This window comes from Heterodontus francisci, chromosome 4 (assembly GCF_036365525.1).
Source record: "Heterodontus francisci isolate sHetFra1 chromosome 4, sHetFra1.hap1, whole genome shotgun sequence".
Taxonomy (NCBI): Eukaryota; Metazoa; Chordata; class Chondrichthyes; order Heterodontiformes; family Heterodontidae; genus Heterodontus; species Heterodontus francisci.
The window spans coordinates 49,347,443-49,419,531 of record NC_090374.1 but is presented as its reverse complement, the minus strand read 5'-3'; the positions used below and the strand labels follow the sequence as shown (position 1 = coordinate 49,419,531).

General features: G+C 44.6%; 2 protein-coding genes across 6 annotated transcripts in view; one reads left to right on the top strand and one right to left on the bottom strand.

The window, feature by feature from the left end:
• The window catches only part of ch25hl2 (cholesterol 25-hydroxylase like 2), a 1,731-nt gene extending 1,545 nt beyond the window's left edge, over positions 1 to 186 (bottom strand). Inside the window, exon 1 of the mRNA XM_068028813.1 lies at positions 1 to 186. This exon is cut by the window's left edge and continues 1,545 nt beyond it. The gene's annotated coding sequence lies outside the window, so the exon portion shown is untranslated.
• Positions 187 to 21,812: 21,626 nt separating this feature from the next.
• s100z (S100 calcium binding protein Z) lies at positions 21,813 to 60,306 on the top strand. 5 transcript variants are annotated; one of them, XM_068028810.1, is made up of 4 exons: positions 36,345 to 36,404; positions 36,538 to 36,603; positions 36,992 to 37,144; positions 59,985 to 60,306. In XM_068028810.1, the coding sequence occupies exons 3-4, from the start codon at positions 37,004 to 37,006 to the stop codon at positions 60,147 to 60,149; spliced, it is 306 nt and encodes a 101-aa protein (XP_067884911.1). In that variant the 5' UTR covers positions 36,345 to 36,404; positions 36,538 to 36,603; positions 36,992 to 37,003; the 3' UTR covers positions 60,150 to 60,306. The 5 variants fall into 5 exon arrangements, with proteins under 5 accessions (XP_067884908.1, XP_067884912.1, XP_067884911.1 ...); XM_068028807.1 differs by lacking the exons at positions 36,345 to 36,404; positions 36,538 to 36,603 and adding an exon at positions 21,813 to 21,863; XM_068028811.1 differs by lacking the exons at positions 36,345 to 36,404; positions 36,538 to 36,603 and adding an exon at positions 36,285 to 36,300.
• Positions 60,307 to 72,089: the final 11,783 nt, after the last annotated feature.

Sequence of the window (72,089 nt, the reverse complement as noted above, 5' to 3'; positions counted from 1 at the left end):
CTTGAAGCAAACTTTGAAATTGACGCGAAGAATTTTAAAAGGTTAAATTTTAACTATTTTTCCCCCTTCACTTCTGCCGAAGTCTCTCGTTCTGCTAGTTGATTGATCTGAAGTTCAGTTTGAAAGTGGTGGCTCAGTGAGCTGCCCCTCTATTTATAGTGATGTTGGGGGTTGAGGCGAGTGCAATGTGCCCGTAGCTGTGGCTCCTTTTTGAAGACGCCCAGAAGCTCGGATTGGCCCTGGAACGGGCTCGAAAACCCAAACGTCAGATGAGGGGCAGAAAAAAAAAACACTGTAAAGTTGGGTAAAGGAACTTATCCAAATGCAAATTTGACTCAACCATGGAAACTCAATGTTAATTCTAGTCATGCATGGAAATGCGAATTCATCTGAAACCAATGCAGAACACAGTGCAAACACACAACACAGTGACAGCCAGCAGCGGTGGAGAGAATAGGCAGGGTCCGACCCTTCTTCAAAACTTCATCTTATTTTTGCTTCAGATTTTCAGCATCTGCACTATTTTGCCTTTCCCATCTGCTAATTCATCCGTTATATACCTCCAAGAAAATGCTGCCCTCAAATCCCGTTCAGTTTAACAGAATTCCCTGAACTTCAGTAAAAAAATCATTAGTTTACTCGCTCGTCTCAAGAAACTAGTTGAATTAAACCACCTTTCTCTGCCTCGCACACGTTAGCTAATAGTTATCATTTAGCATCTTACCAGCTGCTAAAGAGGACTAAGAACAAATGAAGGGATTGTGGAAAGTTTCCTTTTTAAAAGAAAAGCGGAAAGACTGAAACAGAATGTAAATGAGAAGCCAAGCGCTGCGCAATGAACTCATCCCAGACTTAAAGGTGGCTCTGAGTTTTCAAATTATTTTTGGGAGCTGGTTCCTGCTCATCTCCCGAAATCATTTTCCCGCGTGCACATCTGCAGAGTCAAAAAATACTGATGGAAGGTTAGTTGTGAAGCTATTAATTTTAAATAGTACAATACGGCAAATACAGAATTTAAAGGCTCGCAGCAAAGTTAACACTGACACTGGGTTTTTGTTAGCTGGACAGAGCAATTGGAGAGAAATTCCTGTCCCACTCCTTAGCCAGTTGGGCCATCTGCAGGTTAGCTGTGGTATTGACATTTTAACAGGACAAGGCTCTGGGAAATTTCTAGCAAACACGAGAAAAAAGGAGCTGGTTATAATAAATAAAGGCACATCAGATTGGAGAAAAACTCAGGTTTGAATCCTCGCTATGTTCAGAATTCCATTTCCTTTGCAAACCTACTATAATACGGTGTCAGTCGTGGCTCAATTGGCAGCACTCCCACCTCTGACCCTCACAAGGCTCAAGTGCTACTCCAGAGCTTGAGCACAAAAATCAAGGCTGACATTCAGTGCAATGCGGAGGGAGTGCTGCATTGGTGGGGGTGCTGTCCTTCCGATAAGATGTTAAACGGAGGCCCCATCTGCCTGCTCAGGTAGATGTAAAAGATCTCATGGCAGTATTTTGAAGAATAGCAGGGGAGTTATCCCTGGTGTTCTGGACAATATTTATCCCTCAATCAACATCACAAGAACAGATTTTCTGGTCATTATCACATTGCTGTTTATGGGAGTTTGCGGTGTGCAAATTGACTGCTGCGTATTCTACATTACAACAGTGTTTAACTTCAACTTCAGAAGTATTTAATTGGCTGTAAAGTAGGTCGGCTTTGACCTTGGCAAGGTAATCCAAGGTTGAAACACATCGCATAGTGGATTTAATGCTACGCAGATTAATTGAAGCAATCCTTATACCCATTTTTTAAAAGTTAGTTGTTGCTTCCCATATCATTTGTCCTTGCTAGTCCCAGTCTTTCGGGATGTTCCTGCATACCCGTAGTGTATGCAAGCTGTTTCACGGTCGTTGGGCTCAGAAACCCCTCCTGGTTTTCCAAGTAGGGTTTGTTCCGCTGGGGTGACATCGGGGGGGGGGGGGGGGTCTTGTAGGCAGCAAGGATTGGGCTGTCCTCTTCTGTTCCCCTCTGTTCCTCCTTGAAACCATCACTGCTCCCGGCTTCCTGGAGCTGAGGTGCACCAGACGTGTCTTTGCTCTCGGTGTCCCGGAGCTGGGATGCGCTGGATATGTCGCTGGGTGTGGCGCTTTGGGTTTGGGGCACGCCGGGCCCATCACAGCTTCCAGTGCCCGGGGGCTGGGGGGCTTTATCTTCCAGCTCCTTTGAGTTCTGCCACCTCTTTTGAAGGTGCCGTCCTTCCAACACTTCCTCGTCTGGACCTGGTATTGGGGAATGAGCCCGGCCAGATGGTCGAAGTTTCAGTGGGGGAGCATTTCGGGAACAGTGACCATAATTCCATAAGTTTTAAGGTACTTGTGGATAAGGATAAGAGTAGTCCTCGGGTGAAGGTGCTAAATTGGGGGAAGCCTAATTATAACAATATTAGGCAGGAACTGAAGAATTTAGATTGGGGGCGGCTGTTTGAGGGTAAATCAACATCTGACATGTGGGAGTCTTTCAAACGTCAGCTGATTAGAATCCAAGACCGGCATGTTCTTGTGAGGAAGAAGGATAAGTTTGGCAAGTTTCGGGAACCTTGGATAACGCGGGATATTGTGAGCCTAGTCAAAAAGAAAAAGGAAGCATTAGTAAGGGCTGGAAGGCTAGGAACAGACGAATCCCTTGAGGAATATAAAGACAGTAGGAAGGAACTTAATCAAGGAGTCAGGAGGGCTAAAAGAGGTTATGAGAAGTCATTGGCAAACAGGATTAAGGAAAATCCCAAGGCTTTTTATACGTATATAAAGAGCAAGAGGGTAACCAGGGAAAGGGTTGGCCCACTCAAGGACAGAGAAGGGAATCTATGTGTGGAGCCAGAGGTATTGGGCGAGGTACTAAATGAGTACTTTGCATCAGTATTCACCAAGGAGAAGGACTTGGTGGATGATGAGCCTAGGGAAGGGCTCCTGGCCGGGCTCATTCCCCAATACCAGGTCCAGTACGGCCCCATCCCTAGTTGGACTATCTACGTATTGTTTCAAGAAGCCCTCCTGGATGCTCCTTACAAATTCTGCCCCATCCAAGCCCCTAGCACTAAGTGAGTCCTAGTCAATATAGGGGAAGTTAAAATCACCCACCAATACAACCCTGTTACCTTTACATCTTTCCAAAATCTGTCTACATATCTGCTCCTCTACCTCCCGCTGGTTGTTGGGAGGCCTGTAGTAAACCCCCAACATCGTGACTGCACCCTTCCTATTCCTGAGCTCCACCCATATTGCCTCGCTGCATGACCCTCCGAGGTGTCCTCCCGCAGTACAGCTGTGATATTCACCTTAACCAGTAATGCAACTCCCCCACCCCTTTTACATCCCGCTCTATCCCGCCTGAAGCTTCTAAATCCTGGAATATTCAGCTGCCAATCCAGTCCTTCCCTCAACCAAGTCTCTGTAATAGCAACAACATCATAGATCCAAGTACTAATCCAAGCTCTAAGTTCATCTGCCTTACCTGTTATACTTCTTGCATTGAAACAAATGCACTTCAGACCACCAGTCCCGCTGTGCTCCGCAACATCTCCCTGCCTGCTCTTCCTCTTAGTCTTACTGGCCTTATTTACTAGTTCCCCCTCATTTATTTCACTTGCTGTCCTATTGCTCTGGTTCCCACCCCTAGATTACAACCCTAGAGGTCCTGTCTTTTAACTTTCTACCTAACTCCCTAAACTCCCCCTGCAGGACCTCATCACTCTTCCTGCCTATGTCGTTGGTACCGATGTGTACCACAACCTCTGGCTGTTCACCCTCCCCCTTCAGAATGCCCCCTGTCCGTTCAGAGACATCCTTGACCCTGGCACTAGGGAGACAACATACCATCCTGGAGTCTCTTTCACGTCCACAGAAGCACCTATCTGTACCCCTGACTATAGAGTCCCCTATAACTATTGCTCTTCTGCGCTTTGTCCCTCCCTGCTGAACAACAGTGCCAGCCGTGGTGCCACTGCGCTGGCTGCTGCTGTTTTCCCCTGATAGGCCATCCCCCCCCAACAGTATCCAAAACGGTATACTTGTTAGAGAGGGGGATAGCCACAGGGGATTCCTGCACTGACTGTCTGCCCCTTCTAGCGGTCACCCATCTATCTGCCTGCACCTTGGGTGTAACCACTTCTCTAAAACTCCTGTCTATGACACTTTCTGCCACCTGCACGCTCCTAAGTGCATCTAGTTGCCGCTCCAACTGATCCATACGGTCTGTGAGGAGCTGCAACTGGGTACATTTCCTGCAGATGTAGTCGTCCGGAACGCTGAAAGCGTCACAGACCTCCCACATCTCACAGGTGAAGCACTTCACCCCTCTGACATTTCTAGCACTAATTAATAAATTAATTTAAAATAAATAAATACTTATTAAATCCTTACTAAATTGTTATAATTAACGATATGGTCCCTAGTGCTAGATTCCTACTATAAATATTAAATGCTAACTAAATACAGTAATCTCCTCCCTCTGGTTTAGTTACTCTACTTATTAATTAGTTAATTAGGGTTTTAATCAATTTTTATCAATGTTTTATTTTCAAATTCAGTACAAATTCCCTACCAGCCAATCTGGTCACAGCTTTTCTGTGACGTCACTTTTCAGTTTTTTTTTACCAGAGGTAAGTTTTTTATACTTACCGGTCTGGAACTCTGCCCTCCGAGTCTTCTCCGTGAATGTAGGCCGCGAATCCCCGAGGTAAGTTTTTTATACTTACAGGTCTGGAACTCCGCCCTCCGAGTCTTCTCCGTGAATGTAGGCCGCGAATCCCAGAGGTAAGTTTTTTAAACCTACAGGTCTGGAACTCCGCCCTCCAAGTCTTCTCTGTGAATGTAGGCCGCGAATCCCCGAGGTAAGTTTTTTATACTTACAGGTCTGGAACTCCGCCCTCCGAGTCTTCTCCGTGAATGTAGGCCGTGAATCCCCGAGGTAAGTTTTTATACTTACCGTTCCGGAACTCCGCCCTCCGACTCTTCTCCGTGAATGAGAGACACCAGTCAGTGTACAGATATCTCCCTGAGAACAGGGGACTGAGAGACACCAGTCAGTGTACAGATATCTCCCCGAGACAGAGAGAATGAGACACAACAGTCAGTGTACAGATATATTCCCTGAGACAGAGAGAATGAGACACAACAGTCAGTGTACAGATATCTCGGTGAGAGAGAGGGACTGAGAGACACCAGTCAGTGTACGGATATCTCCCTGAGAATGCAGAAAGTTTTAGTTTAGGCAGGCATCAAGATCGGCGCAGGCTTGGAGGGCCGAATGGCCTGTTCCTGTGCTGTACTGTTCTTTGTTCTTTGTCCAGTGAAGAGGAGCTGCTGTAGTCTGTCTCAGATGGTAGCCTCCACTTGCCACTGGTTTGGGTGGTGGCCTGTTCTGCTTTTGGAGGTCTTTTCTTTGTGGTTTTCCTTTGTACCACATGCCACTGACCTGTTTGTCCATCTGTTGCCTCCTCCTCCATTGATTCTGTCTGTGGAGGAGGGGTTTCCGGGCGCAGGGTAGGTGCTGGGTCGCTGGTTTCAGCTGCCTCCCCTTTCTTCTCCTTCTCAGGTTGACTTTCCTCACTGCGGAGAAGGTTGCTTGTCTCCTTTCCAGCACCGGACGCCTTCGTCGTTCCTTCTCTCGGCCTTTCCTTGGACCTTGCCACCTGAGCATAACTGAGGCAGCGTTTGGGGCAGGTTTTGTAGAGGTGGCCTGCCGCACCACACAAGTTGCAACACTTAGTCTGCTTACAGTTCTTGGTCTGATGGCCTTCCTCCTTGCAGTTCTTGCAGACAACCGTGCTGTAGTTAGCTGCCACGTGACCAGATTTGCCACAGGTGCAACAAACTCTGGGCTGCCCAGCGTAGACCAAGAAGCCTCGACTTCCCCCGGTAGCGAAGCTGGAGGGAGGGTGGATGATGGCTCCATTGGCATCGACCTTCAAGGTCACCTTGACCTGCCGTTTGCTGGTCCAAATCCCAAATGGGTCCTTGACATCAGTGCTGCTGCCGGCCACCTCAACGTGCCTGGCGAGAAAGGTGAGTACATCCACAACAGGAACAGAGGGGTTGTAGAGGTGAATCGTCACCACCCGGTCGCGTCGTGACGGAAGCGTGAAGAGTGGCTTCACTGTGAGAATCGACAGTGGCGCCCGGTCCCCTTTCTCCTTGAACGCCTTCAGGAACTTGATGCATCCCGCCACATTCTTGAACATCACATCGAAATATCCACTGCTGGGGAAATCCTGCAGGCAGAAGATGTCCATAACTTGGAATCCACAGCAATCGATGAGGATTTTCTTGATGAAGAAGGTGCGATCAACCGGTGCATCTCCTTCCTTGTCCTTCATCACCACCCGAACGGTGTTAGGCATTCCCTGGCCTGAAGCTCGAAGAGGGAGAACCACCTTCTTGATCATGGTCTCTCCCCTGCCAGGTAAGTATCTGCAGGAGTATGGAATACCACACCTCAGCACCTACAGGCAATGGTTGCAATGGTGGTCTCACGGGCCATCGATCTGGTCAGGGGGTAATGATTGCAGTTTCTCCAGCCTAGGTATTCTGCTGCAGGGAGGTAACTTCACCATCTCCAAAGTTAAGGAGGTGGTGGGCGGTCGCCTCCTTGTAGCAGATGTAATGTACAACAACGCTCCGCTCCGGTTGATCAACGTGTACGCCCCTGTTCAATGCAGCGAGCGGCTGACCGTCTTCCAGCAGCTCCCACTGCTGCTGGCGACATCCAGGCCGGTCATCCTGGGCGGTGACTTGAACTGCATCATCGATGCAGCTGGATGAATCGGCAGAGACGACAGCAAACTGGACGCTACGTCCAGATTCCTAAGAGAAACAGTAAAAGATGCCAAACTGCATGACGTCTTCAGCAAACCTGCAGACGGAGCGCAGCGTAGATACACCTGGTCAAGATCGGACAGGTCTGCCCGTTCCAGGATTGACTTCCTGTTTGTGTCCTGTGCTGTCACGGTCAGATCCACCGACGTCAAGCCGGTGTTCTTCTCCGACCACTGCCTCTTACTGGCCGACTGTCACTTACAGGATGACCAGCGGGTTGGCAGGGGGATATGGAAGCTCAATGCTACACTGCTGACCCCAGAGAACATTGAGGAACTCAAAAGGGATTACAAAGGTTGGAGGACCGTGAAACCCCTCTTTGAGTCTCCAGTTCACTGGTGGGAAGCGATCAAGGAGAACATCAAGAGGTTCTTTATCCTCAAAGGTGTTCAGAGGGTGAGAGAGAGACAAAGGGAAATGTCCTGACTCCAGAGAAGTATGCAAAATCTGCTCCGGCTGCAGTCGATGGGGGTCGAGGTCAAGGAGGACCTCCAAGAGGTGAAGAGCCAGCAGGCCTCGCTCTTTGCCACGGAGGCCTCCAAGATCATCTTCCAGTCCAGAGTCCGCTCTGTTGAGCAGGATGAGACGTGCTCGCATTACTTCTTCCAAAAGGTACACAGAGAGAGCCCTGTGATCAGCAGCCTGAAGGAAGAGGATGGCTCGGTAACGTCTTCGCAGTCCGACATACTCAGGATCAGCAAATCCTTTGATGCTGGGCTGTATGACGCGAAGCCCCCAGACAGCAGAGACTCCCAGTCCTTCCTGTCATCTATCACAGAGGTCTTAGATGACAGCAGGAGGGAGAGACTGGACAAGCCGCTAACTCTGGACGAGCTGACAAAGGCCGTTGAGTCCTTCGAGTCGAGTAAAACTCCCGGAAGCAATGGCTTACCGGTCGAGTTGTACTCGGCCCTGTGGGACTGGGTCAGCCCGGACCTGCTGGAAGTATACGAGAGTATGCTCCTGGCTGGCAGCATGTCAGAATCCATGAGCAAAGGCATCATCACCCTCATCTACAAGCGGAAGGGGGAGAGGGCAGAAATCAGAAATTGGAGGCCTATCTCACTGCTTAATGTTGACTACAAGATTCTGTCCAAAGTCATAGCCAGTTGAGTCAAGTCTGCTCTGGAATTGGTGGTCCACCCTGATCAGACCTGTACTGTACCCGGCAGGAAGATCTCCGATAGTCTCATGCTACTCAGGGATATGATCGCCTATGTACGGGACAGGAGGGTGGACACCTGCCTCATCAGCCTGGACCAGGAGAAGGCTTTTGACAGGATATCGCACACCTACATGATGGACGTGCTTACCAAAATGGGGTTTGGGGAGGGAATCTGCAATTGGATCAAACTGCTCTACACAAACATCAGTAGCGCAGTCTCAATCAATGGTGGGAATCAGAAAGTTTCCCGATCCAATCTGGAGTCAGACAGGGCTGTCCTCTCTCCCCGGTCTTGTTTATTTGCTGTATTGAACCCTTTGCTGAGTCTATTAGGAAGGATGCGAGCATCAGAGGGGTGACAATCCCAGGCAGCGGAGGCACTCAGGTTAAAACCTCCCTGTACATGAATGACGTTGCCGTCTTCTGCTCGGAACCGCTGTCTGTGCGCAGACTGATGAGCATCTGCAACCAGGTCGAACTGACCTCAGGAGCCAAAGTTAACCACGGCAAGAGTGAGGCCATGTTCTTTGGGAACTGGGCTGACCGATCCTTTGTCCCCTTCACCATCAGGTCAGACTACTTGAAGGTGCTGGGGATATGGTTTGGAAGGGCCGGGGCGTGCACCAAAACCTGAGAGGAGCGAGTAGCCAGGGTACAACACAAGCTGAGCATGAGGGAGCAGCGATCTCTCTCCATTATGGGTAAGAACCTAGTCATCAGGTGCGAGGCGCTCACGTTGTTGCTGTACCTGCCGCAGGTCTGGCCCATACCCCACTCTTGCGCTGTGGCGGTCACCCGAGCCATTTTCCGCTTCATCTGGGGATCCAAAATGGACTGGGTCCGGAGGGACATGATGTTCAAACCTCTGGATAAGGGCGGGAAAAATGTACCCTCATACTGATGACTACCTTTGTGTGCGGCTGCATCAAGCTGTGTGTAGACCTCCAGTCCACAAGCTCCAAGTGTCACTACGTGCTGAGGTTCTATCTGTCCCCGGTGTTGCGAAGGATGGGCCTGGTCACATTGCCGTGGAATGCTCCATCCAGTTGGACTGTGCCGTACCACCTATCCTTCGTGGAGCAATTTCTGCAGAAAAACACCTTTGACCACCGATCCATCAGGCAGTGGTCTGCACGGAATGTCCTCAAGGCCCTACGGGAAAAGGAGTTGGTGGATCCTGTCGGTTCCACAAGCAGACTGCCAAAGTCATTTGGTGGAATGCCTCATCACCAGAACTTTCAAACAAGCACCAAGATGTAGATTGGCTGGTGGTGAGAAGAGCCCTCCCTGTCAGATCCTTCCTGCACGCCCGAAGTCTCACCCCCCTCCACTCAATGCTGCCTTCGAGGTGGCTGTGGTGGGGAAGAGACGGTTGCCCATCTCCTTCTGGAATGTGTCTTTGCAAAACAGGAGTGGAAAGAGATGCAGTGGTTTTAGAACATAGAACATAGAACAGTACAGCACAGTACGGGCCCTTCGGCCCACGATGTTGTGCCGAACCTTTAACCTGCTCTAAGATCAAACTAACTACCTACCCTTCATTCTACTATCATCCATGTACCTATCCAAGAGTCGCTTAAATGTCCCTAATGTATCTGCTTCGACTACCACCGCATTCCACGCACCCACCACTCTCTGTGTAAAGAACCTACCTCTGACATCTCCCCGAAACCTTCCTCCAATCACCTTAAAATTATGCCCCCTGGTGATAGCCCTTTCCACCCTGGGAAAAAGTCTCTGGCTATCCACTCTATCTATGCCTCTCATCATCTTGTACCCCTCTATCAAGTCACCTCTCATCCTTCTTCGCTCCAATGAGAAAAGCCCTAGCTCCCTCAATCTTTCTTCGTAAGACATGCCCTCCAGTCCAGGCAGCATCCTGGTAAATCTCCTCTGCACCCTCTCTAAAGCTTCCACATCCTTCCTATAATGAGGCGACCAGAACTGAACACAATATTCCAAGTGTAGTCGAACCAGGGCCTTATCGAGCTGCAGCATAACCTCGCGGCTCTTAAACTCAATCCCCCTGTTAATGAACGCCAACACACCATACGCCTTCTTAACAACCCTATCAACTTGCGTGGCAACTTTGAGCGATCTATGGACATGGACCCCAAGATCCCTCTGTTCCTCCACACTACCAAGAATCCTGTCTTTAAGCCTGTATTCTGCATTCAAATTCGACCTTCCAAAATGAATCACTTCACACTTTTCCAGGTTGAACTCCATCTGCCACTTCTCAGCCCAGCTCTGCATCCTGTCAATGTCCCGTTGCAACCTACAACAGCCTTCCACACTATCCACAACTCCAGCAATCTTCGTGTCATCGGCAAACTTACTAACCCAGCCTTCCACTTCATCATCCAAGTCATTTATAAAAATCACAAAGAGCAGAGGTCCCAGAACAGATCCTTGTGGAACACCACTGGTCACCGTGCTCCATGCTGAATACTTTCCATCTACTACCACCCTCTGTCTTCTATGGGCCAGCCAATTTTGTATCCAGACAGCCAACTTCATCTGTATCCCATGCCTCCTCACTTTCTGAATGAGCCTACCATGGGGAACCTTATCAAACGCCTTGCTAAAATGCAAATACACCACATCCACTGCTCTTCCTTCATCAATGTGTTTTGTCACATGTTCAAAGAATTCAATAAGGCTTGTGAGGCATGACCTGCCCCTCACAAAGCCATGCTGACTGTCCCTAATCAAACCATGCTTTTCCAAATAATCATAAATCCTGTCTCTCAGAATCGTCTCCAATAATTTGCCCACTACCGACGTAAGACTGACTGGTCTATAATTCCCAGGGTTATCCCTATTCCCTTTCTTGAACAAGGGAATAACACCCTCCAATCATCCGGTACTACTCCAGTGGACAGTGAGGACGCAAAGATCATCGCCAAAGGCGCAGCAATCTCTTCCCTCGCTTCCCGTAATATCCTTGGGTATATCCCATCTGGCCCTGGGGACTTATCTGTCCTCATATCATTCAAAATTTCCAGCACATCCTCCCTCTTAACCTCAACCTGTTCGAGCATATCAGCCTGTTCCACGCTGTCCTCACAAACGACCAGGTCCCTCTCACTAGTGAATACTGAAGCAAAGTATTCATTTAGGACCTCCCCTACCTCCTCTGACTCCAGGCACAAGTTCCCTCCACTTGTCAAGGTTCATCCCAAGCAGCTCTGTAACACAGGAGTCTATGCTCTACGGGCTGCTCCCAGGGACGCACACCAAGATAAACATCAACTGCTGCTGGAGGACTATCAATTCGGTGAAAGATGCCCTTTTGTCTGCCCAAAACTTGCTGGTCTTCCAGCGCAGAGTTGTCCACGACTGAATGTTGCAGCCTGGCACATTCCAAGGTCCAGGACTACGTGCTGAGGGACGTACTAAAGCTTGGGGAAGCCGCAGCAAAGGCTCAATAGGGAAAGCCCACTCTGTAAGGTCCCCCCACCAAGCTGAACAGAGGGGCTGGATCCATGAAAAACCCCTCGAACTGTATCGGGAACATATTCATTTGCTGTAAAATGTATATGGCATGAAAAATGAAATGGAAGGGTTGTGAGGCAACTCACTCCTGTATTGAAGGAAACTGGCCTCCTTTGCACTGTTTGTATTTTTTTTTTGACTTGGTGCTGTTTGGAACTGTTTTGTCATGTATTTTTTTACAGATTTTTATGAATAAAGTATATTTTGGAAATAAAAAAAAAATTTAATTTGCTGTAAAGTGCTTTCTGATGTCTGGTGGTTGTGAAAAGCACTATATAAATGCAAGTCTTGCTTTTTTAAGAACAACCAACAATGAGAGGGGAACTGTCATCAGCTAAGGAAAAATCTGTTCAGTGTTTTTCATTATATTTGCCAAAGCAATGAAACTTCAACTCCGTTCTCTCAATCTTCTCAGCTGAAGGGAACAGAACTATAATAGCTTCAAATAAAAACAGAAAAGGCTGGAAATAACCAGCAGGTCTAGCAACATCAGTGGAGAGAGAAATGGAGATAATGGGCAGAATTTTCCCAGGCCATTGGAGGCAGGTTCAGGGGTGAACAGAGTGGGAAAGTCCCAGAAATTGACATCTGGCCAGGATCTTGATGTGATCCCACCCTCTTCCTGCTTTCCCCTGGGCGGCATTGAAGGCGAATGGGGAAAGCCCATGGATCTCTAGGGTAACAGTGGCGCAGTGGTTAGCACTGCAGCCTCACAGCTCCAGCAACCCGGGTTCAATTCTGGGTACTGCCTGTGTGGAGTTTGCAAGTTCTCCCTGTGTCTGTGTGGGTTTCCTCTGGGTGCTCCGGTTTCCTCCCACATGCCAAAGACTTGTAGGTTGATAGGTTAATTGGCCATTATAAATTGCCCCTAGTATAGGTAGGTGGTGGGGAAATATAGGGACAGGTGGGGATGTGGTAGGAATGTGGGATTAGTGTAGGATTAGTATAAATGGGTGGTTGATGGTCGGCACAGACTCGGTGGGCCGAAGGGCCTGTTTCAGTGCTGTATCTCTAAACTAAACTAAACTAAAAAAGTTGTTGAGGTTATTAAGAAGCCAATTATGAACTACTGTAGCCCTGAATCCTGGATATCCCAGCCAGGGAACCTGTTTCCCGATCTGTCAGCAGTTCATCAGGGTCACTGAGGCGAGTGCACGGCAGGAAGAAAACTGACAAGCTGGGAAAACTTTGATTAGTTACACTGAAGAACTTCAGCCATGGCCATTGAGAGGCTGCTCAAAGCACCTCATCTCTCAGAGTGCTTTCACCGCTTGACAGGGCTGATAAGTGGCAAGTAACATTCGCGCCACACAAGTGCCAGGCAATGACCATCTCCAACAAGAAAGAATCTAACCATCTCCCTTGACATTCAACTGCATTACCATCGCTGAATCCCCCACTATCAACATCCTAGGGGCTACCGTTGACCAGAAACTGAACTGGAGTAGCCATATAAATACCGTGGCTACAAGAGCAGGTCAGAGGCTAGGAATCCTGAGGCGAGTAACTCACCTCCTGATTCCCCAAAGCCTGTTCACCATCTACGAGGCACAAGTCAGGAGTGTGATGTAATACTCTCCACTTGCCTGGATGGGTGCAGCTCCAACAACACTCAAGAAGCTCGACACCATCCAGGACAAAGCAGCCCGCTTGATTGGCACCCCATCCACAAACTTTCACTCCCTCCACCACCGACACACAGTGGCAGCAGTGTGTACCATCTATAAGATGCACTGCAGCAATGCACCAAGGCTCCTTAGACAGCACCTTCCAAACCCACGACCTCTACCAACTAGAAGGACAAGGGCAGCAAATACATGGGAACATCACCACCTGCAAGTTCCCCTCCAAGTCACACACCATCCTGACTTGGAACTATATCGTCGTTCCTTCACTGTCGCTGGGTCAAAATCCTGGAACTCCCTTCCTAACAGCACTGTGGGTGTACCTACCCCAAATGGACTGCAGTGGTTAAAGAAGGCAGCTCACCACCACCTTCTCAAGGGCAATTAGGGATGGGCAATAAATGCTGGCCTGGCCAGTGATGCTCACATCCCATGAATGAATTAAAAAAAAGGTGATTGCACATTTCTTGGAAGGCACTTCACCTGTCTAGCAACTCAGCTGCATTTCTCTGCTGCCAGCACTCACCATGGCATGGGAGCAGCTTATGTAGCTCCACCTTCCACCTGTGCTGAGGTTCAAGAGCAGAAATCACACCACCACCAACTGCTCCAGTGGCACCAGCTGCCTTCTCCTCAGCCGCATGCCCCTCCACAGGGCAGGTGGGATGGACATTGAGCTCCAGCTAGAAGATGGTAAGACCCCCAACACAGGATCTACAGGCAGAGGATCAGCTCTCCCGACGTGTCTGAGCACCAGTGCCTCAGGAAGCTCATTCTCTCACAGCAGGTTACTGCTGAATCTGCAATCTCCTGCAACAAGACCTCCTTCCCAGTGGACCAGGTGGGCACACATTACCAATGGCTACCACTGGAGGGCAACTACCTAACACCAGCACCCCCCCCCATCCCCCCCCCTTCCCCCCCCCAACCCGGGTCTCTGCCTCTCACCAAATTGTGTACTTTCTTCTGCAAGGAGAGAAAGCAGAGATGTGTGAGTAGTCATAATGGCTTGTGTAAAGAGGAGGGAAGAACAACCTTTGTGGAGGGTGACTGTGAGGTATGGGTGTGAGAGGGTAATACGCTGAGGGTGAGTGTGAGGTGGATGTGACGTGCCTTCAGAGAGAGGAATGAGCGGAGCTGCAAGGTGTGTTGACCTGAGTGCTGTGAGGAGAATGCTGCACAGGTCAGAGTGGGGTACCTGGCACCTGAAAGTGTTACACCACTCACCTGTAATGCTCTTCATCTGCACACTGCAGGTTGGAGGCACTACACTCCAGCTGCTGACTTCCTCAGTCACTTCCATCCATGCCTGCTTGGTTGGAGAGTTTGTCCTCTTCCTCCCATCCTTGGGAGAGCTCAGCTCACTGCAGCCCCTCAGATCCACAGCAGTATCTCCAGGTAAGAGTGAGAAACCTGGGGAATAATCTTCCCACGTCTCCTCTTCATTCATGTGGTTGCAGCAGCCTCAAAAATCCAAGTGCTGGTGAGCTTTCCTTGCCCATGCCTTACCTGGTCTGACCTACATGTGACTCCAGACCCACAGCAACGTGGTTGACTCTCAAAATGCCTTCTGACATGGCCTAGCATGTCACTCAGTTCAAGGGCAAGTAGGGATGGGCAATAAATGCTGGCCTAGCCAGCAATGCCCACATCCCACAAATGAATTTTAAAAAAATTAACTGCTGACTCTTCTGGCCTGGTTATGTCCTTACGTAATATCCTGCAGTTTGTGACTATTTCTGGTTTGTTATCTATGCCTTTGTGTAGATTTGTTCGGATGGAAGGTTTGATGAATGGATGTAAAAGGATTGAGGAGGCTTGGGCATATTGGAGTAATGTGCTTAACTCATATTTGAAGTGTTTTAATCCTTGAAATCACCTAATTTGTTTCCACCTGGATTACGGGGAGTCTGGGCACAAGTGCGGAGGAAACTCTAAGCATGGTTTCCACATCAGAGGGCTTGTGACCAGGGAGTAGAAACTCCCAGGATCAAAATGTCTGATGCCCAGACAGTTAATACGTCAAGTGGAAGGAGGTGTACCAACAGGAGTTGGAAGCAGTGGAGACCAGCTGGGGATCCAAGCCTGGGACTTGGCCTGGACACCTAAAGATTTCACCGGATGTTTTTTTTCAGCTACCTTACAACAAGGGTTGATGGGATCACATCTTTTATTCCGCTGCAACAGTGACATAAGAACGCCCTCCTATCCCCTGGCCAGAATTGCTTTCTAGTGCCGTAATATTCACCTTCTCTGCAATGGTGGGGAGGTGGTGGTGTAGTGGTAATGTCATTCAACTGGTAATCCAGAAATGCAGGCTAATGCCCTGGGGACATGAGTTCAAAACCCACCATGGCAGCTGGTGGAATTTAATTCAATTAAATTAAAAAATCTGGAATTGAAAGCTAGTCTCAGTAATGGTGCCATGAAACTATTATTGATTGTTGTAAAAATATATCTGTTTCACTAATGTCCTTCAGGGAAGAAAATCTGCTGTCCTTACCTGGTCTGGCCTACATGTGACTCCAGAGCCACAGCAATGTGGTTGACTCTTAACTGCCCTCTGAAATGGCCTAGCAAGCCACTCAGTTGTCAAGGGCAATTAGGGATGGGCAACAAATGCTGGTTTTGCCAGAAACACCCACATCCCATGAAAGAATATTTAAAAAATCTTGAGATGCAACATAGTGCGAGGGTTACCCACCTGTAATATTTAATTTGAGGAACATCCTGTGATCCTACATACCCTGGCAAGTTCAGCAGTGGAGAAACCTAGTGATTTATCTAAATGAATAACCAGTCTATCACACATAAACCTGTTAAATACAAAACATTTAACCTTATCAATGGTTAAACTTCTGTTATAAATGACCTGGTGTGAAGCCAAGGTGCAAGTTACCAAGTCGTTCATATTAAATACTGTTCTACTTCTGGTTTACATAGTGGCCTGGATTCTCAGTTTGGAGGAGATTTAGGCGACCAAATACAGCAAAATAATGAATACTATCTCAAATCCACCACCAAAAACATTGCTTCGTGAATTCACCTCCATAAATTGCCAGTTTTTTTAAGGCTCACTACAATCCTGTTCAACCACCTTTAAACTGGGTCAAGGGGCCATTGCTAACTCCTCTGCTTGATTCCCCTCCATTTCCATTCAAACCTGCCCCAAGTAATGACCACCACTGTATCAGTGGCAGTAAGAGCTGCTGCAAGGTATCTTTGAGAGGCAATTTTATGTACTTTTACTGAAGGTGGGTGTTTCTTTGACTGCATAGCAACCTTTTTAGTACTTTGAGGGTTGCATAAGTGTTTTGTTTGCTACTTATACTTAGTTCTGCTCAAAGTGCTGCTGTGCACTCTAAACATGGATTTGTCAATGGCAGTAATTTTATTTGTTGTTATGCAGAGGTGGAGGAGGAATGCATGGAAGAGGTTAGGTTGGAACCCTTGGAGTCAGGCAGCTCCCAAAGTATCTTCCCTACATATTGACACTCAATCATCAGAGTACACAGACAAAATCCCTACAGCGTGAGGAGGGTGAACAAAAAAGGAGAGGAAGCAGTACAGAAGAACTAGCGACTAGTTATCAAACCATAAAGAGCACAAATAAGAGCCTGGAATTTTCAATAAGTAAGGATTGACTCACCAAATGAAGTCATTTCACACCTTCTCAAGGGCAATTAGGGATCAGCAATAAATGCTGGCCTAGCCAGCGATGCCCATAACCCCAAATGAATAAAATAAGATCTGGCCGCTCCTCCCCAACGCCCTCTCACAAAGTACCTCATTTTCCAGGACTTCTGCCACTTCTTTCATAAGACAGAAGTCTACATTATCTGTCACCCAAAAATTAGAAGTAGACACAGAAATGAACACAACTCCATGTGATCAAGCTTTCCTTACTTGAAACAGCAATATTCACCAGGAAGGGACAACAGAATATATTCTCACAATTTAAAACTACTTCTTAAGCACCCTTTGTAACAGCTACATTTTTTTAGCTTTTACTGGGCGGTACAGTTGTGCAGTGGTTAGCACCGCAGCCTCACAGCTCCTGTGACCCGGGTTCAGTTCTGGGTATTGCCTGTGCGGCGTTTTCAAGTTCTCCCTGTGGCCGCATGGGTTTCTGCTGGGTGCTCTGGTTCCCTCCCACAGCCAAAGACTTGCAGGTTGATAGGTAAATTGGCCATTGTAAATTGCCCCTAGTATAGGTAGGTGGTAGGAGAATTGAGAGAAGGTGGGGATGTAGTAGGGAATATGGGATTAATGCAGGATTAGTATAAATGGGTGGTTGATGGTGAGCACAGACTCGGTGGACCAAAGGGCCTGTTTCAGTGCTGTATCTCTCTACGACTGTACTACTCATCTGATGTGTTCCCTGAGTGAGAGAGATGGTAACTGGGATGATGCCCCTGGAACTTAGAGGCCTGAGGGGACTCTTTTTTTAATTCGTTACATGTGGGTGTCGCTGGCCAGGCCAGCATATATTGCCCATCCCTAATTGCCCATGAAATGGTGGTGGTGAGCTGCCTTCTTGAACCGCTGCAGTCCATGTGGGGTAGGTACACCCACAGTTCTATTAGGAAGGGAGTTCCAGGATTTTGACCTAGCGAAAGAACGATGATATAGTTCCAAGTCAGGATAGTGTGCGGCTTGGGGGGGATCTTGCAGGTGGTGGTGTTCCCATGCATCTGCTGCTCTTGTCCTTCTAGATGGTAGAGGTCGCGGGTTTGGAAAATGCTGCCTGAGCAGCCTTGGTGCGTTGCTGCAGTGCATCTTGTAGTGCTGCCACTGTGCGTCGGTGGTGGAGGGAGTGAATGTTTGTAGTTGGGGTGGCAATCAAGCGGGTTGACCTGTCCTGGATGGTGTCGAGCTTCTTGAGTGTTGTTAGAGCTGCACCCACCCAGGCAAGTGGAGAGTATTCCATCACACTCCTGACTTGTGCCTTGTAGATGGGTGGACAGGCTTTGGGGAGTCAGGAGGTGAGTTACGCGCCACATGATTCCCAGCCTCTGACCTACACTTGTAGCCACGGTATTTATATGGCTACTCCAGTTCAGTTTCTGTTCAATAGTGACCCCCAAAATGTTGATCGTGGGGGATTCAGCGATGGTAATGCCATTGAATGTCAAGAGGAGATGGTTAGATTCTTACTGTTGGAGATGGTTATTGCCTGGCACTTGGGTGATGCAAATGTTACTTGCCACTTCTCTGCCCAAGCCTGGATATTGTCCAGGTCTTGCTGCATTGCTACATGGACTGCTTCAGTATCTGAGGAGTCGTGAATGGTGCTGAAAATTGTGCAATCGTCAACCAACATCTCCACCTCTGACCTTATGATTGAAGGAAGGTCATTGATGAAGCAGCTGAAGATGGTTGGGCCTAGGACACTACCCTGAGGAACTCCTGCAGTGATGTCCTGGAGCTGAGATGATTGACCTCCAACAACCACAACCATCTTCCTTTGTGCTAAGTATGACTCCAACCAGTGGGGAGTTTTCCCCCCAATTCCCATTGACTCCAATTTTGCTAGGGCTCCTTGATGCCATACTCAGTCAAATGCTGCCTTGATGTCAAAGGCAGTCACTCTCTTGAGTTCAGCTCTTTTGTCCATGTTTGAACCAAGGCTGTAATGAGGTCAGGAGCTGAGTGGCCCTGGCGGAACCCAAACTGAGCGTCACTGAGCAGGTTATTGATAAGCAAGTGCCACTTGATTGCACTGTCAATGACACCTTCCATCACTTTACTGATGATCGAGAGTAGATAAATGGGGCAGTAATTGGCCGGGTTGTATTTGTTCTGCTTTTTGTGTACAGTACATACCTGGGCAATCTTCCACATTGTCAGATAGATGCCAGTGTTGTAGCTGTACTGGAACAGCTTGGCTAGGAGTGCTGCAAGTTCTGGAGCACAGCTCTTCAGTATTGTTGCTGGAACGTTGTCAGGGCCCATAGCCTTTGCAGTATCCAGTGCCTTCAATCGTTTCTTGATATCACGTGGAGTGAATCGAATTGGCTGAAGACTGGCATATGTGATGCTGGGGACTTTAGGAGGAGGCCTACAGGTGCATTTGCTATCCTGGAGTGAATAGCCTGGTGTGGGAGTATTAAGGTGGTTCGGGCCCATTCCTGAAGCTCCCCCATATGAAGATATTGGAGGGAGCCTTAGGAGAATGGTGGAGAATGATGCTGACGGTGTGGCCATCCCTATCTTACCCAGAGCCTACTGATGGATGGCTGGAGTGCTTGCCCACCTCAGGCAGTAGATCTTTTTGTTAATCTGCAAATCAGGTCCTATGATGCAGGTTATGCACTGTGCAGAATATCAGATTGTGGTCCAGGCAAACAGAAGCCTAGTGTGTAAGTTTTCCTTTCTTTTTGTGGGGCTAGGAGAACGAGGAGCACTCTGCTGAGCTCCAATAAACGACAATCTGGGCAGCTGATACATTAGTTTCCCCCTCTCAAGAATGAACCTCCCCCTGGATCTACCTTCTTTGAGCCTGGAGGCAAGCTGGAGCACCCCACATTCTCCTTTTCCATTCTCAACCTGATGGCCATATGTTATTGAGGTCCTAACCCTCAAAGTACACTGGTCCTCCCTTTGGGACTATCAGCGGTTTCCCCAGCCAACTGCTCGACTATGGCTTGGGAGGAAAATTTGGTTCTACGTTTAGTAAGTCTTGTCCAGACTCAACAAACTCTCTTGCCAACCCACCTCCAACTTCACCGTCTCCTACAGCCTCTCCTGCCCATCTGCCTATTAAATCTAAAGTCTCTTCATCTTGTGACCCAGGGTTCTCAGTAATGGTGTTCCCCTGCAGCTGTCTTTCTGTGGTGCTGGTTGTATGCCCTTTTGTTCTTTTTGATTTGAAGTCATGTCTACCATGATGATAAGTCGTGAAGGTGCTTTTTTCCTTCAAAAGAAGTGTCTTTGAAGTCTAGCAAAATCCCTTTTTGGGCAGGCACAATGGACCAGATTTGCAGTCAGCAGTAAAGCAATGGCGCTGACCTCAAGTTAAGGTACAAACTTACCTAACAGAATGGTGCAGGTGAGAATTTCACTTGTATGGGTAATCTTCAAGTTCATACCTTGTAATCAATTCCATTATTTTGCATGGGATTGAAGTAAGGCCAATGGGTTGTTAGTTGTCTTCTATTTTTGATTTGTTGTTCTTTTTGAATATGGGCACTATGTTGGGCTGCTTCCAATCTGCTGGCACCCAAGTGTCCAGTGACTCTCTCATAATAAAACAGAAAATGTTGGAAATACTCAGCAGGTCTGGTCGCACCTGTGGAGAGACAAACAGAGTTAACATTTTATGTCAGTAATGTTCATACTTTCTCATATGTCGTTCCAAGAGTTCATTATGCCATGGATAACCTCTACAAATTTTAAAAGTTCCACAAAAGCTGTATGTTTGTTTCATCCAGCTAGAAAATGCTGTACATCAGCACCAGAGGGAGCTGTGGCAGTATAAGTTATCATATCGATGATTTAGCAAACTGTGTCTATAAATTTATGGAAACATCTTCAGAGTATTTACTTCCAAAACAGAAACCCTTCGAGGATTTGGCTTGTAATAACAAACCCATACCATATCCTTTCCGACACATTTTCGAAGATTTTATAGACTGAAAGCAATGCTGCTCAATGTTACTGTAGGAACACTGGTATCAAATTCCTCTATGCTCTATTTTAAATAAATTAATGCCCCTATTAAAATAGCAGATAAAGGTTTCTGATATAAATATAATAAAATGTTTATATAATAATATGTCAGAACATAATTTTCAGGTGAATATTTATAAGAATGTCCTTTGAATGTTCCATGTGTTTTGTTTTTGTGTAATATTCACAAAAAAATGAGTCTTTAGAAAGATGAGAGGATATGGAATGAGAAAAAATGCTTCACTTGTCAAGCCAGCATCTTATAACAAATCAAATCAGAGAAATTAAAAGTTGCATTGTGGAAATAATTTAGTTTGGATGTAAGCCAGGCAAAAGTAGATAAATATTGTATCTACTTTTCAAGGAGTTAACTAGTTGGTTGGTCTTGTATGGTTCTTTGCACACCTCTGTAGCTCCATGATCTTTTATGTGCAGCTACACATCAAGGAAATTGCACAAGCTCTGTAACAGAATCAGAGAGCAGCCCAGCCATAGTGGCACTCGAAGCTGCATCAACATATCTGCAGATATGGTGTGGGGCAGAATTCAATAGCACCCAAAAACAGGTGCAAGGATTGCAATATGTGATTAGCCCACACCCATTGCTTTCAATGTAAGGCAGCACACTGACTTCGTCTGCACAGGTGCCACAAAATTGTGAGAGGCTAGCTCGAGTTCAAACTAGCCTGTGCTACATAAAGTCAGCTGCACCTCTTAACGGGAAGGTGCATTTTGTCTGGAGCAGTTGCTGGAAGTCATTCTAGAAGATAGTTTGACCTGGAAAAGACACAGGAATGGCACAACATGGCAGAGAGTGGGCTTCAAGGTTCTCTGACACAGCACTGGAGGCCTTGGTGAAGAAGATGGACAAGAGGAGAGAGGTCCTCCATCTACAGGGGATCTGGAGGCCCTCTACACAAACTGTCAGAAGGCAATGTGAACAGACAGCCATGCAGGTCAATGCCAGCAGTGTAGTCCGGAGGAGCTGGATGCAGTGCCAAAAGAAGTTCAAGGACCTCACACAAGTGGTCAAGGTCAGTGAATGCATCTTCAAATCCAATATTCCACCAACAGCACCAATAACCTCACACACTGCTCAATGCCCGTGCCCCCCATCACTCACCTACTAACAATCTCTATCAATCATGACTCATACTTCCTATTCATAGCTTCACCTCAGCCTCACACACTTAGCACTTCTGCAAGCCTCAAAACCACATCTCACAGCTTGTACACACTGCCAGCTATTCAACCCATAATAGCCACATCGCCCGGACACATTGCATCACAGTCACGAACACACTTCCCTCTATCTTGCAGGACAAGGTTGCCCTGAACCGTAGGTGGCAGCATCTAACCGGCAGGGGCAGGCTCAGCTTCATGTCCTACTCCAATGAAGGAAACCATGCTCACTTCATTGGAGCAGCCATGACCGAAGCCGTGGTCAGTGACAGGGCTCAGAGCATCGAAGATGAAGGTGTGATCCTACTTAATCCACCCTCGTTCCACTTCATCCCACAATCTCTTCTGATTTACAAATTATTGATGGTGTAAGCATGCATCTCTTGATTCCACCACCCCCACCCCCACCGCTCCCCCCCCCCCCCCCCCCCACCACGCCCTCACTGCAGCCCAGCCCTTGTGCCTTTCAACCTTCAGATACCCAAGAACTGCAGTCTGGCCAGCCAATGGCTCAGGAGTGTGAAATGCAAGAGGAAAAAGAGATTGATAATGATGAAACACCATCATTTGGTCTCACACTCACAGTCACCAGTTCAGATACATAGCACAGAGGTGGAATCTGCATGTGAAGAGTCACCTAGCATGAGTGGCCTGCAGCCAGGGCAGGGGAAATGGGCAGCGCAGGTGCTAGCTCACTAGAGGGAAAGGTCACACTTGAGCTTTGCTGCAGAGGACTCAAAGGAGAACTTCAATGCAGCAGTGTACAGGAAAAGGCTGATGGGTAGGCACACAGAACATAAGAAGATAGGAACTTAGGAACATAGGAAATAGGAGCAGAGGTAGGCCATTCAGCCCTTTGAGCCTGCTTCACCATTCAATTCTACCTCAATGCCATTTCCCCATACTGTCGCCATATCCCTTGATATCTTTAATATCTAAAAATCTATCAGTCTCTGTCTTGAATATACTCAATGGCTGAGCCTCCACTGCCCTCTGGGGTGCAGAATTCCAAAGATTCACCACTCTCTGAATGAAGGAATTCCTTCTCATCTCAGTCCTAAATGGCCTACCTCTTATTCTGAGACCGCGTCCCCTGGTTCTAGACCACCCCCCCACCACCCCGCAAACAGGGAAAATATCTTTCCTGCATCAACTATGTCGAGCCCTGTAAGAATATTGCATAATTTAATGAGATCATCTCTCAATCTTCAAACTCCAGAGAATATAGGCCCAGTTTCCTCAATCTCCCCTCATAAGACAAGCCGGCCATCCCAGGGATCTGTCTGCTGAACCTTCATTGCACTCCCTCTATGGCAACTTAGGTAAGGAGACCAACGGTGCAGTCTCACCAAGGCGCTATACAATTGGAGCAAGACTTCTTTACTCCTATACTCAAATCCTCGTGCAATAAAGGCCAACATACCATTTGCCTTCCTAATTGCTTGCTGTACCTGCATGTTAGCTTTCAGTGACTTATGACCAAGGACACCCAGGTCCCTTTGCACATCAACACTTCCTCCCTTGCTAAATTCTAAAATTACCCCAATCCTCAGGCTTACCACTTTTTGACAACTTTATAAGCCTCTTCCTTAGATCTAACACAATCTTAAATTTCTCTTGTTCGCCATGGTTGGATCACCTTTCCTGCTGGGTTTTTGTGCCTGGTGCATTGGCAGGATTGCCAGAGAGCCTGTGGTCACTGTTAAGGAGCATGGAGGAGTCCAGCACCAACTTTGCACATGGCTTTTCACAGAGCTTGGAATTCATCCTGGTGGTGGCCAACTCCATTAGCACATGTGTAGACCCAACCATGATGTGGCATTTGATTGCCAATGTCTCATGTTGCATGCACAAGCAGAAGCCACGCAATGTCTGAATGCTGCAGAGGAAGCTCAGACTGAAGTCATGAAATTTTAACTTGGTGCCATGCAGGCTCAGACTGCTGCCAACATGGCTGCAGATCTCAGTGCTCAAAAGGGCTTGCTGGATCTCACAGCAGTCCAGCAATCTTTGCTCCAACCAATTACTCGGATTGCTGAGGCACCACCCTAGGGGAGTGGCATTGGTTCCATGGAGCACAAACCTGCTGTCCTCTCTCAGGATGGTAGCATTCATCCTCTCACCAGTGCCACTCCACCAGTGCCCTTGCTGTTGCCTACTAGCCAGCTAGCCCAGACTGCTGCCACCCATGTTGGGGTAATGCACTCAAAAGCCAGGCCTTCAAGGCCCAGAGCTGCACATAGTTATCCTACAAGGCCATCTGCAGTCTCCACAACTAAAGATCCGCAGCCTTCCACCAGCCATGCTTCAGCCACTGGGATAGGATTGCATAGCAGCACTGAGCCAGATAAAGGTACACAGAAGATAGGTACTAAGAAAAGCACAAGGGTGATTAATTGACTTTTGTATGAAATATTGAATAGTTTGATAACGTTCGTTTGGAATCTTTGTTTAGAGGTGGCTTTTATCTCAGCATTTTGTCCAAGAGAATGTTGTAATGGTCTGTAACAGAGGAACAGTTAGTTGTGTGACTGTTAGGAACGTAGGAACGTAGGAGCAGGAGTAGGCCATTCAGCCCATCGAGCCTGCTCTGCCATTCAATATGATCATGACTGATCATCCACTTCAATGCCTTTTTCCCACACTATCTCCACATCCCTTTATGTCATTGGTATTTAGAAATCTGTCAATCTCTGCTATAAACATACTCAATGACTGAGCTTCCACAGCCCTCTGGGGTAGAGAATTCCAAAGATTCACAACCCTCTGAGTAAAGAAATTTCTCCTCATCTCTGTCCTAAGTGGCGTCCCCCAGTTCCCGACTCCCCAACCAGGGGAAATATCTTACCTGCATCTACTCTGTCTATCCCTTTAAGTATTTTGTAGGTTTCAATGAGATCACCTCTCATTCTTCAAAACTCTAGAGAATACTGGCCCAGTTTCCCCAATCTCTCTTCATAGGACAGTCCCGTCATCCCAGGAACAAGCAGGCCAAAAAAGCACTCTACTAAGGCTGCTAACATTCACAGAAACCTGCAGGGGCAGGGAAAGTTCCCAAAATGGTAAACCCACAGTGAGGGCCATGTCTCACGTAGTCGAAGTGCCGCACGGGAGTGTAGTGAAAGCTGGACAGATACCTACGAGCAGGAATGTTCCAGAGGACATGGGGGTGATTAGCAAAGAGGCCCTCCCCACAGTAAAGGGAAAAGAGAAACAAAATGCCCTACAGTAAACAGCACTTGTGTGACTCACCAGAGAACTAAAAGTGAGGTCAGGAAGGATCTACCCACTGAAGAACCCAATTATCAGGCCCAAGCCCAAAACTAATCAAACCCAACAATTCCAATTCCAAATTCAGCAAGAATATGGGTCCAGAAATTTCAGACACCTCAGAGGGGCTTAAAACCAATATATTAAACCACTACCACTATAGGGAGAAAAATTGTCAAGGTACTGGAACCTGAATGGTTAAAGGCACGTTTTGTAAAAACAGCGGTTTAGTGACACAGCACTGAAACAGGCCCTTCGAGTCTGTGCCAACCATCAACCACCTATTTTTACTAATCCTACACCAATTCCATATTTCCCCACCACCTACCTATACTATGGGCAATTTATAATGGCCAATTAACCTATCAACCTGCAAGTCTTTGGCATGTGGGAGGAAACCAGAGCACCCGGAGGAAACCCACGCAGACACAGGGAGAACTTGCAAACTCCACACAGGCAGTACCCAGAATTGAACCCGGGTTGCTGGAGCTGTGAGGCTGCAGTGCTAACCACTCCGCCACTGTGCCGCCCCGTGCAGTTGAGGGGTCAAAGCTTGTACATACAGGAGAACTTGCCTTAAACAACAATGGAAATTCACAGACCCCAAGCTTCACCAACAACCACATGTTTATTGAGATGCACATCCCCAGGGTATTATAAATTGATACTAGAGAAATCTTAACCCCATTCGACAACAGGCGACCATCCCAGACAAAACCCCAAAAAATTAAATCAGCATTGCTGTTGCAGAGAAAAAGAAGCTGCAGAAGTTCTAAGATTAATGAGTGAATTTGGGGAGTGAATGAGAATGAATGTGTGTTTTCCTCTTTTTCTTTTCCACCCATTTAATGAAATGCTTTCATCGTCACTTTTCATTCTGCATGATACGGCGGTCTCAGGAAAACCTTATCTGCCAAATGGGAAATATTAATTTTATCAGTTGGAAACTTACATTAGACTTTTAATGGAAGTTTAAAAAAAAACTAGCAGTCAAGATGGCCACTGCCATTTACATCTGAAATACCAGGAGATTCAACTGGAGACAAAAAGTTTAACAAGAAGCCCAGCCAGAACAATGCTTTGGCTAACTGAGCAGATTAGCCAAATTACCCTCATTAGTGGGACATTCCAAACCATCTCGAGGCATTCATAAATGGAGATGTTCCTCCAGGGGGTAAACACTGCTAACCCCACCGAAGAGAAGTTATGGGTTTTAGACTTTGGACCTCATTAAAAACAAAGGGAAGTGAGAGAACCATGTGACCATCTGTTCATCTCTGAAGAAACTGGACATTTTGTCAGACAGACAAGCAGAAGGCAGTAACTGAGTATACAGCAGCACAGAAGGCTGCTGCTCCCCTGTCTCTCTCTCTCTCTCCCCCAGAAAATATCAAGTGAAAAAGATCTGCAACTGGGAGATCCTCCAAGCCTACAGACGGCTACAGCCAGCAAGCAGGGGAAGAGATCCAACTACAGATTCTGCCTTATGCAAACGCTGAGCAAAGCAAGCCAGCCAAAATACATTCTGACTAACCAAGAACTTTAAGGATACAGCTTCAGCCAAGGACAACTGAATCACCCACTTTACAGACTGTATTTAAGTTCCATTTATTCTGGACTTTAATCCAATCACCAAATCTATTTTCCCTCCTGTAATCTACTTGTGTGTGTCTGATTCTTGTGTATATGTGTGCGTGAATGTGTAGCATATTTTTAGTATTTCTAAATTGGGTTAGAGTGTTAAGTATAATAAACTTACCTCTTTCTTGTTTAATCTCAAGAAAACCTGTCTGATTGGTTCTTTCACAATCACAGTAAAGGAAAAAGGTAAAACACTCACAGAGGAGGTAAGCAAATCACTGTTCAAAAGGAATAAACCCTGTTGCAATTAAATAAGAGGAAGGAGCAAGAGGCCACCCTCCTCACCTGGCCGTAACACAGCCCCACTGACTTCACGATCTGCCTACTTCAGCGCACACTCCTAGCACCAGTGCTACTGGCCTTTCTAAAATGGCATCTGGTGCAGCCGAAACCAGAAATGTGTGTACATGATGGGGCACCATTTTGGACAATGGCACCCATAGCACTGAAAATACGGGTGCTTCGGAACTTAATTTTTGGGCCATGCTGTCTGACATCTCATTGGCAGTCTGACTGGCAGCATATCTGAGGCACAGGTGTGCAAAGGAACAGACTGAATCTGTCGACAGACAATGGTCTGTGCAGTCATTACCCCAGCTACATTGCATGGCATCAGGTATGCTTTGCAAACTCTTATCTATTTGGATGCGCCAGTTTGGGTAACAGTTCATAGTTCTCCCATTGCCATATTAAACAGGAACGAACTGCCTTTTCAGCTTATTAGCTATGCAGTTATCGCTGGTACCTGGGTTGAATAGCCCTTGTTTTGCTTCTGTTATTCCGACACCAGAACTCCACAGATGAAGAATTTATTGCATTCATAAACTTGAGTTCATTCATAACTCTGCTGCCCAAATCCTAAGTCATTCAAAGTCCTGTTGTCCCCTGTGTTTGCTGACCTACATTGGCTCCCAGTTCACCAATGCATTGATTTTGAAATTTGCATTCTCATGTGAAAATCTATGGCCTCACCCCTCCCTATCTCTGTAACCTCCTCTAGCCCCACTACCTTCTCAGCACTCTGGTATCTTGTGAATCCCCCACTTTGTTCACTCCACCATTGGCGGCCATGCCTTTAGCCATCTAGACCCTAAGCTCTGAAATTCCTTCGCTAACCCTTTTCACCTATCTACTTCTATCTCCTCCTTTAAAATGTTCCTTAAAACCTACCTCACCTGCCCTAATGTCTCCTTCTCTGGCTTGGTGTGAACCTCTATCTGATTGCACTCCCATGAAGTACCTCAGGTTGTTTTACTACTTTTTTTCTGTTTCCTCATGTATATAAATTTGAATATTTCTGTTGGGGCAGCAAGGCTCCACCAAAATTGGAGTGCCAGCATGAAGTGCCACAAAGTAGAGTAGTGCAGGTTTGGCCACTCCCATTCTGCCAGATTCTCAATTTCTTATGAGTTGTGTGATAGGCGTCTGTGTTTACTGAATTAACAGCTGTGTTAAAATAGAACACACAGGAAAGTAGGACAAGCAAGGTTTAATGCAGAAGTTTGGAATCTCTACCCAATCTATGCTTTGGCATGAAATCTGGAAAGCTGTAGTAATTTATTAAGATCCAATTTGAGTAAACACTATTTTTACATTTAGTGAAAATAATACTTTCCCAACACATATGCTACTTCATGTCAGGAGTCCACTGACTTTATTCTCTTGTTTAAAAAAAACTTTACCTTCACACATTTTAAAGCTGCAGTGCACAAGGTTGCTAAAAATTATCACCCATTAAGAAAAATATTTTCCTTCCATTATTTAGTCCCCATGGAAAGTCTCCATTCTTCATTATTTATATCTCTTAATATTAAAAATTACCCTCTAGAAAAATATTTCATACACATCATGTGTTCCTCAAATTAATCTATGATGTGAAACTTTGATATCATTATTAAAGATGGTATAAGAAATGTATTTGAACAGGTTTGTTTAGCTCCCACTAATGTCTGTTTGAGGCCTTCTGCTGTAAGATAAGTTTGCCCCAAGGCTGCAGTGATAGCACAGGCTGGACTCAGGGTTCACCTGCAACAAAGAAGGTAACTTATAAAGAAAGTAACTTACCTGAATATGTAGCCTGGAGGAGAAGGAGTGCTCCTCCTGAGCCCACATTAAGGGACCCATGCCCTCCCCATCACCGCCAATCTCGACAGCTCCTCATCATTGCTGCTCCCAGCCAGAACCCTGCTACTCAGCCCCAATTTCCCCTCTGCTCCCAACACCAACCATCGCAATACCCAACCCATGACCCAATCCTGATCCCTGATCCAGGCCCCATACCAATCCCTGACCTTAGGCGCGATCGCCAACAATTACCTGAGGATCTTTGGAATGCTAACTGGACATCTGGTTCACTAAAGTCCTTTAGAGAAGGAAATCTGTTGTCCTTACCCAGTCTGGCCTATATGTGACTTAGGACCCATAACAATATGTCTAACTCTTAATTACTCTCTAAGATGGCCAACCAAATCACTCAGTTCTATTAAACCACTACGCAAGACGATAATAAGAATAAAGCTGGATAGACTACTCGGTACTGACCTAAGCAGCGTACATGACAAAGGCACACCCAGTCCGGTCAACCCTGCAAAGTCCTCCTCACTAACATCTGGGAACTTGTGACAAATTTGGGAGAGCTGACCCACAGACTAGTCATAGTCATACTCACAGAATCATACCTTCCAGCCACGTCCCAGAATTCTCCATCACCATCCCTGGGTATGTAGTGTTCCAGTGGGAGGACAGGCCCAGGTAGCAGCACAGTGGTATACTGTCAGTAGGAAATGGCCCTGGAAGTCCTTAACATTGACTCCAGACACAATGAAAACCCATGGCATCAGGCCAAAAATGGGCAAGAGATTCTCCTGCTGATTACCTCCTCAGCTGATGAATCAGTGCTCCTCCATACTGAACAACACTTGGAAAAATCACTGAGGGTAGCTAGGGCATTTAACGTAGGTGTGGGATTTAAATGTCCATCACCAAGAGTGGCTTGGTACCACCACTAATGACCAAGGTGGCTGAGTCCTAAAGGAGGTATCTACCAGACTGGGCCTAGGACAAATGGTGATAAAATCAACATGAGGGTGAAACCTCACCAATCTACCTGTTGCAGATGCATCTACCCATGACAGTATTGTGACAGAGCCACTACCGCACGGTCCTCGTGGAGGCAAAGTCCCATTTTCACACTAAGGATACTATCCATCATGTTGCGTGGCACGACCAACATATCAAATCAAGGTCTGCAGTCCTCCCACATCCAGTCATGAATGATGGTGGACAAGTAAACAACTAGCAGGAGGATGAGGCTCCATAATCATCCTCAATGACAGCACAGCTCAGCATGTGAATGCAAAAGACAAGGCTGAAGCATTTGCAAACAGCTTCAGCCAGAAGTTCCAAGTGGATGATCCCTTTCAGGCTTCTCCTAGGTCCCCAGCATCACAGATGTCAATCTTCAGCCAATTCTATTCATTCCATGTGATATCAAGAAATGGTTGAAGGCACTGGATACTGCAAAGGCTATGGGCCCTGACAACATCATGGCTGAAGACATGTGTTCCAGAACTAGCCATGCCCCTAGCCAAGCTGTTCCAGTACAGCTAGAACACTGGCATCTACACGACAAATTGGAAAATTGCCCAGGTATGTCATGTCCACAAAAAGCAGGACAAATCCAATCTGGCCAATTACCGCTCCATCAGTTTTCTCTCAATCATCAGCAAAGCGATGGAAAGTGTCATTGACAGTTCTATCAAGCAGCACTCACTCATCAATAACTTGCTCACCGATGCTCAGCTTGGGTTCTGCCAGGACCACCCATCTCCACATCTCATGGCAGACTTGGATCTAACATGCACAAATAAGCTGATGCTAGGGGTGAGGTGACAGTGACTGCCCTTGACATCAAGGTAGCATTTGACCGAGTGTGGCATCAAGGAGCCCTAGTAAATTTAAAGTCAATAAGAGTCAGGGGGAAAATTCTCCACTAGCTGAAGTCAAACCTAGCAAAAAGGAAAATAGTTGTGGTTGTTGGAGCCCAGTCATCTCAGCCACAGGACGTCACTGCAGGAGTTCATCAACCATCAACTATCTTCAGCTGCTTTATCAATATCCTCCCCTCCATCATCAAGATAGAAGTGGGGATGTTCACTAATGATTCCACGGTGTTCTCAGATAATGCCTGCAGCGAGACCTAGACAATAGCCAGGCTTGGAGTGATAAGTGGCAAGTAACATTCACATTACACGAGTGTCAGGCAATGACCATCTCCAACAAGAGTGAGTTTAACTGCCTACCCTTGATATTCAATGGCATTATCATTGCCAGATCCCCCACCATCAACATCCTGGGGGCCACTATTGACCAGAAATTTAACTGGAGCAGCCATTGAAATACTGTGGTTACAAGAGCAGGTCAGAGACTGGAAATTCTGCGGCAAGTAACTCACGTCCTGATTCTGCAAAGCCTGTCCACCATCTACTAGGCACAAGTCAGGAGTGTGATGGAATACTCTCCACTTGCCTGGATAAGTGCAGCTCCAATAACACTCAAGAAGCTTGACACCATCCAGGACAAAGCAGCCCATTTAATTGGCACCCATCCACCACCCTACAATATTCACTCCCTCCACAACCAGCTCACAGTGGCTACAGTCATAGAATCACTACAGCACAGAAGGAAGCCATTCAGCCCATCAAGTCCATGCCAGCTCTCTGTAGAGCAATTTAGTCAGTCCCATTCCCCTGTTCTATCCCTGTAGCCCTTCACTATCCCTCAATTGTCCATCCAATTTCCTTTTGAAATCATTGGTTGTTTCCGCTTCCACCACCCTCGGATGCAGCTCACTGTGTAAAAAGGTTCTTCCTCACATTGCGCCCCCACCCCCATATCTCTTGCCCAAAACCTTAAATCCGTGTCCCCCAATCCTTGCACCATCAGCTAATGGGAACAGCTTTTCTTTCTCTACCTTATCTAAACCTGTAATAATCTTGTACACCTCTATTAGATCTCCCCTCAACCTCCTTTGCTCCAAGGAGAACAACCTTAACTTCTCCAAACTAACCTTGCAACTAAGTTCCTCCAACCCTGCAACTATTCTGCTAAATCTGCTCTGCATCCTCCCAAAGACCCTCACATCTTTCCAAAACTGTGGTGACCAGAACAGGATGCAATATACCAGGTGTGGTCTAACCAGAGCTTTATAAAGGTTAAGCATAACCTCTCTGCTTTTGTACTCAATGCTTCTATTTATGAAGCCCAAGATCCCAAATGCTTTGCTGCCTACTTTCTCAATAACCACTTTCAAATATCCATGCACATGTACGTGATATCAAGAAATGGCTGAAGGCACTGGATACTGCAAAGGCTATGGGCCCTGACAACATTCCAGCAATAGTACTGAAGACCTGTGCTCCAGAACTTGCCACGCCCCTAGCCAAGCTGTTCCAGCACAGCTACAACACGAGCATCTACCCAGCAATGTGGAAAATTGCCTAAGTGTGTACTGTACACAAAAGGCAGGACAAATCCAATGCAGCCAATTACTGCCCCATCAGTCTACTCTCAATCATTAACAAAGTAATGGAAGGGGTCGTCGACAGTGCTATCAAGCAGCATTTGCTCAGCAATAACCTGCTCACTGACACTCAGTTTGGGTTCCGCCAGGGTCACTCAGCTCCTGACCTCATTATAACCTTTGTCCAAACATGGACAAAAGAGCTGAAATTCAGAGGTGAGGTGAGAGTGCCTCATGACATCAAGGCAGCATTTGACCGAATATGGCATCAAGGAGCCATAGCAAAACTGGAGTCAATGGGAATCGGAGGAAACTCTCTGCTGGTTGGAGTCATACATAGCACAAAGGAAGATGGTTGTGGTTGTTGAAGGTCAATCATCTCAGTTCCAGGACATCACTGCAGGAGTTCCTCAGAGTAGTGTCCTAGGCCCAACCATCTTCAAGTGCTTCATCAATGACCTTCCCTCCATCATGAGGTCGAAAATGGGGATGTTCGCTGATGATTGCACAATGTTCAGCACCATTCGCAACTCCTCAGATAATGAAGTAGCAAGACCTGGACAATATCCAGGTTTGAGCTGATAAGTGGCAAATAACATTCATACCACACAAGTGCCAGGTAATGAACATCTCCAACAAGAGAGAATCTAACCATCTCACTTGATGTTCAATGGCATTACCATTGTTGAATCCCCCACTATCAACATCCTGAGGGTTACCATTGACCAGAATCTGAACTGGACCAGCCACATAAATACTGTGCCGACAAGAGCAGGTCAGAGGCTGGGAATTCTGCAGCGAGTAACTCACCTCCTGACTCCCCAATGACTGTTCACCATCTACAAGGCACAAGTCAGGAGTGTGATGGAATACTCTCCATTTGCCTGGATGGGTGCAGCTCCAACAACACTCAAGAAGCTCGACACCATCCAGGACAAAGCAACCCACTTGATTGGCACCCCATCCACCACCTTCAACCTTCGCTCCCTTCATCACTGACGCACAGTGGCAGCAGGGTGTACCATCTACAAGATGCACTGTAGAATCCTACCAAGACTCCTTTGACAGCACTTTCCAAAACCACGATCCCTACCACCTAGAAGGACAGGACAACAGATGCATGGGAACACCACTACCTACAAGTTCCCCTTTTTGTGGCATGATTGTTATTTGCCACACATCAGCCCAAGTCTGAATGTTGACAAGTTTTGCTGCAGGCGGGCACAAACTGCTTCCATATCTGAGGAGTTGTGAATGGTACTGAGCACTATGCAAACGTCAGTAAACATTCCCATTTCTGGCCTTATGATGGAGGGAAGGTCATTGATGAAGCAGCTGAGGATGGTTGGGCTTAGGGCACTACCCTGAGGAATTCCTGCAGTGATGTCTTGGGACTGACATGATTGACCTCCAACAACCACAACTATATTCCTTTGTGCTAGGCATGACTCCAACTAGGGAGAGTTTTTCTCCTGCTTCCCATTGATTTCAATATTGCTTGGGCTCCTTGTTGCCACACTTGGTCAAATGCTACCTTGATGTTAAGGGCAGTCACTGTCACCTTAGGGATGGACAATAAATGCAGACCTTGACAGTGACACCCACATTCCATGAACAAATAAAAAAGAAAAGTCTGTCTTTTTATACAGAAAATACAAGGTTGCCCACCTCCTTCTGGAATGTGTCTTTGCAAAGCAGGTGTGGAAAGAGATACAGTGGTTTTTGTTGAGGTTCATCCTAAGGAGCTCTGTAACACAGGAGTCTGTGCTCTACGGGCTGTTCCCAGGGACGTATACCGAGATAAACATCACCTGCTGCTGGAGGTCTATCAATTCGGTGAAAGGCACCCTTTGGTCTGCCCGAAACTTGCTGGTCTTCCAGCGCAAAGAGTTGTCCACGACCGAATGTTGCAGACTGACACATTCCAAGGTCCAGGACTATGTGCTGAGGGACGTAGTAAAGCTTGGGGCAGCCACAGCAAAGGCTCGATGGGGAAAGACCACTGTGTAAGGTCCCCCCACCAAGCTGAACAGAGGGGCTGGATCCATGGGAAACCCCTCGAACTGTATCGGGAAAATTTTTGTTTGCTGTAAAATGTAAAAATGTATATGGCATGACAAATGAAATGGAAGGGTTGTGAGGCAACTGATCACCCTTGCACTGTTTGTATTTTTTGACTTGGTGCTGTTTGAAACTGTTTGATAATGTATTTTTTACAGATTTTTATGAATAAAGTATATTTTGGAAATAAAAAAAAAAGAAAATACAAGGTGATGCAACAAAAGGAAGGCCTCCATAACCATTTGTAGCATAGAAGAAGCTTAAGTGACATTCAATAAGCCTTCAAGGCACCTAATAAAATTGTTTATAAAAACAGAAAATATTGGAAATGCTCAGCAGATATTTCCAGTTTTGATGTAAGGTCATCAACTTGAAACGCTAACTGTTTTATTTCAGATTTCCGGAATCCGCAGTATTTTGCTTTCGTAATAAAATAGATTTTTTTCCCTTCCCTTTCGGGACAGTGGTAGTTGAATTGTCAAGCATTTTTATTTTTGCAATGAGAACTGAGTGATCACTTTGGACTTCTTAGAAGGCATGCTCAAGCTACATAACTCCCTGTGTAAGGTTTTCTCAATCCCTTTAACTGGCATGTTATTGCTGCATATTTTTTAAATTTGCTGCATATCTTTTAAATTTGAGCCCACACCTTCTATAGCAGCATTCTGGATAATCATGAAAGACGTTCCCAGTGTTCATGAGACCTACACAAATGAGGGATGTTCTGCTTGTGTTATTGGAGTTGTCATGTACTCCATGGTAGACTGTAGTGCAGTTCATTCATCCAGAACTGCACAAACTCCTTGCCAGATCTTGAAGGGTATTTTGCACTGCGCAAGTGACACATGTAGGCAAGCTACTTGTGGAATCAATGGAAGAGAGATAATGTTGACCATTACTGGCACACATATGAAACTGACTCCATATTGATGATAATATTGCTTAAATATGAGGAACAGAGGGACTAAAGATGGAACTGAGGGTGACCCTGTTGGCACATAAGGAAAAACCATTGTAGAAGATATGCTTTTAAAAAATTTATTCTCAGGACATGGGCATCACTGGCACAGCCAGCATTTATTGCCCATCTCTAGTTACAACTGAGTGGCTTATTAAACAACTTCAGAGGGCAATTTAGAGTCAGTCACTTTGGCGTGGGTCAGGAGTCACATATAGATCAGACTAGGTAAGGACAGCAGATTTCCTTCCCTGAAGGACATTGGTGAACCAGTTGAGTTTTTAATGATAATCAGACACCTATATAGACATTTATTTAATTAACTGAATTTATATTCCCCAGCTGCTGTGGTGGTGGGAATTTGAACTCATGACTCCAGACCATTAATTGAGGTCTACTGGATTACTAGGCTAGTAACATAACCACTATGCTACCTACCCAGGAATGCCTATAGGACTATGCTGCAGCATAGAGAGAAAGAGAGCCAGGGAGAGGAAACGGAGGACATTGTTTAATTGACTGGCTGTTTTGTAATAGGTGATATCTTTGAGCATATCTAAGTCCCAGAGAGAGACAGAAAGGAAGGAAAATGTATTTCCAACAAGGGGATTAAGACACCTGCTACAGGACACAGTAGAGAGAATAACAAACATCGATAACCTAATACAGTCAATGCAGATTTGGTAAAGAGAACTAAAGGCCAGTAAGAGTAGAAATTACTTTATACTGGATTGCACTGAATGTATAAAATATCGGTTATAACGTAGTGCGTGAGGAGGATTTTAGAAATTACGTTAAAGGTCCTGTATGATACTTATTTACAAGCGAGCCACTGCTGGTGAGTAATTCAGTTGACACACCGGCTGTACAGAGACAGGAAATTGTGACCCTCACGGGTGACATCCCTGAATCCAGCAAACTGATGATCCAGCACTAATCTGGGTTTGTAGTGTCTTGGGAAGACTATTGTTTTTGTTTCTGTATTTAACCGACCAAGCTGGTTTTTGATTATTATTGGTTGATGCATTGATCGAATAGGTGTGTTTAAAATAATATTTTGGCTATAAATCTGCAGGAGGAGAGTTGTTATTAGTCAGTCCACTATCACCCCGATTGATTCTAACTGCCTTTCATACAGCAGGTAATCACTATTTTGCTTTATAGTTTACTCCGGTCCTTTCAACTTCCAGTTGGTTAATGTATTAACGTGAACACTTTTTTTGTGGTAATTTACTTATTGAGTACTACAGTGCGTTCATTATTCGCACATATTCTGCAGTGTTGTATTGACACTACTGCTAGTATTCACACCTATGGTGGATACCTACTGTTGAGATTAAGACTGGCATTACTGTATTATTACCAGGGATAGATTTTACCCGGCTATATTTTTCTGGTAATTCCGTGTATACCGCTCCTATTTAGTGGGGTCGCTTATATTTATAACTTTGTTGCTTGGTGCATGTTGGAGGCACCAATACTATAAACTATATTAAGGTGCTGGTTTCTGCTTGTGCCTTGTTTCCCAGACCTCTGCTAAGATGCCATCCCAGCTGGAGGGTGCCATGGATTCGCTGATCCACGTCTTCCACAATTTCTCCGGCAAAGAAGGGGACAAGTACAAACTCAGCAAGGGCGAACTGAAGGACCTTCTCCAAAGCGAGCTGGGCAGTTTCCTGGCGGTAAGAGCATGAAGGGAGCCTGCGAAGGCGAAAGGGCAAATTGGCTCCTTTCTCTTTGCTATTATCTCAGTTAACAATGTATAACTTCTCCATAGTGACCCCCTCCCCCGCCCCTTTACCCTCTGACTCTGATATTGAGATTGCTTGGATTCTGCAGTTTGTAGTATTAGGCATCAAACACTGGGTGTAATTATAAGGAAACTAAATAGCTGCTATTCAATATCTGTTCGCTGTCTGATACTTCCCATCAGGGATGAGTAAAATGCCAACCCAGTCACCAAAGAATTGTACACACTTAAGGGGGCTCTTTAGCCCATCACGTCTGTGCTGGCTCTTTGGAATTGCAATCTGATTAGCCCTGCTCCCCTGCAAATGTTTCCTTTTCAGTTATGTATCCAATTCCCTTTAGCAAGTTACCAATGAATCTGCCTCCACCACTGCTTCAGGCATTGCATTCAAGATCATAACTCAATGCGCAAAATATAATTCTCCTCATCTTTCCTCTGGTTCTTTTACAAGAAATCTTATTGTGTTCAGTTAACCCAAAGTTTTTCAACAGCCTGGTCTGAGCAACAATACTCGTTACAATAGACTTTGCCAGTTTATATTATTTATTTATGTAGTCAGAGGTCAACTATCAAAAGGGTTAGAGAATGTCGAGCCAAACCAGTTGGACTCTGGAATGTGAGGCATGTAAATTTCTCCCACTAGGATGGCTGAACCCAATGCCATCCTGGTCTGTATTTATCTTCTAAGCCCAGGCCTGGGAGATTGTATGTGGAACTTGCTACCAGATGTGGGTCGCTGAGTTGAATAGCATAGATGCATTTAAGGTAAAGCTAGATAAATAAGAACATAAAAAATAGGAGCAGGAGTAGGCCATTCAGCCCCTCAAGTCTGCTCTGCCATTCAATAAGATCATGGCTGATCTACTTCAATACCATTTTCCTGCACTATCCCCATATCTCTTTTTGTTTTTAATGTGTAGAAATCTATCGATTTCAGTCTTGAACATACTCAACGACTGAGCCTCCACAGCCCTCTGGGGCAGAGAATTCCGAAGATTCACCGCCATCTGAGTGAAGAAATTACTCCTCATCTCAGTCCTAAATGGCCTGCCCCTTATTCTGAGACTGTGTTCCCTGGTTCTAGACTATCCAGCCAGGGGAAACATCCTTCCGGCATCTGCCCCGTCAAGCCCTGTAAGAATTTGGTATGTTTGAATGAGACCACCTTTCATTCTTCTAAACTCCAGAGAATAAAGGCCGAGTCTATTTAATTTTTCCTCTGAGGACAATCCCTCCATCCCGGGCATTAGTTTGGTGAACCTTTGTTGCACTCCCTCTATGACAAGTATATCTTTCCTTGGGTAAGGAAACCAAAACTGCACACAATACTCCAGGTGCGGTCTCACCACAGCTCTATATAATCGCAGTAAAACATCATTACTCCTATACTCAATCCTCTTGTAATAAAGGCCAACAGACCATTTGCCGCCTTAATTGCTTGCTGTATTTACATGTTAGCTTTCAGTGACTCATGAACAAGGATACTCAAATCCCTTTGAAGTTCAACACTTCCCAGCCTCTCACCATTTAAAAAATAGTCTGTATTTCTGTTTTTCCTACCAAAATGGGCAACCGCACATTTCTCCACATTGTATTCCATCTGCCAGATTTTTGCCCACTCGCTTAGCCTCTCCAAATCCCCTTGAAACATCTTTCCATCCTCCTCCCACTTCCATCTAGTTTTGTGTCATCTGCAAACTTGGAAATATTACATTTAATCCCCACATCCAAATCATTGATGTATAATGTGAATAGCTGGGGCCCAAGCACAGAACCTTGTGGTAACACACTAGTCACAGCCTACCAACCTGAAAATTACCTATTTATTCCTAATCTTTGTTTTCTGTCTGTTAACCAGTTCTCAATCCATGCCAGTATATTTCCCGCAATCCCAAGTGCTCTAATTTTGGTTACTAACCTCTTGTGTGGGACCTTATCAAAAGCTTTCTGAAAATCTAAATATACCACATGCACCGGTGCCCCCTTATCTATTCTGCTAGTTACATCCTCTAAACATTCCAACAGATTTGTTAAACATGATTCCCCTTTCCTAAATCCACTCGGACTCTGCCCGATCCTGCCATTATTTTTAAGTGTCCTGTTAGCACATCCTTTATTATAGATTCTAGCATTTTCTCCTATTACTGATGTTAGACTAACAGGTCTATAGTTCCCTGTTTTCTCTCTCCCTCCTTTCTTAAATAGTGCAGTTACAATTGCCACCTTCCAAACTGTAGATGACCACCAATGCATCTACTATCTCTACAGCCAACTCTTTCATCACTCTGGGATGTAGATCATCAGGTACAGAGGATTTATCTACTTTGCCCCATTAATTTCGTTAGTACTTTTTTTTGCTAATATTAATATCGTGTAGTTCCCTGTTTGCACAAGTCGCTTGATTCTCCATTGTTTCTGGGAGGTTTTTAGTCATTTCCTCCGTGAAGACAAACACAAAATATTTGTTTAGTTTCTCTGATATTTCTTTATTCCCCACTATAAATTCTCCTGACTCACCTTGTAATGGACCCGCATTTGTTTTTGTTAATCTTTTCCTTTTTACATACTTATAGGAATGCATGAGGGAGAAAGGAATAGAAGGATATGTTGAGAGAGTGAGATGAAGTAATATGGGAGCAGGCTTGTATGGACAGCAGCATAGACCTATTAGGGAGAATATTCTGTGTCTGTGCTGTAAGTTCAATATAATTGTTCAACTGTTTGTAACAATGACTCTCCCCAGTAGAGACTGGCAGCCTTTGCCACATTGTCTGCACTGAAGAGATTTTCGTGGAGTTGCTTTGTCATGAAATGGGAGCGAGGTCAACGAGGATCCAATTCACTTGTATCCATCTACAATTCAGACAATCAGATCTTTGATTTTCACTGCTACATATTTGTTTTTTTTTGGGTTACAGCACCCTCTTTTGCTTTTTCTTCCATCTATACTAACTCCATTTGTAAGTCATAATTCACAATTTCATCACAGACCAGGTCATAATGGTGTAAAATTCAAAAGAAACATTGGGCTGAATCTTAACTTCCAAAAACAGGTGGTTTGGGGTCATGTCTGCAAATAAATCTAGAACAGGAACTGAAACCGCCTCTAACACACCCACTTCCAGTTTTAACAGAGGCATTGTGAGAGGCAAGCAACCAAGCCACTCACGGGAAGTGGATTGGTCATTTGAATATTATAACAGGGCTTTGTGCCTTCATTATAATAGTCATTCTATTTTTAACCACAGGGGACCAGGTTTTCCGGACATCGGGAAAACTCAGAATCTGAAAAGAGGTGAGCAAGGTTGAATCCATAAGATAAATGCCTTTACAGCACTGCATGTGGGCCAGGAGCAGCAGTGCTTCCTCCAGGCCCAACAAGCTAGTTTGTAAATCCCCACTCTGCATGATCTGACTGGTGTCCCCAGGCTACCATGATACCCCTCGACCAAGATATGTTCTTCCAGACCACCATCAGACCACCCCATGATCAGGATCCCTCTGAACCACCATCAGATCCCTCTCCATGATAGGGAACCCCCGGATCATCATTGGACAGCCCTCCCCATAATTGGGATCTCCTGGACCACTAGTGATCCACCCCACCCCGCTCCCTGGATTCTGAACTCTCCACGATTGGACCCTAGCCCTGTGATTGGGTAACTGTTACAATCTTTCTCACTCCTACAACACACCGACCTGCTCTCGTAAGCTTTGGCCTTGTGAGACCACCAGCCTGTCAATCAGGCAGCCTTTGGGCCAAAATCCCATGGAAAAAAATTAAAGCTGTTAAATTCTGTAGGACATTTGGGAAACCATTCTTCCAGGTCTCCCCACCTCACAATAGCACCCCTGCACAGAACTTGCCTCCAGCCTGAAATCCAAACCACTATATTTTCTATTATTGAAGTTTATAATTTGGATTTTTTTTTCTGCCTATAGCAAGAGGATGGCGATCATTGCTGGGGAATGGGTACTTCCAACTTCAAGTGTAGGCATCAAGCACACCAAAATCAGGCACAGTAGTACAGAGTAAAACCCCAACTTCAAGAGCATCTGCTGTTGCACCAGCCTAGCATTTTCCCCATTTCCCATATCAAACATCCTGTTTGAATAGCATTGACAATTAATGCCAAATTGGATTTCATTAGATCTGTTCAGAGAACATCAATCCTCGAGGGATTTCTGTATAAGCACCAGAGGAGTGCGACAGATAGTGGGCAATGCCTTCTCTGCACTTAAATAACATTTACAAAATTTGCTTATATATTGGGTCTTTAATATGATTCATTTAGTTAGTAGTCATTTATTACTAGCTGAAAGACTGAAAGGACAATGGCACAGACAACTATCAACCATCATAGCTCATGGTCTCACTGACATATGTTTTTACTAACTGGATATTTATACAAAAGTTTGGACGTGCAGCTATTACAATTAGGGTGTCACATCAAATTTCTGTCACTTTTTTAAAAAGCCTCTTTTTTAAAAAAAAAAGTCAATCATTTCCAATTTTTTCTCATTCTTTCATGGGGTGGGTGCATCGCTGGCATGGCCAGCATTTGTTAACCATCACTAATTTCCCTTTCTCTCTCTCTCTGTCCCCCTTCTCTCTCTCTCTGTCCCCCTTCTCTCCCTCTCTTGTCCCCCTTCTCTCTCTCTCTCACTGTCCCTATCTCTCTCATTGTCCCCCCACCCCTCTCTCTGTCTCCCTTCTCTCTCTCTCTGTCCCCCTTCTCTCTCTCTCTTGTCCCCCTTCTCTCTCTCTCTCACTGTCCCCATCTCTCTCTTTGTCCACCCCCTCTTTCTCTCTCTCTATCTCCCCCTTTCTCTCTATCTCCCCCTTTCTCTCTCTATCTCCCCCTTTCTCTCTCTCTGTCCCCCTTTCTCTATCTCTGTCCTCCCTTTCTCTCTCTGACCCCCCTTTCTCCCCCTCTCTCTGTCCCCTTTCTCTCTCTCTCATTATCCCTATCTCTCTCATTGTCCCCCCACCCCTCTCTCTGTCTCCGTTTCTGTCTCTCCCCCCTTCTTGAACCTCTGCTGTTCACAATGCTGTTAGGCAGGGAGTTCCAGGATTTTGACCTAGTGATTATGAAAGAACGGTGATATAGTTCCAAGTCAAGATAGTGAGAGACTTGGAGAGGAACTTGCAGGTGGCGATGTTCCCATACATCTGCTGCCTTTGTTCTTCTGGGCAGTAGAGTTCACAGGTTTGGGAGGTGCAGTTGAAGAAGCCTTGGCAAGTTGCTGTAGTGCAGGGTTGTCCAACCTTTTAGCGTGGGGAGCCACAGTACAATTTTTGTCTTACATAGGGAAATAATTTTGGGAAAATAAAGGCATTAAAAATTTACCTTACTATTCATCAAAACAACAACAAATGTACATTTTTGTGAAGAAGCTTTAAATGAGAAGACTAATTTATTAATTTATTGACTTACTTCTCTTCACTATGTTGGACACTGATTTAGTGAGATGACTGGCATTTGTTTGCTTGCACAAGTAGTCAATGTCTGCCTGCACACTTGTTGTACAGATGTGGAGTATTCTGGATAGATGTCCATCTGTCAGGTGTGATCTTGATCATTCTCCCTCTGTGTGTGTCTCTCTCTCTCTGTCTCCCTGTGTTCCCCTTTCTATGTGCCTCCTCTTTGTGCCCCCCGTGTTGTTTCCCCCCATTTTGTCTTCACTCTCTGTCCCCTTTTCTCTTTCTGCACCCCTTTTCTCTCTCTCTCTCTCTCTCCCTCTCTCCCTGTCCCCCTTTCTCTCGCTTTGACACCTCTCTCTCTCTGCCCCCCTTTTTCTCTCTCTCTCCCCTCTGTGTCCCCCTTTCTCTCTCTCTCTCCCTTTCTCTCTGTCCTCACTCTCTGACAGTTGCAGAGATCAGGAATGCTCACCGGATAGTTGGTCAGTTTTTATTTTTAAAAAAGTCATGCAGTCAGTTTCACAGCTGACAGGTGCTTGGTTCTGGAACAGCAGTTTCCCAACTTTGGACAGATTTGGGGTTTTCCGACAGGCTTTTCAAAAAAATGTCGGAACCTGCCAGAAAACCCTGAATCTGTCTGAAGTTGGGAAACTGCTGGTCCCACTGTCATCACCTGTCAGCTGTGAAACTGACTGCGTGACCTTTTATTAAAAAGCCGGTCTGCAAGTAGAAGCCAGTGGAAAATTTCTCATCTCCAGTCATGGACCCCTGGTGAGGATGAGGAACAGTTTACATCCATGGGCCGGATGGAAACCTTTGGCAAGTTGGATCCTGGTCCGCGGGCCGTATGTTGGACAACCCTGTAGTGTAATTTGTAGATGGTACACATTGCAGCCACGTTGCACCTGTGGTGGAGGGAATGGAAGTTTAAGGTGGTGGACAGGGCACCAATCAAGCGGCTGCTTTGTCCTGGATGGTGTTGAGCTTCTTGAGTGTGGTGGGAGCTGCACTCTTCCAGGCAAATTGAAAATATTCCATCACAACCCTGACTTGTGCCTTGTAGTTAGAGGACAGGCATTGGGGATTCAGGAGGTGAGCCACACATGCACAGAATTCCCAGCACATGTAGATGTAGTATTTAAGTGGTTGGTTCTGTTAAGTTTCTCGTCAATGCTGACCCCCAAGATGTTGATGGTAGGGATTCGCTGATGGTAATGCCATTGAATATCAAGGAGAGGTGGTTAGACACTCTCTTGCTGGAGATGTTCATTGCCTGGCACTTATGTGGACCGAATGATACTTGTCACTTATCAGCCTAAGCCTGAATGTTGTCCAAACCTTGCTGCATGCGGGCATGGACTGCTTCAGTATCCAAGAAGTTTTAAATGACACTGAGCATTGAGCAATCATCAGCAAACATCCCCCTTCTGACCTTATGATGGAGGGAAGGTCATTGACGAAGCAGCTGAAGATGGTTGGGCCTAGGACACTGACTTGAGCAACTTCTGCACCAATGTCCTAGGACTGAGATGATTATCCTCCAACAACCACAGCCATCTTCCTTTGAGTTAGGAATGACCCCAGCCAGTGAAGAGTTTTTCCATTGATTTCAATTTTATGAGGGTTCCTTGATACCAAAGTTGGTCAAATGTTGCCTTGATGTCAAGGGCAATCACTCTCACCTCAGCTCTGGAATTCAGTTCTATTCTCCATGCTTGACCCAAGGCTGTAATGAGATCTGGAGCCAAATAGGCTTAACGGAATCCAAGCTAAACATCAGTGAGCAGGTTATTGGTGAGTAAGTTCTGCTTGATAGTAATGTTAATGACACCTTCCATCACTTTGCTGATAATTGGGAGTAGACTGATAGAATGGTAATTGCCCGATTGGATTTGTCCTGCTTTTTGTGGACAGGACATGGCTGGGCAATTTTCCATCTTGTCAGTTTGATGCCAGTGTTGTAACTGTACTGTAGAGGCATGACTAGTTCTGGAGCACAGGTCTTCAGCACTACAGCTGAGATGTTGTTGGGCCTTTGCTGTATCCAGTGTGCTCAGTAGAAAGAAAACCCCCACCAACAGAATGTAACTTTTGAGATGAAACATTATTAGGCAGCCAGTTTGATCTGTTAAGCTTTTGCTGTAAGAGTTGCAAATGGCCATGAGTTTCTTATAGGGCTTGAACTCAGGGTCTGAGGCCATCATTGGACATCTGTAATCAGGTCTGTACTTCTGTACGCTTGTTCATAAATTGTAACCTTAAAATACCAGTCAGTATTTGTACCCTTGGATTACATTTCATTACCTTTTTTCAGGTATTTTGGCAAACGGCTTCACTCCTTTTCATTTCTGCCTGCTTTTGGTTCTCAATAGGCAGAGCTCAGCCAGTGCCACTCTATGTGGACGCTTGGAGATTATTCATAAACGTGGCAAGGGGTAAATTAAGGCACTCATAAATTCTGCAATCACTGTGGGTCCCTGACTCAAGCAGAGCCTCTGATGCAGAGATGCACAAATCCTACACAGCTTTGATCTGTCTTTACAATCTTACTAAGTTGATAAATAATGTTAACTGTTGCTATTTGGACTTGTACTACCTCACCCAAGCCACTTGCTTCCTGACTTATGAATGCACAATAACTCGTTTCATAATGCAGTTTGCAAACACTGTGAACATGAAGCAAGAAACAACCACTTTCATGGCAGTGCCGTTTAGATCACTCTGATGTCCGTCACATCACCATCACTGTTCCTATGTATGCTGTATTGCTAAGGATTTTGTTGTTGCTGGAATCAAAATAAATCAATATATAAGGCAGGGACTGTACTATCCATTGGTTGTTGCCTGTTACCTCTGGGAACAGGAGAACTTTGGGATTCAATAACAACTTATATTGATATAGCGCCTTTAACATAATAAAACGTCCCAAGGCACTTCATAGGAACATAATAGAACAAAGTATGGCACCGAGCCACTGATTAGGTCAGATTGTGCGGAGCTTTGTCAAAAAAGTAGGTTTTAAGGAGTGTCTTAAGGAGAAAAGTGAGGTAGAGAGGCGGAGAGCTAAAGGGAGGGTATTCCAGAGCTTGTGGCCTGGGCAACTGAAGGCATGGCCACCAATGGTGGAGCGATTAAAATCACAGATGCACAAGAGGCTGGAATTAGAGGAGTGCAGATATCTTGGAGGGTTGTGGGGCGAGAGGAGATTACAGAGATTGGGAGAGGCAGGGCCACGGAGGGATTTGAAAACGAGGAGGAGAATTTTAAAATCAAGACATCGCTTGACCGGAAGCCAATGTAAGTCAGCGAGCGCAGGGATGATAGGTGAATGGGAATTGGTGCAAGTTAAGGCACAGAGAGCAGAGTTTTGGATGGCTCAACATTGTCAAAATTTCAGATCATAACTTCTGCTCCTTTCTGTTTTTGGATGGTAGCTGCTGGTATTGATTCTACTTTGCCCATTTACACTTTGTCTAGACACATCTTTTGTTTCTTTACTTATCCCATTACCACCTCACTTTTTTTTTAAATTCACTTATGGGATGTGGGCATTGCTGGCTAGGCCAGCATTTATTGTGCATCCCGAATTGCCCCACCATCATCTCTTTGAACATTCAATCTCTCCCACCCTATCACAGACCTTCCCTTTTGTTCTTTTCCTCCCCTCCCGTTTTCCTGCCTTTATACTTGTTTTAAACTGTTACATCCCAAACCTTTTCCAGTTCTGATGAAAGGTCATTGACCTGAAACATTGGGCTGAATTTTCAAAACGGGTGATTTCCAGCACCCGACCCCGCTCCTCAGCTCCGCTCTATAAATATAAATGCCCTAATTGGGCAGAAAGCAAGCTCACCAGCCAATTATTGGTGCCGTGCAAGGGCAGGAGGCGGGAGTTGCCCGCATAACAGCAGCAAAGACAGGCGGCAGCTTGATGGGGTTTGTGACTGCCTTGCTGCAGAGAGAAGGCAGCTCCATGGAGGGCCAGCGGATTAAAGATGTGAGGTAGCGCTTCCAGAATCTCAAAAAATGTCCTGCGTTCGGCCCAGTGCAAGATCCCCGTAGGCCCAGAACATTTCATCATGAAGCAATAAAGTTTGCCCCCTGAAAGCTGTGCACTATCACGCACCAGACTGGCCGGAGTTGTAATTGAAAATTGCAGTGCGGAACCCCTCCCCTCCCTTAACGAGATCCTCCCTAAGCTTAATGAGCCCTTCATTGGAAGCCAGTGGGTTCCCCATTCCATGCCCCCCACATTGAAAACTTGCGGACTGTCCCGACGTGGAGGGATCGGGGTCCAGAGACGATCTCCGGGACCGTGATTTTTCAAATCGCGTCCGCACCCGGTCCTGACTCCGCCGTCATTTGAAAATCCGGCTTGTTAATTCTATTTCTGTCGCCACATTGGCCGCCTGGCCTGCTGAGTATTTCCAGCGTTTACTGTTTTCACTTGAGTATACTTAGTTTGAATGCATTGTGCCTCCAGATATTGGGGAGGTTCAGTCGGCAGGGTAGGAATTGTAATCTTGATCATAATTGCTCAGAGGTTCCATGAGGTGCACTGTGTTGCTTCCTGGAGGGTGCAGCGAAGCAAAGTTTATGGGTAAGTTTGTTATTTTTGAGGTTTTTTTAAATGTTAAGTTGCACATTTTATTTTTAGGGTATAAACTGAGCTGGTGGTTGTAGGCCACAGAAATTTCTTTTGATAGTGTGATTGGTCAATGGTCATTTCGAAATGACACCAGAGAGAGATATTGCGCGATCTGACAAGAACCTCAGTGCAAGGCTCTGCGAAACAACCTCCTGCAGCCGCTGGAAATCGGAAACAGGAAAAGCTAGCAAAGTGAGGCAGGCTTCAGTGGCCTAGAAAGAAAAAGGAAGTCAACACCTGGGATGCAGACTACTCCACCGGTGGCATGCTGATGGGGGAGGGGATCATCATCTCAAACACCAACTTGCTCCCTCACCCGTTCACGGAGCTCTGGTACATTGATCCTGCTTTACCAGAACTTAACGTCCTGGAAAGAAATGGGAGCTATGGTTAAGGTCTGAAGTTGCTGGAGTCAATGTTCAGGCCAGACAATTGCATAGTGAATAGTAGAAAGATGAGATTGCATTGGACTTCATTGGAATAGTGTAGGTGGCCAAGGCCAGAGAGATCAGAGTGGGATGGTGAATTAAAGTGGTAAGCAACAGGAAGCTCAGGATTGCACTTGTGTACAGAACAGAGGTATTCAACAAATTGATCACCTATGTTTGGTCTCCCTGATATAGAGGAGACAGCATTGTGAGCAATCAATACTCTCCTCTGCATAGGGGAGACTAAACACAGATTCGCTGATCATTTTGCTGAACACCTCCATTCTGTCCAAAAGTGCAACGTCGAACAGAAATCTGCACACTCAAAGCCTTTATCATCTATCCATTGATAGATGAACTCCCACTGCTTGTTCTCCCTCCAAAATTGCATGAACTCTCAATTCTTCACATTAAATTTCACCTCACACTTTGCATATTCTGTTAAATTGTTACCTCTATACTTGACTAGTTCATCAATACCTCTCTCTCCTCCTTTAAGACACTCCTCAAAACCTACCTCTTTGACCAAGCTTTTGGTTATCTGCCCAGTTATGTGGCTCAGGGTCAAATTTGTTTGACAACAGTCCTGTGAAGCACCTTGAAGTGTTTGACTACATTAAAGACATATATAAATGCAAACTGTTGTTATTGTTATGTGTCCTCCTGAAGTCTTTTGCAGTCCACGTTACTGTTTGCTAAATCCCCTACTCTGGTTTCATCAACAAACCTTGACATCCTGCTCCCTATGTTTAAATTATCAATCTATACACCAAGAACGAAAGTGGACTGAGCACTGTCTCCTAGGGTACAACACTTTGACCCTTTTTCAAATCTGAATAGCACCCATTTATCTAATGTTTTACTTTCTACCCATCAACCAACTTTCTATCTATGTTGCTACATTTCCTTTCATATTCCCTATGCCAAATTATTGTAAAAAAACCTCCTTTGAAATACCCTATCGAATGCCTTCTGAAAACCTACACACTGCATTCCCTTTATCGATCCATTCAGTTGCCTTGAAAAGAAACCCTTTGAAATTTGTCTAACATAACTTGCCATTTAACAAATCTGTGTTTGCTGTCTTTGATTAACCCATGCATTGCTCAAGGTTCACTATTTTGTTGGGGCAAAACTGTATCTACCAATAAAACTACATATTAATGCTTCGACATGCTGCATCACCATGATACTCTGCAGATAGGCATTACTGAAAGGATCAGCATAAGTATGGTCAGAAGAAAAAGGGTACCACAAAAATAAGATTGATTTTGTATTAATGAAGGAACCAAAGTTAATTTCTGTAAACTGATACTTGACATAGTGACGCTTCGGTTAAGAACAGATAGAAGAGTATCCAGTAGATGGATCCCTAACAGTTGTGTTCTTCTGATCACCAGACATAACTTGGGAGAGATATTTGCAGAATCCCTGGACAAATTGCATATGTAACCATTTTTAGCCATTGACGGCAGCATTACTCAAGTGGTTTGCCAATCTCCCGCTGGAGAATTCCTATGGAAATTCCAGGCAATGGTGTTTTATTTTTGTGAAGCATTGCATTTGAATGTTTTGTCATTGATAAGATAACATATGGGGTGGCCTGTTTGTGTGTACATGTGTTAAGTGAATTGGTTTGACCTTTGTTTTCACCCATGATTTCACACATGATGAGATGCTGACGTTAGATCAAGAAAGGCACTGAGTGGAAGTGAAGTTTCCCCGGACTGTGCAGTGTCAAATCAAACAACATCATTCTCAACCACCTCCTGGCATCTTAGCCTGGATCTTCATCTTCCCTCTCAAGTCTAAGGGATGCAGACTTGAGAGGATATGGCAGACATTTGGTTTAGCCATCCACCACCAGATCTGGCTGGACCACATAAAACACTATGGGGTCCTGCTGTCGTCTGCTGAAACTGCTCATAATTCCAGAATGATCCTGGAATGAAAAGATAATCCCCGGCTTCTTTTCTTCATTGTAAACTTAAACCCCTCATCCCAGTCCCTTCCACCCTCACCTCCAGCAATACGCAGGATCTCATCAAGACCATCCGATCTGCTGCCCCTGCTGTGTCCCTCCCTTCCACTAGCCCACCTGGCCAAGCATCCTCTAAAGCTCCCCCCTACCCTAGTCCCTAACTGGCATCTTTCTCTTGTTTCTCTCCTATCTCCCGTCATGCCCTCTGCAAGCTCATCTTGTCTATTAGACACACTCCTCCCTCAACCCCATTCCCACTAAACTGCTGGCCCTCCTCCAGTCCCCATGTCAGCTAATATTGTGAGCAGCTTTCTCTGTTCAGATATTGTCCCTCTCTCCTTTTAAATTTGCATTCATCACCACTCTCAAAAAAAAAAATCAATCCTTGACCCCACCATCCTTGCCAACTGTTGCCCATCTCCAACCTCCCTTTCTTCTCTAAAGAATGTGTTGCCTCCCAAATCCATGCCCATCTTTCCTGGAACTCTATATTTGAATCTCTCAATCAGGTTTCCGCCCCACCACAATACCGAAACAGCTCTTATCAAAGTCACAAATGACATCATATGTGACTGTGACAAAGGTAAACTTTCCCTCCTCATCCTTCTTGACCTGTCTTCAAGCTTTGATACGGTTGACTACACCATCCTCTCCACTGTGGTCCAGCTGACTGGGATTGCTCTCACCTGGTTCCGTTCTTATCTATCTAACCACAGGCAGAGAATCAGTTACAATGGCTTCTCTTCCTGCTCCTGCACCGTTAACTCTGGTTTCCCCCATGGATCTATCCTTGGCCTCCTCCTATTTCTCAGCTACATGCTGCCCCTTGGCGACATGATCTGAAAGCACTGCTTTCACATGTACACTGATGACACTCAGCGCTACCTCACCACCACCTGTATAGAATCCTCCACTGTTGTTAAATTATCAGACTGCTAATCTGACATCCAGTACTGGTTGAGCAGAAATTTCCTTCAAGTATTGGGAAGACTGAAACCATTGGGCTGGGTTTTACCAAGCCCATGATGTCAGGCTCTGTGGGGGAGGGGAGGGGAGGCCGGAAGATGGTTGCAACAGAGGCCTGCCATGGAGCTTGACGCTGGCAGGGCCCTGCCCAATCCTCCCAGCGGTGGTGGTGAGGCTCTGTGGCGACATCACCCTCCCCCCACCCCCCCCCAACCACTAGGTGATGGCATCTACATATTTAAATCAATGAAATGAATAAATTTAAATGAATTTACCCGCAATTTTCCGGGCCTGCTGCAATCCTCTGTGAAATTTCCAGTGGAGGGAATGATGGGAAAGGGGTGAAATTTAAACTTTGTACAGTCTGGCAGGGGAGAGGTCAGATTTAAAAGGTAAGTGTTTTGGGGGGGTGGGGGAAGGACAAATAGTTAATGTAATTGTTATTGCGGGGTGGGAAAGGGGCATCAGAATTGTATTTCAAAGTTTTGGTGGGGGTGGGGGGGGTACCTTTAAAATTTAAATATGCTGGCAGGGTTGGCTGCCCTTTAAAAATGGCGCCAGCACCTGCGCACAGGCAGCTGATGCCATTGCTGGCGTCGGACAGCCCTCCCCCCTCCACGTGATTTGTTGGGGGGGGCGGCGCGTGGTGCAGGCTGTCCTGGCTATTTACATGAGCTGCTGCTCTTGGGCATTGTGGACCATCGTTTTTTGAGCTCACTGCCAGGAGCGATGGTGGGGTCTTAAAATCCATCCCATTGTTTTCGGTCCTCGTTGCAAACTTTGTTCCCTAGCTACCAACGCCATCCCGCTCCCTGGCAACAGTCTGAGACTAAACCAGTCTGTTTGCAACCTTGGTGTCATATTTGATCCCGACCTGAACTTCCGACCACATATTCACACTATCACTAAAACCGCTTATTTCCACCTCTGTAACATCGCCAACTTCGCCCCGTCTCAGCTCATCCGCTGCTGAAACCCTCATTCATGCCTTTGTTACCGCTAGACTTGACTATTCCAATGCACTCCTGGCTGGTCTCCCACATTCTACCTCCCATAAACCGAACGTCATTCAAAACTCTGCTGCCCATGTCTTAACTCACACCAAGTCCCGTTCATCTATCACCCTTGTGCTGACTGACCTACATTGGCTCCCAGTCAAGCAACATCTTGATTTTAAAATTCTTATCCTTGTTTTCAAATTCCTCCATGGCCTGGCTCCTCCCTATCTCTGTAATCTCCTCCGGCCCCACAACGCCCTGGGATATCTGTGCTCATTCTAATTCTGGCTTCTTGTGCATCTCTGATTTTAATTGCTCCACCATTGGTGGCTGCATCTTTAGTTGCCTAGGCTCCAAGTTCTGGAGATCTCTCCCTGCACATCTCCATCTCTCTACCTCACTTTCTTCCTTTAAGACACTCCTTCAAACCTATCTCTTTGAAAAGGTTTTGGTCATCTGACCTAATCTCTCCTTATGTGGCTCAGTGTCATATTATGTTTTATAATGCTCCTGTGAAGCACCTTGAGACATTTTATTATATTAAAGGCACTATACAAATGTAAGTTGTTATTGGTTATCAGGAAATAGGTCCTTGAAGAGTTTTCAACAGGATTGTGCCAAAAATACAATATAAAGTGGAGTAGATATGTCTCAAGTAAGTATATAGTACAAAACACATGGTTGAACTTTAGGTACGGCATACTATAGGGGTAGTGTATTTGTTTATACAAGCAGTTAACTGTTTAGGACAGCTGTTAAAGTAATGTTGCATTAACTGGATAAACAGATCTGTCTACACTGAACCTAAGTGTGAAGTTTTCTGCTGCAAACAAATACCTGAGGCATCCAACTGTGTCAAAACATATCAAGTGGCACCGGTATAATCATCTCTCATTTTGATTGCTCTCGTTTTTCTGTTTTTCTCTTCCTTGTGGCGTAAGTTCCTTTCTCTCTTTGCAGCCTACCTGGCTGTAAGATTCGAATTTTTTTTTTTATTATTTATTCATTCACCGGATGTGGACATCACTGATTTATTGCCCATCCCTAATTGTCCTTGAGAAAATCGAGTGGCTTGCTAGGCCTTTTCAGAGGACAGTTCAGAGTCAACCACATTGATGTTGGTCTGGAGTCACACGTAGGCCAGACCGGATATGGACAACAGGTTTCCTTCCCTAAAGGATATTACTGAACCAGATGGGTTTTTACAACAATCCAGTCATTTCATGATCACCATTACTGATAATGAGAGAAAGCGAGGAACAGCACTCATACCAGCATTAAAAGCTGCCCTATAGTCCACTAAACTAAGAATCCAAAGCCATTCCCTAGTCTACAGATTATTAGAATAAATGATTTTATTTTTAGACAGCTAACTCTCACCGATGCTCAAGCTGAGGTTACCTACGCAGGCAAGTACGCTGTGTGTTCAGGCATGCACTTGTTACTGGGGAGCAGCTTGGAAGTGTTGAATTATTTTCTTCAGAAAGAACTGGATGGTCAGACAACAGAATAGTTTACACTGATTCCGAACAGCCTGCATTAATTTCCTCCTTGTCATAATACAATATGCTGTAGTCATGTCAGGCAAGCTTGTGTGCTTTAAAGTTCAGAATCGAACCAACCGAGCAAATTATTAGTTCTTAAAGGTTTTTATTTATTGCTTTAGTTCCCAATTGAATCCATCTTGAGTTTGAGATGTTCCTACGGGTTGTAAATTCTTTCTTGTTTTTCCTTTTACAGTATAGATTTGATTTATTTAAACATAATTAATATTTTGCTGAAGTAAATTTAGATTAGATTAGAGAGATACAGCACTGAAACAGGCCCTTCGGCCCACCGAGTCTGTGCCGACCATCAACCACCCATTTATACTAATCCTACACTAATCCCATATTCCTACCAAACATCCCCACCTGTCCCTATATTTCCCTACCACCTACCTATACTAGTGACAATTTATAATGGCCAATTTACCTACCAACCTGCAAGTCTTTTGGCTTGTGGGAGGAAACCGGAGCACCCGGAGAAAACCCACGCAGACACAGGGAGAACTTGCAAACTCCACACAGGCAGTACCCAGAATTGAACCCGTGTCCCTGCAGCTATGAGGCTGCAGTGCTAACCACTGCGCCACTGTGCCGCCCTCAGTTGCTTTTGTAACTGTACGTAAAGCACAAGTCAGTGGCCTGTGGGGTTAACTGGGTCTCCTGCTAGGTTGGAGGTCTCAATTTTGGCTGTCCAGATCTCAAATTTGGTGGGAGATCAACAAAATCCTCAGGGAAATGACATAAATGGATGAAAAACCTCCTTCAACACCCATGGAAATTCAGGACCAATAATTTAGAGACAAGTTACAGATAAGGGAAATCACTTCATGGTACATGTCAATCTGGAAAACTGGCAGAAAACTAACCAGCTTCAAAAAAGCAACTACAGCCCCCAAAAAGATGACAGACGTAAATATGGGCCTTATGACACTTAAGGTTAGAATGAAAATGTCTCCTGAGCCTACCAAAAAAAAAAAAGTTTACTTGGCATTTTTTTTGAGCAGCCGCCAGGCCTCCTTTTAAGGGCCTGGTACAAAGCGACGGGAGTGTTCAGAGTGCATGGTCCACCCATTTGTTCCTAAAAATGGCAACTGGGGTCCTGCAACCAGTGTAGGACCCCAGCTCGCATATTTAAGCAGCCTTCTCTTTGCAGGTTGCTTGCCCATTTACAGGCAAGCCTGAAGGTTGCAAGCAGTGGACCATGGGTGTCAAGTTACCCCTCCCCTCACCCCGATTTTCAGGTGAGAAACAGGCGGCTGACAGTTGTATTTCCTCTTGAATTTTTTGACGTTTTGAAGCTGACTGTAATTCAGCTGAACATAATTTCTTCTAAAAATGGATTACAGATACTTTAAATGTAATAATGAAAATATCTGTACAACTGACCCCAAATAAATCTTTATTAATTTGTGAAGCAAAATATTTACAACCCTCACCTACCATAATCCCATGCGATGATACAACTGACATGTACAAACAAGCAGGTTCATTATAGCATCTGTACTCTGTCTCCAACCCCACCAACAATCCAGAGATAGGTTTGGGATTACATGAGTTGACAGTATGCTTGTCTAAATATTTTAAATAAGCAACCTCTATATTAGAGGAGCTTCTGGGTGGATAAGGGTGAATCAGCATCATTGACTAAGAGAAAGCAGAACCGAGTTGAGATAGAGGGTCACTCATAAACATTAACCTGCTCTTTCCTTTTTTTAGATGCCCGCCAATGTGGTGTGCATTTCAAACAGTCTGCTGCGTGATAGTGCACAGCTGTCAGGCTCGCAGGGGGCTAACTTTACTGTTTCACGATGAAATGTTTTGGATCCTTGGAGATCTTGCGCCAGGCCAAGCGCAGGACATTTTTTAATACTGGAAGTGCTGCCTCACCTCTTTATTCCGCAGATGCTCCATGCAGCTGCCTGTCTCTGCAGCAAGGCAGTGACAGACCCCATCATGGCTGCCGCCTGCCTTTGCCGCTCGCACTCTGTAAGCAGCTCCCGCCTCCTGCAGACCCTCAGCACCACTAATTGGGCACCGAGCTCGCCTTCTGCCCAGTTAGGGCATTTACATTTCAAGATTGCTTCGTGTTAGCAACCTGGCTCAGGCATGGAGTCGGGACCTGGAAATCACCCGGGCATTGGCTTCCTGACCCCGTTTTGAAAATTCAGCCCCTGCTTTCTGCTCTTTTGATGCTTTGAGAAAGATTTCTTCTACTAGAAATGCAAACCTATTCCACACTGCAATCATTCAAAATATGTTTTTTCACATTTTTATCATGAAATCTGAAATTCTGGTGTCCCTGCTCCCCTTAAAGTATTGAGGGGAGGGGGTGAAAATTTCAGCTGCCATTGTCCCCGGAGTTGACTCCATCTCACTTTTTGGGGAGAGGGTCCTTTAAATAGTTGGGGTGGGTGACCCATTCCTACAGAGGTGCAGTTGAGGCACCCACCCCGATGCCACTCCAATCGGGGGAGCCCGAGACCTGAGCAGGGCCGAAGGATGGGACAGTCTATTTTCTTCCTCTGAGGAAGGATTCAAAGAGCAGTTGATCCCTCCTTACATGACTCTATGGATATTGTCTGCTCTAGTATGGATAGTGTGAGTTTTCTCACTATTAATGTATGATAATAAAGGTGCATCCATCATGAGTTTGAAGGTAGTGTGGTTGATGTGGTGTACATGGACTTGCAAAAGTCCATTTGATAAACTGCCACATAACAGGCTTGTCAGCAAAGTTAAAGCCCATGGAATAAAAGGGACAGTGGCAGTGTGGATACTAAGTTGGCTGAGTGACAGGAATAGAGAATATTGGTCAATAGTTATTTTTCAGATTGGAGGAAGGTATACAATACTGTTTTCCAGTACTAGGACTACTGCTTTTCCTAATATATATTAATGACCTAGACTTGGACGTGCAGGGCACAATTTCAAAATTTTCAGCTGACTTAAAACTTGGAATTATAATGAACGGTGAGGAGGATAGTGTCATGCTAGGCCTCCACCTGCCAAGAATGAGGCACATTAATTTTGTCATGAACATTGATTTTAAACTGTTACTGGAGTTAAGAAAGGACTTGTTAAACAGATCAGCCGTGGCTGGAAAATACATTTACATATTAACAGACCGTGTTTGGAAGGACAAAGCAGCCATTCCCTGACACACTCAACCCACAATGAACTTTTGATCACCAGATGTTGAAGGTGGGGGAGCTCGCATTCCAGGTTGACTGCTAAGATGGCCGAATACACAATTGGATATGTTCAAAACAGCTAGTCACATGACTAACCTGCTGGGCAACCTGAGTTTTTTGAATTTGTACTAACAGTTTCGGCAGAAAGCTGTTTGCTCCTGGACTGAGAAGATCTCTCTCTTGTCTGCTCCCATTTCTTTCTCACAAGCCCTGAAGACACATGAACCCCAAGAGAGAAAAGTCTCCTACAGTGAACAAGGTTTAGGAAGAATACTGGGCCCCAATGAAAAGCAAGATCTACCTGCAATCAAGGACTCTGCAGTGAGCTCGAAGAACCGTAACAACAACTCTTCAAATATTGCCTCAAACCTTTCCTCTTTATTTTTCTTCTGCTCTTTTCTGTCTCTATTTGCATGTGTGTATCGTGTATGCATGCTAGTGTGGGGCGTGGCATGTATCCGTTGGTGTTAACTAAATTAGAGTTTAAGTTTAATAAATTTCAACTTTTCTTCTTTAAACCTAAGAAAGCCTGTTTGTGCTGGTTTCTTTGCCTTATAATTGGAAAGCAGTGAACAAGGATTCACCAAGGGGGAGCTAAAAGCATGGTGTATTTAAAATTAAACCCTGTTACAATAAGACCAGGTGAAGGCTGAAAGGGAACCCTAGACCTCTTTCTCACCTGGGTGATAACAATAGTGATAGACTTCAAGAGGAATGGATGGGCATGTGGCAGATGAAATTTAATGCAGAGAAGTGTGAACTGATCATTTTGGTAGGAAAAATGAGGAGAGGCAATATGAAATAAAGGGTACAGTTCTAAAGTGGGTGCAGGAACAGAGACACCTGAGGGTGTATGTGCACAAATCATTGAAGGTGGCAGGGCAGGTTGAGAAAGTGGTTAAAAAGGCATATGGGATCCTAGGCTTTACAAATAGAGGCACAGAGTACAATAGCAAGGAAGTTATGATGAACCTTATAAAACACTGGTTCAGCCTCAACTGGAGTATTGTGTCCGATTCTAGGTATCACACTTTGGGAAGGACGTGAAGGCTTTTGATAGGGTGCAGAAATAATTTACAAGAATGGTTCCAGGGATGAGGGACTTCAGTTATGTGGATAGATTAAAGAAACTGGTGTTGTTCTCCTTAGAGAAGGTTGAGAGGAGATTTGATAGAGATGTTGGGCTGAACTTTGTCGTCCCGCCGCCAAAAAAATGGCAGCTATCAGGCAGAAGCTGTGCGCCACCACACGGTCAATCACGTGGTGGGAGCAGCCTCAGTGACGCCATGAATGGCGTCAACTGTATCTGCACTGGCACCATTTTTAAAGGGCTGCCGGCCCTGCATAGAAACTGCAGAGTTGCCCCCCCCCCCTCCACTGCACTAAAAATACATATTTGCCTCGTTCCGCCCCGCAACTACACTACCAATGCAGAGTTGACCCCTTCCCAACCACCCCCCCCCCCCAACCCTACAACTGCACAAAGTTCAGAGTTCACCCCTTCCTTCCCCCCTCCCCACCACACCACACTACCAATGCTGAGTTGTCCCCTTCCTCATCTCGGTGGTGCCAGCTTTCCATGGACAGGAAAGTGAAGGTGTTTGAGTGCTGCCCATCGCACTGAAGATCCGAACTAAAGGTAAGATCACGCAGATTCGATTTTAATCAATGCAAATAGCTAATTTAAATATGTAAAGTTGGGTCCTGTTGCAGAGTGGCAGTGGACCCACCACCATACCTCCCCGCCACAGGGAATATTGGGCCTGGCAATCCCAGCATCGGGTTCCGTGCCGGGCCGCTGCCGTTCTGATGTTCCGGACCACCACTCCCCCACCCCGCCACGGAGCCCGATGTCAGGAGGGGAACAAAATCAAGCCCGCTCAAAATCATGAGGGATCTAGACAGAGTAGATAGAGAGAAACAGTTCCCATTGGTGGCAGGGTCAAGAACCAGAGGGCATTGATTTAAGGTGATTAGCTAAAGAACCAACGGCAACATGAGGAAAAACGTGTTAATGCAGTGAGTGGTTAAGATCTGGAATGTACTGCCTGAAACTGTCTGAGAGGAAGCAGATTCAATCGTGGCTTTCAAAAGGGAATTGGATACGCACCTGAAGAAAAAAAATTGCAGAGCTATGGGGAATGTGTGGGGTAGTGGGACTAGCTGAGTTGCTCTCAGAGAACTGGCTGCCAAATGGCCTCCTTCTGTGCTGTAATCATCCCATGATTCTTTGATTCTATGAATAAACTGAAAACTGCTTTCAAAATTACCAGACTTGCTTATCACTGAAACTCACCCCGGAACAGACCAACTAGCTGAATTATACAACATCGTATCAGAGTGTAGTAAAGTCAATGCTGTAAGGTTCTCAGAGTAATTGTTTAAACTACGAAGAACATGTCATCTTTGCAATCCCGCTGTCTACTCCCATTCTTTACTTTGTTTCTAAACTCAGTTTCTCACCCTTGAGTAACTGCAACAACAGGAATGCTCAGGTAAAGCTAGTTAATCTATTCACAACAGGAGCAGCCTTCTAGTATCAAAGGAACCTCTGCAGTTAGACTTGAAGAAAATAAAATTACATCTAACTCAATTGCTTGACACGCTCGAGAAAGTTCTAGGAAATGAAGACTACTTAAAATCAGCATTTAGCAGATTAATTATTCTATATAACATTGGACACTAGCACTAAATTAGCACAGCTCTCATTGCAACTCTCCAAAGCTATCAACTCAACTGCAATTTGAAACAGCAAGTTTGAGAGAAATTATCAGTCGTGGAAAGTAACACTGATGCATTGAAGGAAATTTTAACCTAACTCACTGGATGGGGAACAGGACTGTCCATTCCACATTCTGCCTGATTTTCATCTCCATTTAAAATTGAGCAGAGTGTAAATTTGCAGCCAGCCTGATCCCGTCAGTTTCCTGCTGGGTGAGTTAGGGTGAAATGATCACCATTGCTTCTACCAGCCTTCAATCCGAGCATTCAAGCTATCTGGTTGATATGATAAATTTCAGTCCCAGGGAACATAAAATTGTTGTAAAATGTTTACAAGCTGATATGTGGGCTAAAATGCTGACTATCCTATTTTCCTTGTAGAACTTGCATAAAAAGCACATGATTGGCATTCCAATCATTAATAAAAGCACAACTTTTTGAAAGTATGTGATGAAATAATTCTACTTTTTCAGTAAACAGTTCCTAACACTGGAACAAGTATTTGTTCAAAATTGAATTTGCTAACCCGTGCTGATAGGCAACTATTATAATTTTGATATAGGCTTTAATTTCCATTCTGTGCCAAGTGCTAGATAAAGCTTTAATTCAACTATTTTCCTACCCATGGGTGACTTTGTGACACTTAATAGTGTACAAGTTCAGGAGTCAGGACAACCCACCCAGCTTCAGTTGAAATTTAGGAGCCAAATTTTCTTAAAAATTTAGTTCTTAGTTATTTTCTTTTTTAAATATTCAACAAAATTGTGTGGGATGGGGTAGCTAAACAATTTCTGTATGATAATTCTCTTCAGTGAATTGTGACAGTCATTAAGTTAAATGTGTCTAATTATCTTCCTTTCTTTTTTTCAGTCTCAGAAGGACCCAGCTCTAGTGGACAACATCATGAAAGATCTTGATTCCAATAAAGATAATGAGGTGGATTTCAATGAATTTGTTATTTTAGTTGCTGCTCTGACTGTTGCCTGCAATGAGTTCTTTGAAGAGCAACTTAGAAAAAAAGGGAAAGCCAAATAGAACTGAAAATATCAGAGACAGGCATCTTGGTGAACACCATGTTAAAAATGATACAAGCCTGTCCCTTTTTCAATGTAGAACTGCTATAACTTCTATGTCTATGTATTTTGTAAGTAAGAATATGTCACTTTGAAGGTAATAAAATGTCTACAAGTTATGCAAATGCTTTTTCAAAAATTATTTTAGCAATTTATATTAAAGAAACTCCCTCAAAATCCAGAGTTCAAAGATGATGATGACACGTATCTCAGTCAGTTATAAAGAATTGTGTGTAGAGTACAGTGCTATCTATAACAGTTCCTGTCCCAGTGTGTGTTCCATTTAATTTAATTAAGATTAGAATTGAATTAGTTTTACACCTTCTACACAGATGACACTATGGTGAACAATGAAATAGAGTTTATTCCACTCTTGAGTCATGAAGTCATAAACATGTATTGGGTTAATATTTATGAATGCATGCTACCAACTGGGAGCCTTGCAATCTGGATGTATGTATTGGGAAATTAAAGGCATGCTGCTTTGCTTCCTCTATATATACACCGAGTAGACGAGTCTCCTGGTCATTAGCATGCATTTGTAAAATCAGCCATTTAATGAATGCCTCCCACACATGGGATAAGCTGTGTATTTAGTGTTTTTTTTAAATCCTTGAATAAGTTGGTTTTAAATTCAGGTTAAATTATATAGATTTTTGATTCAATATTAATCAGCATTATTCAAAATATTGAAAAGAAAAATATGCACAACTACCAGTTTGCATGCAGCCAGGTCCCACAAACAGCAAATGACCAGTTAATCTGTTTTTACCTGGTGCTGACTGATGGAACAATATTGCCCATGACAGCAGGAGAACTTTTAGTTCTTTGTTAAATAGTACCAGAGTGTATTTAACTTAAAACAGAGTCTCTCTTTAGCATTTTTATCTAACAAGTAGTACCCCTAACAATGCAATATGCACTCCTCTGTACTTCACTAATGTGTCAGCCACAATTATGTGCTTGAGTCTTGGAGTAGGGCTTGAACTTACAATCTTCTGAGTTAGAGGTAGGAGTGAAATCAACTGAACAATGCTAACACTTTAAGTGGCTTTCAAGCTTCTCACCAGATGTGATTTCTCACCATCCTGAAATAAAGCCTCTAAATTAAATTTTTAATTCATGATGTACCTCAGCCACAAACAGCAATTGCGTCTTTCTGCATTGACTGCTGGAGCTGATGATAGTTAGATTCCTAACACTACAAAATGAAAAAGATGGAAATGTCAGGACACGCACAGAAAATAAAGCCACTTGCTACATAAGGGCTGTGCTAGAGACCATGATTATTATCATTACTGTAAAGTGTCTAATACTGCAGCTTTATAGCACTAGTGAGGATTGGACAAACAAGCCATGCTTCACAATTAGTTGCTGAATTAGGAACTGTGTAGCAGCAGTACCCATTAAGATTACCAAACACTTATGTTAAATGCAGAAACTGAACTTACTTTGCAATCCAATCACAATCAAGTTGAGTGGTGTTTCAAAGTCATGTGTCTGTGCCTGGAATTAAGAAAGAATGATGGAGGTCTATAGTATAATGCTCTCTAAGCAAACACAATAATATTTATCTGAAAATATAGTTCAGTAAGTCTTATGCAAACCTATTAACTTGATGGTTCAAGATGATTACCTCCGCAGTATGATAAATGTGCATTTATTTTGTATCTTCTTTGTTTAATCACCAATACACCCATCAGGCATTTTCAGTTAGTATAAATGATGGATAGTGTACACTACTTGTGTAATGGACTCCACTTATATCTGTGCGTTGGTTCCAACTGGCCTATGATGTAACTGAAAAAAGCTTGACTACTTCTCATGCAATCCACGCTAACAGTCATTTACAAGCAAGCAAAACAACAAATAATCTAACCTGCATGCCTGCAATTCAAGTGGATCACCAATAAAAAATACCATATTTTAAAAAAAGTGGCTGATTCATATTCTGTCGAGAGCGTCTTTAAATGTTATTACCAGTGAGTCACCTCACCCATTATTTTTATGACTAGCCACAGGAAGCATCTATAAAGAACAAAGCTCAAGGAAGCACATTGCTATCTTGTACCATGGTAAAGAATATGCTCATATTCATCCCAATATTAAATATCACAAAAATGAGGAATTTTTTTATTCATTCACAGGATTTGGCTATTGCTGGCAAGACTGGCATTTATTGCCCTGTCCCTACTTACCCTTAGAAGGTGATGGTGAACCACTGACGTCCATGTGGTGGTCATAGCGTTGTTTGTGATACAACTGAGTAGCTTACTAGGCCATTTCAAAGATCTGTTAAGAGACAAGCACATTGCTGTGGGTCTGGAATCATATATAGCCCATATGGGTAAGATCAGATTTCCTTCCTTAGTGAACCAGAAGGGTTTTAAACAAGATTATGGTTGTTTCATGGTCACTGATACAGCATTTTGTATTCCATATTTATTTAATTCCCGCGCAGCAGTTGTGGGATTTAAACTCATGTCTCCATATTATTCATCTAGGGTTTGAGACTGGTACCATTATGCTACTGTACCTCTCGTATTGCAGTAATCATATTATAAAATTAAGCTGGGAGGTAGAAACCAGCACTAAAAGCCTGGCAAACACCACTAAAATGTTTTGAAACTATTTTTGTACTATTCAAACCAAAATTTGAAAATTTTACATTTAAAGCAGTCCAGGGATTCTTGTCCAGTTCAACATTAAACAATATGAACCTTGAAGGAAAATTAGTGTACTGATGACAAATTATCAAATCTAGATAGGTCAAGGTGAGCACACTACACTTCCACCTCCGTAACCTGAATTTAAATCCAATCCATTCAATGATCTGAAAGTATCCCTCTGCCAAATGTAAAGTTCTTTATGACTTGTCCAGTTTCACACTTCTTTCCAGCAGGGATGGGCCCACAGCTCTCTCAACAGAAAAAAAATACTTTAGTCTGTAACATCTAGTTATGTTGTCACAATGGTCAGAAACAGTTTCCATCTAAGAGCTTCGCTCAGTCGACTGGAAAGAGCTAAAGATCTGCAGTTTTATGATGTCCCAGTAGGCACCCTCCACAGACAGCTCGCTCAGTAAAACCTGGTAGATGTCAAGTGGAGGTCCTATAAGATAATTGTAAAACTTATTATTATGGGGCCTGGAGGAACAAGAACTACACCTGGCCCTGCACAGAGCCCCCTTCCCTTCCATGAAAACAGGTGCAGTGAGTTCTAATTTCATCCCCACTATCTTTCAAGATTAAAGCAATTACTGACCCACATAATGGATGGAATCTTCTCAGAAGGGGGAAAGCCCAGACATTGGCTTGTTTTTTGGATGGCCAGCATGCTCGGGCAGGAGGCAGCACCTCCCCTGCAATATTGCCAGGAGATGGCAATCAAGAGACGGCAGGTGAGGAAGGAAGCCAATTAAGGAATGGGGTGGTGGGTCTTCCATGCTGCCAGCCCAAACTGCCTTGGCAGCACCACCAAGAGATGTGGGCACTGCTGAGGCAGCAAGGAAAATGCACTGGAGCCTCCATTTTGAGGCATCCTTACAAGGGTGACAGAAAGTTGTTTTTTTACCTGGGGCTAAGCAGGCAAACCTCAGTGGTCAGAGGGAAACCTGTCCAGTGACAGCGTCGGGGCCATGGCAGGGTGGGTGGGGGTGGCCTTTGCCGCTGGCAGTCCCTTCCTTGGGCCATGGAGCCTCTGATTCCGCTAACTTATTCAGAACTGAGGACATTTTGCTGTGTTAAAGATGCTATATAAATGTAAGTTATTGTTGTTGAATGAGGCTATCCATTCCAAAGTGGAAACAATTGGTGCTACAATTTCTAATGAAAGACTATTAACCAAAGCATAAACCTCAAGAAGTCATTTGCAATCATAGCACCTTGATTAAGCAAGCTATGGCTTTAATGCCATCAGATTTTCAGTTCCACAATGTATAAAACAGTTTCCATTGCTACCAATTTTCATGTGAACCATTGAAGTTAAGGTGAAAATAGTTAAGTCATTGGTGAATAGAAAATGGAAGAATAGCTAAAAATTCATAGAGAGCTTAGAGTGCTCGTGCTGAAACCCTAATTACAGGTACAAAGGCAATTGCAATAATAAGTATACATATAACTATAAATAATGCATAATTTTTTTTCTGGCTAATATTGTCCTAGCCGAGAGCTCTGACTATGTAAAATTAGTTAGCATTCATGGGTTACAATGTTTTAAGCAGCTGGTAGTTACATTCATGCATTTGCTTTATCAAGTTGTTGAATGTAAAGTTTCAGATTCATTCCCTTATCAACCCACATTCCTTCATCAACCCACATGTTAGTTTGATATTTTTTCAACCAAACAGTTTGATGGGTGGGCAAAACATACCCACTGACATTTCCCTCCAATCTCATCAATTCTTGAACTAGCTTCCTATATTTATGATCAGAAGCCACTTCCGTTTGGAAAGGGAACTCTAGAATGACATTTGTTGCACTCACTGCTTTCTATGGTTTACAAAGCAATATTCAGCAATGTCTGTTATGTTCAGATATTGAAAGGTTAGAAACGATATATGCCACTGAGCACATCAGTACCTGTCTGTCCTCAAGGCAATGTTTCGCCTTTTCATACTTTACAACACTAAATCAGATTTGCAGCATGCGTCATTCCATTAACTGAGAATAACCCCAGGAATCTGTTTCATTTCACATGTATTTGAAAATAACTATGGCAAAGTGAATTGGATTCATAACATTCAACCTGGACAGCATCAGTTGTCTTTTAGATATTAGTCAATTTTCAAGAGTGACAGGGATCAACTGCTATCAGTCATGTTTTTAGTCTTGTTCTATAGATAAGTAAATATGAATTAAACTTTAGCCTGGTAAAAATTGATTAGATGTGTGGCCAAAGAAAATGTGTGGCTTTAGGTAGAGGACAGGATTAAAATGAAGAAAAGGTCAACGTAAACCGTTCCACTTTACTGGCTCAAATCCAAGGTCATTAGCATAAATGTGATTGTCATTTATATTTTATAATTTGTCCAAAAAATTGAAAGATGACACTTTGACAGCAATATTTTAAATGTATGAAGAAAGCTCCACCAAATTTTGAAGGATTATATCACTAGCATTTCAATTTTAGTATAGATTATTTTGAAGTAAATTATAAGATAACAAAGATGACCCCTCAATTTTTTATATTTAACAGACTTGTACTAACAGACCTGATATATTCAAATCATGAAGATATTGTTGAATCCTTTGATAGTTTTTCTTCATATTCTGCTGTCCTCTCCTGAAGTCATTAACTCATGGTGGGATATGATACCAAATGTCCCTGGTACCTTGCCCAAATGGCAAAGTTTTTTTTATTTATTCATTCATAGGATGTGGGCATCACTGGCTATCCCTAATTGCCCATCCCTAATTGCCCTTGAGAAGGTGATGTTTGAGTTTAGATATTGAAGAGATGATGCTGTGATCAGCCACTGTCTGTCGTCACTTGCATTACTGGGATCACAAATCTGAAAATCAGAATGACACGGCCCATAAATTTCCATCCATTGTGGTTGGAAAATATCAAATATTGACCTGCAATTTCCTGAGGTGTGCCCACTGCTCCCAACTGACAGAGCAGCAGATCGTGGAATCGCCCTATGACTGAACAGCAGCACATTCAACCACAGGTGGTTCCATAATGATTCTTTTCTCACCAAACATGTGCACTGTCAGGCAAGTCTCACTGGATAATGATCAAGAGTAGGAACCCTGGCTGATTTTCTTTCTCCCTCCCTAGCCCAGGGGCACAAAGACCAATTGAAGCTCTGAAACTGCATCCCCAGCAGTAACCAGCTATCTCAGCACCAACCAGCAGCTGGATCAGGAACCTTTCTGACCTTTATAGTTCAATTGTAATGGCACCACACAAGAGGCACAATTTTGGTTAGACTTTTCACAAATGTATGTGCATTGATTTGTCCTTAAGTAACATACATGTTAGTAACCAGATATCACATTCACAGTTGATATTCAACATTGATAAAAATTGATTAAAACCCTAATAAACTAATTAATAAGTAGAGTAACTAAACCAGAGGGAGGAGATTACTGTATTTACTTAGCATTTAATATTTATAGTAGGAATCTAGCACGAGGGACCATATAGTTAATTATAACAATTTAGTAAGGATTCAATAAGTATTTATTTATTTTAAATTAATTTATTAATTAGTGCTAGAAATGTCAGTTAGAGGGGTGAAGTGCTTCACCTGTGAGATGTGGGAGATCCATGATGCTTCCAGCATTCCAGACAACTACATCTGCAGGAAGTGCACCCAGTTGCAGCTCCTCACAGACCGCATGGATCAGTTGGAGTGGCAACTGGATGCACGTATGAGCATGCAGATGGCAGAAAGCGTCATAGACAGGAGTTTTAGAGAAGTGGTTACACCCAAGGTGCAGGCAGATAGATGGGTGACCGCTAGAAGGGGCAGACAGTCAGTGCAGGAATCCCCTGTGGCTATCCCCCTCTCTAACAAGTATACCGTTTTGGATACTGTTGGGGGGGGATGGCCTATCAGGGGAAAACAGCAGCAGCCAGCGCAGTGGCACCACGGCTGGCACTGTTGTTCAGCAGGGAGGGACAAAGCGCAGAAGAGCAATAGTTATAGGGGACTCTATAGTCAGGGGTACAGATAGGTGCTTCTGTGGATGTGAAAGAGACTCCAGGATGGTATGTTGTCTCCCTAGTGCCAGGGTCAAGGATGTCTCTGAACGGACAGGGGGCATTCTGAAGGGGGAGGGTGAACAGCCAGAGGTTGTGGTACACATCAGTACCAACGACATAGGCAGGAAGAGTGATGAGGTCCTGCAGGGGGAGTTTAGGGAGTTAGGTAGAAAGTTAAAAGACAGGACCTCTAGGGTTGTAATCTCAGGATTACTCCCTGTGCCACATGCCAGTGAGGCTAGAAATAGGAAGATAGTGCAGCTAAACAGGGTTTCAGATATCTGGACCATTGGGATCTCTTCAGGGATAGATGAGACCTGTACAAGAAGGATGGGTTGCATCTAAACTGGAGGGGCACAAATATCCTGGCTGCGAGGTTTGCTAGTGTCACTCGGGAGAGTTTAAACTAGTGTGGCATGGGGGTGGGAACCAGAGCAATAGGACAGCAAGTGAAATAAATGAGGGGGATCTAGTAAATAAGGCCAGTAAGACTAAGAGAAACAGCAGGCAGGGAGATGTTGCTGAGCACAGTGGGACTGGTGGTCTGAAGTGCATTTGTTTCAATGCGAGAAGTATAACAGGTAAGGCAGATGAACTTAGAGCTTGGATTAGTACTTGGAACTATGATGTTGTTGCTATTACAGAGACTTGGTTGAGGAAAGGACAGGATTGGCAGCTAAATGTTCCAGGATTTAGAAGCTTCAGGCGGGATAGAGGGGGATGTAAAAGGGGTGGGGGAGTTGCATTACTTGTTAAGGAGAATATCACAGCTGTACTGCGGGAGGACACCTCGGAGGGGTCGTGCAGCGAGGCAATATGGGTGGAGCTCAGGAATAGGAAGGGTGCAGTCACGATGTTGGGGGTTTTCTACAGGCCTCCCAACAGCCAGTGGGAGGTAGAGGAGCAGATATGTAGACAGATTTTGGAAGGATGTAAAGGTAACAGGGTTGTAGTGGTGGGTGATTTTAACTTCCCTTATATTGACTGGGACTCACTTGGTGCTAGGGGCTTGGATGGGGCAGAATTTGTAAGGAGCATCCAGGAGGGCTTCTTGAAACAATATGTAGATAGTCCAACTAGGAATGGGGCCAGACTGGACCTAGTATTGGGGAATGAGCCCGGCCAGGTGGTCGAAGGTTCTGTGGGGGAGCATTTCGGGAACAGTGACCATAATTCCATAAGTTTTAGGTACTTGTGGATAAGGATAAGAGTAGTCCTCGGGTGAAGGTGCTAAATTGGGGGAAGGCTAATTATAACAATATTAGGCAGGAACTGAAGAATTTAGATTGAGGGCGGCTGTTTGAGAGTAAATCAACATCTGACATGTGGGAGTCTTTCAAACATCAGTTGATTAGAATCCAGGACCAGCATGTTCCTGTGAGGAAGAAGGATAAGTTTGGCAAGTTTCAGGAACCTTGGATAACGCGGGATATTGTGAGCCCAGTCAAAAAGAAAAAGGAAGCATTCGTAAGGGCTGGAAGGCTAGGAACAGACGAATCCCTTGAGGAATATAAAGAAAGTTGGAAGGAACTTAAGCAAGGAGTCAGGAAGGCTAAAAGAGGTCATGAAAAGTCATTGGCAAACAGGATTAAGGAAAATCCCAAGGCTTTTTATACGTATATAAAGAGCAAGAGGGTAACCAGGGAAAGGGTTGGCCCACTCAAAGACAGAGAAGGGAATCTATGTGTGGAGCCAGAGGAAATGGGCGAGGTACTAAATGAGTACTTTGCATCAGTATTCACCAAAGAGAAGGACTTGGTGGATGATGAGCCTAGGGAAGGGAGTGTAGATAGTCTCAGTCATCTCATTATCAAAAAGGAGGAGGTGTTGGGTGTCTTGCAAAGCATTAAGGTAGATAAGTCCCCAGGCCTGATGGGATCTACCCCAGAATACTGAGGGAGGCAAGGGAAGAAATTGCTGGGGCCTTGACAGAAATCTTTGCATCCTCATTGGCTACAGGTGAGGTCCCAGAGGACTGGAGAATAGCCAATGTTGTTCCTTTGTTTAAGAAGAGTAGCAAGGTTAATCCAGGAAATTATAGGCCGGTGAGCCTTACGTCAGTGGTAGGGAAATTATTAGAGAGGATTCTTTGGTACAGGATTTACTCCCATTTGGAAACAAACGAACTTATTAGTGAGAGGCAGCATGGTTTTGTGAAGGGGAGGTCATGTCTCACTAATTTGATTGAGTTTTTTGAGGAAGTGGTGAAGATGATTGATGAAGGAAGGGCAGTGGATGTTATCTATATGGACTTCAGTAAAGCCTTTGACAAGGTCCCTCATGGCAGACTGGTACAAAAGGTGAAGTCACACGGGATCAGAGGTGAGCTGGCAAGATGGATACAGAACTGGCTCAGTCATAGAAGACAGAGGGTAGCAGTGGAAGGGTGCTTTTCTGAATGGAGGGCTGTGACTAGTGGTGTTCCGCAGGGATCTGTGCTGGGACCTTTGCTCTTTGTAATATATATAAATGATTTGGCGGAAAATGTCGCTGGTCTGATTAGTACGTTTGCTGACGACACAAAGGTTGGTGGAGTTGCGGATAGTGATGAGGATTGTCAGAGGATACAGCAGGATATAGATCGGTTGGAGACTTGAGCGGAGAAATGGCAGATGGAGTTTAATCCGGACAAATGTGAGGTAATGCATTTTGGAAGGTCTAATGCAGGTGGGAAGTATACAGTAAATGGCAGAACCCTTAGGAGTATTAACAGGCAGAGAGATCTGGGCATACAGGTCCACAGGTCACTGAAAGTGGCATCGCAGGTGGATAAAGTAGTCAAGAAGGCATACGGCATGCTTGCCTTCATTGGTCGGGGCATAGAGTATAAAAATTGGCAAGTCATGCTGCAGCTGCACAGAACTTTAGTTAGGCCACACTTAGAATATTGTGTGCAATTCTGGTCGCCACACGACCAGAAGGACAGGGAGGCTTTGGAGAGGGTACAGAAGAGGTTTCCCAGGATGTTGCTTCGTCTGGAGGGCATTAGCTATGAGGAGAGGTTGGATAAACTTGGATTGTTTTCACTGGAACGACAGAGGTGGAGGGGCGACATGATAGAGGTTTACAAAGTTATGAGCAGCATGGACAAAGTGGATAGTCAGAAGCTTTTTCCCAATGTGGAAGAGTCAGTTACTAGGGGACATAGGTTTAAGGTGAGAGGGGCAAAGTTTAGAGGGGATGTGCGAGGCAAGTTCTTTACACAGAGGGTGCTGAGTGCCTGGAACTTGCTGCCGGGGGAGGTGGTGGAAGCAGGTACGATAGCGACGTTTCAGAGGCATCTTGACAAATACATGAATAGGATGGGAATAGAGGGATACGATCCCCGGAAGTGCAGAAGGTTTTAGTTTAGACAGGCATCAAGATCGGCGCAGGCTTGGAGGGCCGAATGGCCTGTTCCTGTGCTGTTCTGTTCTTTGTTCTTTGTTCTTTGTGCTGCTAATCGTACTAATACGGAAATTTGAAGGTAAATATTGTATGGTGCATTTATCATGCTCTTATGACATTTATACGAAGTGTGGTGATATTTGCTATGAGGATTACAAAGCCTGCATACAATAAGCAGATCAATTCATTCTTCCTAGAATTATAATGCCAAATGTTTTGTCAAACTTTTCAATGCACCGATGCAGAAAGTTCTGTCGCATTTACTCAAAAACAATAAAGCTGCTAAATCAGATTTATGTCCTTCTTTCCCCAAGGCTAGGTCTACAACAACCTATTGCCTGACAGGCATAAAGCAGAATGTATATTACTGAAGGAAATTTTTCAACTTGGAGGAACCTTGCCCACCAACTTCTCAGATATATTCCAGCCACTTTGCCAAAAAGCTTTCAACTGTTCTTTTCAACGGTTGTTATATTTTGGGTGGCATGCTTCGAAATTTTTGATATGCATTCTGAGACAAGGCTTCCCATTCGTAAATCAAATGTGGGAAATGACTCCTTGCAACTGTTGGCTCGAATAAATGTATACCCTAATTGAGTGCCAAATTTCTAATTATAACAGGTTCTGAAACTAAGGAAAACATTCATATATAAAATTCTGAGCCAAGTGTAAGATGTGATCCAATGATTCGATTCTGATTGCTCAACATAAGAGTTAATCCACTGCCAAGTTTTTCATACATTTCATAAGTTTGATCATTCTGTGTAGGTCATGTTTTTGTTACATGTTTTCTTTTGTTCAGATTAAAATTACTAAATCATTAATAGTTTAGTTGTAGTAAAAATTGTATTGCCAAATTATTTGATCTATGCACATTTCTTATCACATTAGTAACGCATTTTTAAAGATCTACTTCCAATTTAGCAACCAGCCTTGGTTGATTGCTAAATTCCAAATCCAACATAACCTGGCTCTATTAGCCTGACTCACTAGTTGTATAAGGAACCATTCTTGCCTGTTCACTGACTTTTTAAAAATATGTTCTGACACTTCTCTTCAGATCATATTCCTATGCAACTTGTGGAATGTTAAAATCCCCCATGATTAATGTATTACAGTGTTTCACAACCCTATGTATCTGCCTGAGCAGCTCCCCAGGTGCCTGCTCACCTTGTATTGGTGGTCTGTTACAGCTATTGGTTAATAGTTTGTCCCCCATATTATGACTCTATATTCTATCCATATTGTTTCTGCAGTTATATCAACTCTTTCTATTAGCACAGATGATCAAACACTATGGGACACTATCTAGCTGTGACTTCTTCCTCACTGGACTACCAAGCTCCATGGTATATAAACTTTGACTTGTCCAATAATCTATTGCCTCCATCTTATCTCAACTAAGTTCCACGCAGCTATTACCACTGTCTTTGTGGCCTTCATTGGCGGGTTGTCTTTCAAATTCTCCTTCTTTTACAAACCCTTCCATGACATCACCCCACTTATCTCTGAAACCTTTGTCTATAATCCAGCTTGCATCCTCCACTTTTCTGGCCTATTTACTATGCATTCCTCCTCCCACTTCTCTATTAACAGCAACTAAACATTTAGCTACCTATACATTCTGCAATTCCTTTCTGAAACCTTTACATCTTGCTACACCTCTCCTAACATTCAAAAGCTTGCTCACAACCTATTACTTTGGCTGATCCTTCAGTTCTTCCTTTAACTTTTATCTTACTCCTACTCCTGTTTTGTCTACATTCTCTCCATTTTTGTGAAGTACCTTGGGGCACTTTGA

Excerpts from the sequence above, each read along its gene's own strand:
- s100z (XM_068028807.1), top strand. The coding sequence starts at position 21,819 with ATGCAGTGCCAAAAGAAGTTCAAGGACCTCACACAAGTGGTCAAG. Across the intron at positions 21,864-36,991 it reads ACCTCACACAAGTGGTCAAG|ACCTCTGCTAAGATGCCATC; the intron begins GTCAGTGAATGC and ends CTTGTTTCCCAG. Across the intron at positions 37,145-59,984 it reads AGCTGGGCAGTTTCCTGGCG|TCTCAGAAGGACCCAGCTCT; the intron begins GTAAGAGCATGA and ends TCTTTTTTTCAG.